General features: G+C 43.1%; 1 protein-coding gene and 1 pseudogene across 1 annotated transcript; both read right to left on the bottom strand.

The window, feature by feature from the left end:
• Nucleotides 1–35,192: 35,192 nt before the first annotated feature.
• Nucleotides 35,193–53,486, bottom strand: ZC3HC1 (zinc finger C3HC-type containing 1). The gene is made up of 10 exons (XM_016213396.2): nucleotides 53,341–53,486; nucleotides 50,938–51,049; nucleotides 48,446–48,596; nucleotides 47,841–47,924; nucleotides 41,988–42,115; nucleotides 40,577–40,734; nucleotides 39,574–39,817; nucleotides 38,332–38,544; nucleotides 37,793–37,999; nucleotides 35,193–35,625 (listed from the first exon to the last, which is right to left on the bottom strand). The coding sequence occupies exons 1-10, from the start codon at nucleotides 53,484–53,486 to the stop codon at nucleotides 35,557–35,559; spliced, it is 1,512 nt and encodes a 503-aa protein (XP_016068882.2). The 3' UTR covers nucleotides 35,193–35,556.
• Nucleotides 53,487–60,527: 7,041 nt separating this feature from the next.
• LOC107537318 (heterogeneous nuclear ribonucleoprotein A1 pseudogene) lies at nucleotides 60,528–69,430 on the bottom strand (annotated as a pseudogene).
• Between the last annotated feature and the right edge of the window lie 855 nt (nucleotides 69,431–70,285).

Here is a 70,285-nt window from a genome sequence, read left to right as displayed (position 1 = left end):
ATCTCAGGAGCAGTTTCTTAAAGTCAAGAAAATAAGTTTGGAGAAAATGTAATGCTTTGAGCAAGAACCTGCTCTATCTCTGAAGGTACCTGTTAACCCAACAGCACTAAAACCAAAGTAGATTTATCACTGTCCCCACCCAATGTGAAAGTTCCCCATATAAGGCCTTCTGATCCCATTTGATCATTTCTAGTGGGAAATAGGTTCGTCTGAGCTGGCATTCTTGGCATCTGAGATCACGGGTCCAGAACCCTCTCAGGGCAATAATATCATCAGTTCCCTTGCTGCTATGGAAATAAAAGCTTAAAACTCATTTCAAGTTATCTCCGTGTAACCCTGTTACAATCTGTTCCCGCAGAAGCAGTCATTGGGAGCACAGGAACATGCAGGCCACACAGCAGCAAACATGCAAAGATTTCATCTCCTGTTTCGCTGTCATTTCCACAGTGTCTTTGTTCGCTACATCTGCAACAGGCTCCTAGGGCAGACACCAATCCCAAAAGCAGCATGATTCAGTGAGAGCTTAAAACTTAGAGACAGAAGACCCCTTCCAGCCCCAGGTCAGCTACCTATTTTGATGTACAAGCAAATCTCAGAGATATTTTGAGTTCGGTTCCAGACCACTGCAATAAAGCTAGGGTCACAATAAGGCAAGTTGTCCTCTTTTTGCTGGTGGAGGGTCTTGCTTTTAATTTGTTAAAAAAAAAAAAAAAATGCAACATCTGTGAAACACAATAAAGCAAAGGGCAATAAAATAACCTTTGTGCCTCAGTTTAGTCATCTATAAGATGGGATGATAGCACCTACACTACCCTTGCCTAGATCAAATAAAAGAAATGTTGCAGCCTCCAAAGTGCCAGTCATATATAAGATATCATCACGTCCTTTGAGCGCGCACACACACACACTTTCTAATGCCAAGGCTCAAGGAATGTGCAAGGTTGGAAATTATTCACACCTACATCCAGAAGCCCTCACCTGAGCCAACGCCCTTGTTTGGAGCCCTTGTTTTGCCAGTCATGGCCACCTGTGTTTCTTCTGCTGCTTCCTCATATCCCTGATCTGGAAATACTGGAAGCCCCAGGCTCAGTCCTCAGGCCTCTGTTCTTCTTTATCCACAATTAAACCCTAGGTGACCTCATCTAATCTTAGAGCTTAAATTGCCATCTATACTCTGACTCCCTAGTGTACCTTTCTGATTGGCGCCTTGCCCCTGAACTCCAGACACATACATATAGCTGCCTATTAGGCATTTCCTCATATCCAAAAATAAACTTCTGACACCCTCTCTACCTCTTCTTCACATAGTTTTACCCACCTCAGTAAATGGCAACTATTAAGTTGAAATATATGAGATTACCATTTTTAAAGTTAAGAATAGTCAAATATGTCAACTTCAGTACATCCTTCCAGCTGTTCAGGCCAAAGGCCTGGGACTATGATCCCTGACCCTATATGTAAACTATCAGAAAATCCTGTTGGCTCTACTATCAAATATATCCAGAATTTTATCCCATTACCTCTACCAAGACATCATTAGTACTACAGTTGCTTCCCAACTGGCCTCCTCTCTTCAACTCTTGAATTCACTCAGATAGAAGCCAGGGATCCTTTTAAACCATAAATCTGATCTTGTCTCCCCACTGTTCAAAACCCTCCAAGGACTTCACATTTCACTCTATGTTAAAGCCAAAGTCATCACAGGCTTCCCAGGCCCTACAGGAGCTGACCCTACCCTTTTCCCTCACTGCTTTCTAGCCACACTGGCCTTTTTGCTGTTCCTCAAATACATAAAGCATGTTCCTGCCTCAGAGCCTTTGCACTTGCCACTCTTTCAGCCTCAAACAGAAATATTACCGTCTCCAAAGAGCCTTACCAGCACCTCCTCTTCTCCTTCCCTGTTTAGCTTTTCTCCCTAGGACTTACCACCATCTCAGATACCACATACAGTATTTTATTTAGCTATTTGTTTGTCTTCTCTCTCCACCAGAATGTAAGCTCTATGAAGACAGCAATTTTGTCTGTTTAATTTACTGCTATACAGCCGCCAAGGCCTGGAATAGCCTATGGAGCACAGTAAGTGCTCAAATATTGAATGAATAAAAGAAAGTAAGACTCTAGCTGAAAAGTCAACAAAAGATTAACAGCTTAGCCCAGCCGGGCGTGGCTCAGCGGTTGAGCGTCGAGCTAGGATCCAGGCGATCGGGGTTCGATTCCCGCTCAGGGTACATGCCCGGGTTGCGGGCTCGATCCCCAGTCAGGGGCATGAAGGAGGCAGCCGATCAATGACCCTCTCATCATTGATGTTTCTCTCTCTCTCTCTCTCTCTCCCTCTCCTTTCCTCTCTCTGAAATCAATAAAGATATATTTAAAAAAAGATTAACAGCTTATAGTGGTCCCTAATGGTCTCTGTACAGTGGCAGGAAATCTTACATATTGAACACCTACTCTGTGCCAGGCACTGTGCCAAGGTACGTTACTTACGACCTAAGAACCTGGCAAGATAGATGTTATTTTGCCACCTTTATGGATGAAGAACCTCAAGTTCAAAGAAGTTAAGTAATTTGCCCAAAGTCACATAGCTGGTAAATAGCCGCATCAGGATTCAAATCCGGTTCCCCAACTTCAAAACCCACACCACTAGCACTCTGCTGTGCCACCCTGCTTGTTAACACACATGAAAATTAATTTGTTGACATTGATGAACTCATTATTTGGAAGGCCCAACCTAAATCTCATCTCCTTCGTGACCGTGACCGTGAAGACTTCTAGGCTATTCTAAACCAAATTAACGTTCCCATGAAAGGGAAAAGTCTGTGCCTGCCCTCCAGTGTTTGCCATCTCAACAAATGGCGCCACCATTGGGCAGTTGCTCAGTCTATCCTTGGAGTCTGCCTTTTTTTTTCCTCACACTCACATTCAGTCCATCAGCGAACTCCCTTCAACACACTTGCCAAACCTGAGCCCTGCTCCCCACGTCCACCTAATCTGAGACACCACCCCCTCTGCAATAAATCTGTTTATTGGCCTCTCTGCTTCCAGTCTTGCCCACCATGACCCCACCCTCACCTCACAGTCTGTTCTCCACCCAGGAGCCAGACAGATGTCATAAAATATGATTCAGCCCAAGTCACTCTCAGTTTAGTCTTAAACTGAGACTAAACTTCCATTCTGTAGCCTCTGTGAGGCTGTATAATTTGGACCTAGACCCTGCTTTCAACCTCATTTCCTGCCTCTCTCACAACCCCTCAGCCACTCTAGGTGTTTGTATCACTGGACACCCCAAGTTCCTTTCCACTTCTGGGCCTCTGAGCTGGCTGTTCCCTTTCTGGAATGTCCCTCTGTTAAGTCCCCATGGCCACCAACTCCCTGCTTTCTGCACTTAGGTCTTTATTCAAATGTCCTATCTTCAAAGAGGCCTTCCCTGACCACCTGTTTTAAAAGGTACACCCCTTACTTTTATCTCCTTACCTTTCGGGAGGTTTTTGGGGTAATTTTTTTAGATTTTTGTTTTATTACTCATTTTTATTTTATTATCGGAAAAGTTTAAACATGCTGAAAAATTGAGGGCATAGTATAATGACCACCCAAACACCCACCATCCAGATTTAACAACTGTTAACATTTTGCCGTTTCTGTTTTACCAGCATGTAGGCATGTGTGTATACATTTTTAAAATTTTATTTACAGTATTTATTTATGTATTTATTTACTTATTTATTTTAATGAGAGAGAAGGAGAGAGGGAAACATCAACTTGTTGCTCCACTTATTTATTCATTCATTGGTTCATCCTTGTCTGTGCCCTGACCTGGAATCAAAGCATTTAGCTTTCAGTGCATGAGACGATGCCCGACCAACTGAGCCGCACTGGCGAGGACCATAATCAGATGTTCTTTTTTTTAAAAAAAAAATATATCTTTGTTGATTTCAGAGAGAGGAAAGGAGAGGGAGAGAGAGAAATGGAAACATCAACGATGAGAGAGTCATTGATCGAGCCTACAACCTGGGCATGTGCCCTGACCGGGAATCGAACCCCGATCGCCTAGGATCCTAGGTTGACGCTCAACTGCTGAGCCACGCCCGGCAGGGCCGTAATCAGATGTTCTTAACTACTCTTCACCCGCTGTGGCTTATTTTTTTTGTTTTGAGCCAGAACTCATTGAGAATTCACACAATGGGTTTTGACTTTATATCTCTTTAGTCAGGGGACAGTTGGGGAATTACATTTTATATTTATAGTGCTTTTGGGTCTCAGCCCTCCTGCATCCCCTCCTTCACCCCTACTCCCATCTCTGTGCTATGTACACAGTAGACATTAATGAATGATTAATAACGACTGACAGAAGTCCTACTCTTCCACACAAAAACTTGTTCACGAATATTTATAAGCAGTATTATTCATAATACCAAGAAGTAGAAACAACCCAAATATTCATCAACTGATAAACAGATAAATAAGATGTGGTATAGCCATACAATGGAATATTATTGAGCAATAAAAAGAAGTGAAATACTCATACATACTATACAAGGATGAGCCTTGAAAATATTATGCAAAGAGAAATAGGCCAGTTACACAAAAAATACACATATGATTTCTTTTATATCAAATGTCCAGAAAAGGCCCATAGCTGGGGGAGACTAGGAAGAAGGGAGGGGGTAACCACTAAGGGATGCAGGGTTTCTTTTTGAGGTGATGAAAATGTCCTGTAATTGATAGTGGTGATGGTTGCACAACTCTGTGAATATACTAAAACCGTTGACTTGAACACTTTGAGTGAATTATAGTTCAATAAAGGGGTTTTAAAAAAGTCCTAATCTTCCTTATTGCTTCAGATCACAGCAAATGTTTTGATGGGGGTGGGGGGAGAGAGAGAAGTGTTGATCTGTTGTTCCACTTATTTATGCACCCATTGGTAGGTTTTTGCACTTGCCCTGACTGGGAATTGAACCTGAAACCTTCGTGTCCTTGGTGCATCTGAACAAAGCTCCAACCCAGTGCGGGCTATCTGGTGTGGTATTTTTTAAAATTAAAAAGGTTTGCCCTGGCCAGTGTGGCTCAGTTGGTTGGAACTTGTCCCATACATCAAAAGGTGGCAGGTCTGATTCCCAGTCAGGGCACATATCCAGGTTTCAGGTTCGATCCCCAGTTGGGGTGTGTGCAGAAGGCAGTCAATTGATGTTTCTTTCTTTCTCTCCCTTCCTCTCCCTCAAATCAGAAAAAAATAATAGTAATTTAAAATACATAAATAAAACAAATTTAAAAGTTTTGTTTCTCAAGGGCACATCAAGAAAGTGAAAAGACAACCCACAACCTGGCCAGTGTGGCTCAGAGGTTGAGCATCGACCTATGATCCAGAAGATCGAGGTTCAAGTCCGGGTCAGGGAACAGGCCCGGGTTGCGAGCTCGATCCCCAGTAGGGGGCGTGCAGGAGGCAGGCTTCCCCCCTCTCCCACCTTCTTGTGTCCCCTGTCTTCTCCCCTTTGAACTCCGCAGAGGTGCTGAGGAGTGGAGAGAAGAAAGCTTCACCTGCTTTGGAGAAAGGCTCTTTACCTTCCTGTCTGCTGACTGAGAAGAACCACAGCTTTTCTTTCCACTAAATGTACTATTTTGCCCTCTCTGGGACGGAGCCCCCTTTTGTCCCACCAAACGTGGAGCTAGTCCTTCCCTCCGGCCTGTGTGGCTGTTGCAGGTCAAGGTCCCCCTCAAGGGCAAACACAAAGATGCCCATCTCAAACCATCCACTGGATCTGGGGCAGCCTTGCCAGGTTTCATGTGTACAGAACAATTCTATTTTGTGGGTGTTGCGTGGTCAGAGTGGCTACTTGTTTCCGGTCCAGCTTCCCTACTGCACTGTGAGTAGAAATTGTCTCATTCATCTTTGTATTTTCTGTGCCTGAAACAGACATTTGCACTTCAAAGGTAGACTGTGTGGACTTGAATCCCTTCTTTGGGAAGGAATGGGGCGGCTCCAGCCCTGTGGGAGATGGCCTCAAAATCTGGGGTCCTGAATTCCAATCCCAGCTGCCACAGGGGACCTGGGAAATTCATCTGTTCACCCCTGATAGACTGTGAGGGAAAACTGGCTAATATCAGGAAGGTTGCATTCAGGATGGTTTACACTGAATCAGCGTTTACATTGAATGCTGGAGGAGAAATGGAGTCGCATTAGGGGAAAGGGACATGTATGAATTTACTTAGTTGAGCAAAGAAAGCTAAAGGGAGAAACTGGGACTCTTGGTTCCTTTTCCTTCCTAAATTTCTTTCTTCTGACTTCCTCTCAATGTTTCAAGAGGCATTTTGGTTTTACTCAGGGCACACTGGCTGGCTTGGCCTTACTCCAGTGGTCACATGGCCAAGGGCCCAGGAAATGTGCCCTCAGGACAGGCCAGTGATAGCTGGCAGGGGGAGGGGTGAGGATTGTTACCAAACACTGCAATGATTGGTTTGATCAAATCACCTCCTTCTTGGTCAAAAATGATCATTTTGCAATATATACATATATTGAATCATGTTGTAACATCTGAAACAAATATAGTGTTATATGCCAATTATCTCAATAAAAAGTATACACTGAAGTATCCATACATAAAGTAATGAAAAGATATGCATCAAGATATTTTTTACTTTTATTTAAAAGTTTTTAAAATTTATTGATTGATTTTAGAGAGATGAATGGAGAGAGAGAGACAGAGAGAAGCATTGATCTGTTGTTCCACTTATTTATGCACTCATTGGTAGATTTTTGTATGTGCCCTGACTGGGGATTGAACCTGAAACCTTGATGCCCTTGGCGCATCTGAACAACGCTCCAACCCGGTGCGGGCTACCTGCTGTGGTATTTTTTAAATTAAAAAGGTTTGCCCTGGCCAGTGTGGCTCAGTTGGTTGGAGTTCGTCCTATACACCAAAAGGCAGCAGGTTTGATTCCCAGTCAAGGCACATACCTAGGTTTCAGGTTCGATCCTCAGTTGGGATGTGTGCAGGAGGTAGTCGATTGATGCTTCTTTCTCTCTCTCCCTTCCTCTCTCTGAAATCAGTAAAAAATAATAATAATAACTTAAAATAAATAAATAAAACAAATTAAAAAGTTTTGTTCCTCAAAGGACACATCAAGAAAGTGAAAAGACAACCCACAACCCGGCCGGTGTGGCTCAGAGGTTGAGCATCGACCTATGATCCAGGAGATTGAGGTTCAGTTCTGGGTCAGGGCCCATGTCCAGGTTTCAGGTTCAATCCCTAGCAGGGGGCATGCAGGAGGCAGTCGATCAATGACTCATCATTGATGTTTCAATCTCCCTCTTTCTTCCTCTCTCTGAAATAAATACATTTAAAAAAAAAAGTTAAACATGGAGATAACACGTGACCCAGCAATTCCATTCCTAGGTGTGTACCCAAGAGAAATAAAAACACAAAACTTGTACACATTCATAGGAGCATTATTCATAGCAGCGAAAAAGTTGTAACAACTCAAATGTCCATTTGTTAATGAAAAAGAAATGTGGCCTGGCCGGGCGTGGCTCAGTGGTTGAGCATCGACCTAGGATCCAGGCGATCGGGGTTCGATTCCCGGTCAGGGCACATGCACAGGTTTCGGGCTTGATCCCCCGTCGGCGGCGTGCAGGAGGCAGCCAATCAATGACTCACTTATCATTGATGTTTCTATCTCTCTCTCCCTCTCCTTTCCTCTCTCTGAAATCAATAAAGATATATTTAAAAAAAAAAATTAAAAAAAAGAAATGTGATATATCCATACAATGGAATATTAATCAGCAATAAAAAGGAATGAAGTTCTAATATGTGTTACAACATGGATGCATCTTGAAAACAGGCTAAGTGGGAGAAGCCAATCACTACAGGCCAATGTTGTATGAGTCTACTTACATGAAATGTCCAGGGTAGGCAAATTCATAGAGACAAAAAGTAGGTTAGCAGTTTCCTAAGACAGGGGTGTGGAAAATGGGAAGTTACTGCTAAGGAGAATGGGATTTCTTTGGGGGTTAATGATAATGTTCTAAAATTAATCGTGCTGCTGGTTGTACAACCTTGCGAATATAGTAAAACCACTGAATTGAACAGTTTAAAAGATTGAATTTTAGAGCATATGAATTATATCTCAATAAAAAATAATAATGATACCAAATAGAGCTGGAAAAAAAATTGAAATAAATAAAAATGATATTGTTCCAATGCCATGTTTTAGCTAGCGGTTGGGCCAATAATCCAGGCCTTTTGCACAGTTGCAGGCCCAGCTCAAACTTGTAAGGCCTCTGGGCCTTTGCAGACAGTTGCATCATTTCATCATGAAGAGAGAACACAAGAAAGCTCTCAATTCACAGCCTTTTTTTTTTTTTTTTTAAACCAGTGCTTACCAAAGTTGCAGTCATCTGACTGCCTAGATCATCAGGGTCCTGAGCAAGTTCAGAATCAAGACAGTGAGTTAGTGTTCTGGACCCAGTATATACACCTTCCTGGGCTGGCCAAGCCCCACCCCTCCACAAGCAATCTTGGCAGGTCCTGCCCTGCAGCACCGCTTCATTCTGTGGCCCTGCAGTCCCAGCTGCTGTTGCTCTAACTTGCTCAAGGGCTGTCTCAACCTCCCCTTGGGAGCTCCAGCATCCAAGTCCAACTCTGCCCAGCAGCTGCTCAGAGGGGCTCATACAACCCAGATATGAAAGGAACACTCAAGGGGTAAACTTTGACCAAAAAGGGAGGGGGGACTGGGAGGAGCTGCCAATTGCTCTCCCTACTTCTTTCTCACCAACTAACTCTTCCAGTCCTGGGAGACATCCCAAGTGAGTGAGTGGCAACCACGTGGATTTTCTTGTGAGGTCCTAGCCAGCTTATATTTGCTTTCCTTCCTTCACTCTCACACCTTACCTCCCTCTTGATGCCCTGGGTTTGCAACCTCCCCAGTGAAACATTAACCCTTAGGCTTTGCCTCAAACTCTGTTTTAAGAAGCCACGGCAGACAAATGGCATTAAACTCTCGAATGCTCTTTGGGTTATTTTCATCTTGCGTTCCTACCTAGCCCCGTTAAAGAGGAACTTCTGCTCCCTTCTCTGGGAGGGAGTGGTACTGGAAACAAGAGCTTTAATCCCTCGGACCTCCTGCACTCCATGGGGTGAGCCCCCAGTCCTTGGCACGAAGGATGGACGTGTTTGCCCTGCAGTTATCCAACAGCTTTGCTGAAGACTGTAAGTTTAATTCTAGGAGGAAGAAATAGGAAGCCTGTTTGGATGTATGTACCAGCCACATTTTTTCCAATCCAGCTTCATCATCAGTAATAAAGCTATATTTTCATCCCAATTTATCTGGTTCTCAAGCCCTGTTATCATTCAGTCCAGAACCTGTGGTCTTTGGGAAGGATGCTGCTACGAGAATTACAATAACTATAATGAGCCCTCCGGCTCCCCACAGGCTAGAATCGATATCTAGAGACCGCTGAATCTTCTCTGGCCCAGGGCAGGCTGCCTCTAGCTGATGGCTCTCCGAGTGTAGTCCAGGCATAGCAGGCAGGCAGAGACTTCAAAGGAACAGGGATGTGGGCATCACATGAATATGTCCATATTTTGTTTGGGGCATACGTTTAAAATGTGTTCACCATGTTTAGGTCATCATTGTGTGACTGACAGGCATGCTTTTTAAGATTAAGTGTTTTACTAAAAGGTGACCATTATTCTAGGGATTCTTTTTTTCAGTGGCTATGTTACAAGTGTCAGGTTGGAAATTCCCAATGATGTGCCAAATGTGGGTCACAGGTGTGCGGAGGAGAGACACGGACTCCACTGCCCTGGAGCAGCTGGCACCTGGTGGCTGCCTCCAGCCTTACACAGTCAGTTTATCTTTCCTGTCACCTGAATATTACGGTTCACCGCGACGTGTGCCATGACCTGAGAAAGCCTGGGAAGCACTGAGGTAAGTCATGCTTTTAGTAAGGGATATTTTGCCTCCCCTGAAGTGGCCTGCTAGTTGAAAATGTTTGGGAATTATGGATGTAAGGAGAAGGTCAGAGGAAGATTTGTTGAATGAATGAATGAATGAATGAATGAATGAATGAATGAATGAATGAATGAATGAATCAGTGAATCAATAAGACAAGATGAAGACAGCTGTGTCCATCTGCGGTCCCTTATGGGAAATAGGTGGAAAATAAACCCTGTTTATCTGAGTAGAGAAACCATTTGGAACAGGGTCACCTGGGAGAATGAGAGGACACACTTGAGGAAGGACAACAGAGTGTCCCGAGTTTTCCCCTCAGGCCTTTCTGCTCCAGCCCTAAGAGATCTTTCCTCCTGTGCTTCATTATTTGTATCTCTTGCCTAAGAGGTAACATATAGGCTCTGCCTCCCTTGAAGTTAAAGGTAGACTTTCGGATCCCCTGAGGCCAGTTCCCTTCTCCTCCCACCTCTAAATAGATTATTTTTAGATCCCCTGGAGGCCCTCAATCCCCCTCCCCTGTGGGATGTGCCAGGCACACCGGTGACTTCTAGGTTACCCCAAATTTTCAAATATTCCTCCCCAGTCTTGAAAGAGAGGAAAGGGGATTCAGTAGCTGCTGGGAATGCCAGGCCAAGTCCCCAGAGGATCCAGCTTGCTGCCACCCCCAGCAGACACTTCATTCCCCCTCCTCCCCACTAGTCTCAGAGCTATTTGCTTCCTCTTGAGGCCCAAAGCCTCCTGCTAGGCCTCTGCTGCTACACCCCAAACAGAAACAAAGAGAAGAGAGAACTGGGCAGGAAAATAGAAGGGAAATTTAGAATTCGTAACTCAACCACCATGGCTTATAGGCCTGAAATTATTCTTCATTGGTTATAACCCTTTTCTGATTTTAAAAGTAATATCTTTCCAGTGGGGAAAATTTAGAACATGTAAAGAAAAGAACAGTCATCTATAATCCCATGTCCCAGAGAAAAATTCCTTAATATTTGGCATGTTTTCATCTTTATGCCCACATATTTTTACATAGTTGAAATGTATTGTATATATGAGTTTGTATCAACTTTTTTCACTTACTAAATCGTGAGCACCTGCTCCTAACGTTGTTTTTAGCTGTTGGGAACTATTTCATCATATGGATGTACCATGATATGTTTCATGTGGATAGATTCATGGACACTTGTTGTATCCCTTTTTTCTTGTTATAATTAACACTGCATACTGTATATAATAATCTAAATTTTAAAACTTTCTTAGGATATATTCCAAATAAAGTGGAACTCCTCGGCAAAAGGCGTGAACATTGTAAGATTCTTTTTTCTTTTCTTTTTCTTTTTTAAGGTTTTTAAATTGATTTTTATTTAATTTTAATTTTATTTATTTATTTATTTTTTAAACATATCTTTATTGATTTCAGAGAGAGGAAAGGAGGGGGAGAGAGAGAGGGATAGAAACATCAGTGATGAGAGAGTCATTGATCAAGCCCGCAACCTGGGCATGTGCTCTGACCAGGAATCAAACCCCGATCTCCTGGATCCTAGGTTGATGCTCAACCGCTGAGCCACGCCCAGCCAGGCTTAAATTGATTTTTAGATAGCAGGGAAAGGAGAGAGAGAGAAACATCTATGTGAGAGTGAAACTGCCTCGATCAGCTGCCTCCTGCACACCCTCTATCCGGGATCGGGCCCAGGCATGTGCCCTGACTGGGAACCGGCAACCCTTCAGTGCATGGGACAATATCTAACCAACTTAGCCACACCAACTAAGGCAAGAGTCTTGATTTTCAGAAAGCTTATACAACCAGCCACCAGTAGTAATATTTAAATAAATCATTGACACCCTCTTCCCCCAAAATGAACTTAACCTTGTTCATTTGCAACAGTTTGCCTTTCTGGGATGTTGAGGGAGGAAAGGAGACATCCTCTGTTGTGTGAGAGCTGCATCTGTCTTTGGCATTGCTGGTCAATAGAGTATGGCCGAGGCAAGGCCCTGGCCAGTACCAGGAGACTAGAATTTTGTGGAATGTCAAAGGTCATGATTGTCTTTTTTTATTTATTTATTTGTTTTATTTTGTTTTTAAATAAGTTTACTTTTAAATTTATTTTTACTGATTTTAGAGAGAAGGGAAAGAGGAAGGTGGGGAGAGAAACACTGATTTGTTTTCCACTTATGCATTCATTGGTTGATTCTTGTATGTGCCCAAACTGGGGATCAAACCTGGAACCTTGGTGTATCAGGACGATGCTCTAATCAACTGAGCTACTTGACTGGGGACTGTTTGTTTTTAATCTTCACCTGAGGATAAGTTTTCATTGATTTTAGAGAGAGAGGAAGGGAGAGAGAGCAAGAAACATCCATCAGTTGCCCCCTATATGCGCCCTGACCAGAGACCAAACCCAAAACCTAGGTATGTGCCCTGATCGGGAATCGAACCCACAACCCTTTGGTGTACAGGACAGCACTCCAACCAGCTGGCCACCTGGCCAGGGCGTCTTTGTTGCAATGATTGGTGTCTACCTTTCTCACAGTACCAGAAGCTCCATGAGGGTGAAACCACGTCTCTCTTACAATATTCCTGGTGCCCAGCAGAGTCACTGGCATGTGCAGTCAGGTGCTCAGTGATGATCTGTTAATCAATGGAGTTCCTCAATTCCTCTTCCATTTCATTTCCTAGGGTTCTAGCTCAGGTGGTGTGGCCCAGGTTTCCGTGGAGAATTTTTCTCCCCGCCTTCCTTGCCATCCAAGGAAGCTCCTGAGAACTCCTGCGGCACAGAGGCCATCAGTCCACCAACATTAGGTCCCATCCGCTTTCCATTTCCCCTTTCTGCTTTGCTCCCTCCCCATAGTGTCCCCACACAGTGTCCTCACCACGAGCTGACTTCTCGCATGGCCCCTTCTGTGGGAGGCCTCTGCTCCCAGCCCCTGCTGATGTTCATTCCTCCCCCTACTCATCCAGGTAGGACACCCTCACAACTAACCTGAGTTGGCTGTGTTGGCATCAGCGGAGAGTATTTCTGATTATAGTACAAGGTTTGCTTCCCACTGCATTCCAGCCCTCTACCAGATCAGCAGTTAAGTCAGGGAGGGAAAGAAAAGAAAAAAGAACCCATAAATGTGTTTGGTATGACTTGTTTGGGGGAAATAAGTATTTGTTGGTTATTAGATATGTTTCCCTCAAACCCTGCTGGGTTTTGATTGGTGTCCCTTGAGCTCCCATGCACAGATCACTGGATTTAAATTTTTCTCACTGAAGGTTAACCGTGTGTCTGCTGTTGAGACAACTGAGTGTGTTTTGAGGCCCTCCTCTGTTTCTAGGGAGGGGAAGGAAATTATGAGTCAGAAATGCTAAGAAGATTGTGCCAAGGAGCCCTCCTTTGGCCACCTGTCTTCTGGAATGGATAACCCTACTTGCAGTGCTAATGAAGTTCATTTTCAGCACAGGTGGAAACATTTCATTTGGTCAGTTGTATTAACACCTTGAAGCCAAGATTTTTATGGAGCAAACACAAAGCGAAACGTAACCCCCCCCCCCACACACACACACATACACTTAAGCAAGCAAACAAACACACACCCTCCTCATTCACACAAATGGTTTTCCAGTGTTTTCCCTAGGTGAAAATTGTCTCAAATAAGTCTGTGTTTCCTAAATTATTAACACTTTGACTATTAACAGCCTAAACTCAGAAAAGTCAAGTTTACCGACTGACCAGGATACTGATCTTCACAAGCTGGCAAAGAATTGGCCAAATATGATAGAAGATTCCAGTAAAAACACTCCACATTATACAAACTTGTCCCCGGTCAGGGAGGACAAGCTGCTATCATGTTCTGAAAATCAGGAGCTCTCTGTTGGAAAAAGAGAAAGCTAGACAGAGGCCTTGGTATTCAAGACTTGTAACATGGCCAGTAAATACAATATTGTACTGAGAGTTCTGAATTCCACAGGCAATTCATTCATTCATCCAACATTTATTACGCACTCATCTTGGGGAATATAAGATTTGTAATATGGGGGATCTGTCCTCAAGATATTTCTAAGGCTATTAGGGAGACTGAGACATACATAATTACAATGCAGGCGAACCTTCTCTCTTTTTTCTGTTTTTGATCAGGACGAGATATATATGTAGCATGATACCTGCTGATGTGTAGATTACAATTGAGAACCAACTGTGTTTGTTTTTGTGGTTCTGGATGCCTGAGGAGGGAATGAAAGGTATTTCCCCCTCCCTGTATGGTAAACAGGCCTTTTACATTTCTGGGAAATTTTTACCTCCAGGAGGTGATAATAGGAGGTGGTAAGGATCATTTGTAAACCTATCAGTAAGATTAGATTTTATTGTCTAAGAAAGGGTTGTCCATGGGGTTGAAAAGGGGCTGCAGCCAGACCCCAGGAGAATCCAAGGATGGAGTAGAACTACGTTGGTAGAGGCCTTGGGGGCTGGGGGAGGGGTGGAAAAGCTCAAGCTCTGAGCAGGGAACTGGACCAGGAAACTGGACCAGGAAGCTATAGGATCCTGTGGGACAGCAATGTCAGAGAGAGAGTCTGGAACAGGGCCTGAAGCAGCAGTTTCGGCTCACAGAGCAAGAACAGCAGAGCCAACCAGGGCCTCTTCCCGTTGGGGGACTGTGATTCTGGGGAACCCCTTGTATTTTTTAAATTGATTTGAGAGAGAGAGAAAAACATCAATTTGTTTTTTGTTCCACTTATGTCTTCATTAGTTGCTTCTTGTATGTGCCCTGACCAGAGATCAAATCCCCAACCTTGGCCAATCGGGAGGATGCTTCTAACCAACTGAGCTACCCAGCCAGGGCCTGGGGGACCCCTTCTAAACACTGCAGGGTTGAGTGGAGCTCCAAGGGCATGGACTGCATGTTTGGAACAATTGATATCAGATTTCTCTCCAATCCAAGCGGGTGGGCTTGAGGTGGTTTTAATGAATGCCAAGGACATCTTTCAAAAAAACCCATATTTACCATCCTCATTGTTGTTGAACAGTTCACACCTGCTACATGTGTGGGATGCTACCCCAAAGTGAGGAAATTGGGGAGGACTTCTCGGAGGAGGTGCTCCCATAGCTGAGACCTAGGAACATCTAAGTGAGCCAGGCTAGGGCAGGATTTGGGGTGGGGGAAGAGGTTTGTAGGCGAGAAGCAGCAGCAGCACAATTAAGGGACAAGAGAGCGAGACAATGGTGTGTCCAGAGAGAGCACAGTGTAACGTGTTAGATGGACTCCTGGAACTTCTACGTGACAGGGAGGGAGGGAGGGAGAGAGGGAGGGAGGGAGGGAGGGAGGGAGGAGGGATGGAAGAAGGGAGGGAGGAAAGAGAGACAAGGTTCAACATCTCATATACCATGGAGTCTGCAGGGAGGTCAGGTAACCTCAGGATCCCCCTCAATCCACTTCTCCCTCCTTCTGAACCCCATCTCCTCAAAGCATAAGCATCAGCCTATGACAGCTGCCACCCCTTGGTAGCAAAAAGTACCGAGCACACAGCCTCCTTTTCCCTCTTGCTAGAATAACTCCAATTTCGTTCCCTTCACACAGATACGTGTTTCAGTGAACCAGCCATGATCATCTTTTGCCCACGCTAGAGGTTATGTAAGAATGGAAATGTGATATAATTTCTGACCTCTGAGACATGAAGGAAAGACAGCCGCAGGCCTTCTGGGGAAGACGTTTTGCTCTTAAAGCGCATGGAAGGAATCATGCTTCCTCGGGGGTGAGATGTTGCTGAGCTTGCCTGTGACCCTGGAACTGGAGACCAGTTAAGAAGCCAGCCAAGGGACGAGCAGACGCTCTGAGGCTCCAAGAATCCTCTCTGGTCATCACTTCCTATTTCCCCAGCTCCCTAACTTGGGGACCCTCCCCTCCCCTGCTTCTTCAACCTCATCAGGACAACACTCCACTGTCACGATCCACGCACGGTTCATGTCCTTACGTCCCTCTGCTCCGCTTAGATTCCCGGGTGCAGGGCTGCATTTGCTTGCTGGGGCTGCTGTAACGAAACATCGCAGACTGCGTGGCTCCAACAACAGAAATTTATTTTCTCACAGTTCTGGAGGTTGGAAGTCCAAGATCAAGGGTTGGTTTCCTCTGCGGCCTCTCTCCTTGGCTTGCAGATGGCCTTCCTGACTGGCACTGTCCCTTCGCCCCACCTCCATGGCTCTTTAGCACATCAGCCTGTGCTAGAGCCCTTCACAGCAGACACTGCTGGCTGCCTCCCCCAAGGCCATGTCCCCTCTGCCTTGCTGAGAGAACTTGGATTTTTCAGGGGACCATTCCCCTGCCCCCATCTCAAAAGGGAATCCTAATTAGTCCAAGCCAACGATGGGGCCCCCAGTCCCTTTGCCAGTCCTTGCTTTGGGGTTGGGCATGTGATGGCATTCTGGCCAATGAAATGTGAGGGCCCTCTATTGGGGGGCTGCTAGGAAAAAAGCTTTGCTTTTCTGAAAAGGAGACACGTGGCATGAAACAGTCCCTCTTCGCTTCCAGGGAGTGTTGTCCTGCCTGAGTGTGATGCCTGGAACCTACAGCCACGCTGTGAGCCGAGCAGCAGGCAGAAGACGGCTCAGCAGGAGAGTGACCGGGACTCGGGTCCTCGAAGAAGCCATCGATTCCCTGAGTTAATCAAGCCCGGAGCTGCCTGGCCACAGGGGTTCTTGCTGACTGAGTATATCAGTCTGCTAGAGCTGCCTCAACCATGCCCCATAGACTGGGTGGCTACAGGACAGAAATTCATTTTCTCACAGTTCTGGACCCTGGAAGTCTGAGATCAAGGTGCTGGCTCGGTTTCTTCTGAGGCCTCTGCTCCTGAGCTTGCAGATTGTGTCTCCTTCCTTTGTCTTCTCATGGCTTTGTCTCTTCTTCTTTTATTTTTTCAGTTTTCTTATTTATTTATTTATTTATTTATTTATTTATTTATTTATTTGGGGGGGGAGGGAGAGAGAGAGAGGGAGACATCAATTTGTTGTGCCACTTATTTATGCATTCATTGGTTGATTCTCTCTCTGTGTTTTTTTTTAACTTTTTTGTTGTGGTGGTGATCCTCACCCGAGAATATTTTTTCCATTGGTTCTTCAGAAAGAGTGAAAGGGAGGGAGGGAGGGGGAGAGAGAGAGAGAGAAACTCCTACTGGTTGCCTCCCGCACATGCCCCCAACCGGAACGAACCCACAACCCAGGTATGTGCCCTTGACTGGGAATGGAACCCACGACCCTTCGGTGGGTGGGCTGACAGTCAAACCACTGAGCCACACCAGCCAGCACAATTGGTTGCTTCTTGTATGCGCCCTGGCCGGAGCTCAAACCAACAACCTTGGCGTATCAGAAAGATGCTCTAACCAGCTGAGCTACCCCGCCAGGGCCTCCTCTCTCCTCTCTTCTTCTTCATTAATCCTAACCCGAGGATATGTTTTTATTGTATTAGAGGAAGGGAGAGAGAGAGAGCGAAGCATCGATGTGAGAGAAACATCAATTGGTCACCTCCCAGTACTCACCCCAAATCAGGGATCGAACTCGAGACCTTTCAGTGCACAGAACGATGCTCCAACCAACTGAGCCACAGTGGCCCGGGCTCATCTCTTCTTCTTAGGAGGTAACCAATCATATTGGACCAGGACCCACCCGAATGGCCTTATTTTAACATAGTCACCTCTTTAAAGCCCCTGTCTCTAAATATAGTCACATTTTGAAGTACTGGGGGTTAGGACTTCCACATGAAATTGGGGGGGAGATTCAGTACTTAGTCCATAACAGTGGGGTAGGAAATACCCTTATTATTTAAGCCAGTTAGTTGGGACCTTCTGTTACTTGTGCTTGAGAACATACTGATTCAATTACTGTCTGAAGCAATTTTATTTACTTGTTAGCTCATTTATTGACTGTCTCTCACCAGAATGTCAGCTTCATGAGGGTTGGGACCACTCTGGCCTGTTCAGTGCACTATCCCTAGTGCCTAGGATCTTGTCTGCCTTCGGCTAGCCGCTCAAGAAATACTTCTCACCTAAATTAACCAGAGCAGGCCCCCTCTCCTGACCCTGTTACTCTTGCTTATAATCCTCACACTTTACATGTAAAAAGCAGAGTCTGATAGGCGAGAAACACCAATTCTGGGCAAATGGGAAGTTCTTCATTTTGGAGATCTGGTGTCTGCATAATTTCAACAGACACTTTACTTTTTAGAAAGTCAGAAATTATGTGTGGCACCCCTCTGAGCCCCAGGGGCTCCCGCTTCGGTCAAACCAGGAGGTGAAGATCAAAGAGAACTTGACCCAGGAGCATTGACTCCGAGTTTGGTGTGAATCAGAATCACCTGGGACCTTGTTGACATAATCTGGACACTGGGATCCACTGCATAGACTCTGATTTAATGAGTTTAAAGTGCAGCCCAGGCATCTGTGTTTTTAACAAGCCATCAGGTGATTTTAACAAGCCATCTGTGTTTTGAGACCTGACTGGGGCCTGCTGGAGGAGGAATCTGAACTGAGGAAGGCTGGGGCTCTCAGTGCCCCCAGGGCTATGACTCGGCCTTCAGCCAGCCAGTCTGGGAGGGGCGGGAGGCTTGGGGACTGAGTGCCTCTCTGTTCAGGTTCAGTTGGGCCTGGAACAGTTTGGACCAGATCAACCACGAGGAGCAGGCAGTCACCGCAGGCCAAGACCTGCCCCCTCCCAGAGGCAGCTAGACTTTTGCCCTTCCACCCTTTACTGTGTGCCCTGTTTGTTTCTGCTTTTTGGTCGGTTCTGGGGAGGAGACAGACATGGCCTGAGTGGCTGAAAATGCTGCTGGTGACTTGGGAGTCTGTTCAGGACTGGAGATAATCCAACCTACCATAGGTGTCTAAAAATAAAAGCAAACCAGCCAGCTGGTGAGGGATCCCGAGGCCCCCCTGGGTGAGGAAGAGGCCTCTGAAGCGCTGCAACCCTCTGGGAGCCACAGCCTTCTTTTCAGCACCGCCTTGGCAGCTCCCACTGGGTCGGGTAGCTACCACTTGACCCCAGAACAAAGCTCCTCTCCTCCAGAGCAGCCAGCCAGGCTGGCAGTCTGCAGGGTTCAACCTCAGGGCCACACTGGGTCCGTTGGGACCCAGCGGGCCTTGCTAGCCTGCCCTGGCCACCAGGAGGGCTCTATTTTAAATCTTGATAGGATGGTCTGAATGGAACAGCTGAGGCAAGTGCTTAAAATAGACGGCCCTCTGTCTCCTGCTCCCACCCCAGTCCTGACGCACCCTGTTTCCCAGACCCCACTGCTGTCTGCCTGCCAAAGAGCAGAGGGGGACCAAGGCAGAGGGGAAGACGTTATACAGTGATAGTGCCCAAGAGGAAGAGAGTGGGCAGATGTGTATGTCAGGACACAGAGCTCTCGGAGGGGTGTGTGCATGCTTTATTCTGGAATAAGCTTTTCCTGAGCATGCACTACGTTAATAGCTCCATTCTAGGAATCAATGAGAAACAAAAGAGCATGCCTGGTCCCTGCTCCTGAAGAGCTAAAGACATTGTTGGGAATTACTCTTTATTGAGCCTGACCTCGTGCCACACGCTGTTCTCAAAGCTTCCAATGCCCTAACTCATTTAATTTTCACAACCACCCTATGCAGTGGTTACAAGGTATTAATAATAATAATAATTGTTATTATTATTCTAAAGACGAGGACACTGAGGCAGAGAGGCTAAACGATTTGCCCTAGGTCACAGCTAGTGAGGGACAAACCGGAGAGAATTCAGGCGCCAGCACCTGAGGCTGGGCTGCCGCCTTGGCACTAAATTGTCCTCAGTGTAGTTGGCCACAGATAGGGGGCTGGGAAGATGCTGCCTAAAGCCCCTTCCTCCTCCTGGAGTTCATAAGTATGAAGTAATGAGATTGTTTTTCATGTAAAAATAGAACCATAAGTTCTCAAGTTTGAAAGGAACTCAAAGGTTGTGGAGTGTAACAACCCAGCCATTCTCTGGAACTTCACATCCAAATAGCTGTTGCCCTTTGCACCTTTGGAAGCCTGAATAGTGATGCTGTTGTGGCTCCAAACATTCTTGGCTCTCCAGTTTGGAAGCTGCTTCCAGAGATAGTTTTTGAGACTGACAAGAATCAGTCTCCAGAGAGTCACATTTTTAAATTTTCTGCCCACAATGTTATTGCCTAGCTTTATCACACTAATTATTTGCCAGACTTAACTCTGAATGCCTTTTAACTATTTCTAAAAGTCAGGTCTGCTACAAACCACTCACAGCTTCACCACCCACTGAGGTTATTTAAAAGAATATGCCAGAGGCTCTTAAAAACTATTTCAAGAGAAAAGCTAAAAAACAAACAAACAGAAACATATAAAACCTGCCCTGTCTGGTTTGGCTCAGTTGGTTGAGTGTCGTCCTGTTTACCGGAAGGTCATGGGTTCAATTCCTGGTCAGGGCACATACCAGGGTTGCAGGTTCAGTCTCTCCGGAATCAATAAAATAAAATAAAATAAATTAAAAAACAGAAAAACAAAACAAAACAAAAACACCCACATACAAAACCTTCTGAGCAGTGGCAGGTTTGTTAGAAGTGGGATGGGAGGGGATCATCTCCTATTGTGACTTTTGGAGGAGAGGACTCATTTATTTGGATGTCTTAATACTGCACGTTTGTTAGAAAACCAATGTCACTGCCTTATGGTCATCATTAGTCCACTAGGTTGTACACTCCGAAGGGCAGATGTCCATTTTGCCCACCACTGCATTCCCAGCACCTAACACAATGCTTGACACACAGTAGGTGCTCAATAAGTGTTTGTTGAATGAATGAATGAAATAATACACCAAGTACTAATAGAAGCTATAAGCAGTGAAGAAAGACTATATGTGGTATATGCCCATGAGCTGTCCTGAGAACCTAGAGATGGTTGCCTTCCCAGAGAAATAAAAATGAACAATTCAGCTAGATGCAAACGCATTCCCCTTGAAGAAGGTTTGTAAGTGCGCTGCTGCTGACCACTCAGGACACTCAAAGATGTACAGTTAGATCTAGAGCTAAAGGGGCTTATAAGTGAATTAATGGTTTTGTAATTTGTCCAAAGACAGAATGTCCTACCAAGGTGTGGGTGTGAGGAAATCTACCTGCAATTTGGAAAAAAGGAAGCTGAAGAGCAACAACTAGTTGGTGTGATCTCCAGGGAGAGGTGGCAGGGAGAAGGTGCCCTGAGTACTATACCAGCCAGCAAAAGCCATCCCTGCAGAGGGTGACGGAACCCTAAGGGACCAATCCCCAGTGGGTAAAATCCCCTGATCCTAGCCTCTGATTCCACACTCTAAGGGACCTTTAGACAATAGTTTGTTTTTTCAAGGTTTTCCAAGAATGTGCATTTGGAGATCTGGTTGATCAGTTTCCAGGGAATTTAACTTTTAATAACTGATTCTCCTGACCCTGGTCCACTCCAGATGCACTGACATCAATCATGCTTCTGGATCTGGGTGATCCAGCCTTGGACCACGGTGACCCCAAACCACTGCCACCTTCTCCCGTTAATGTCTGTAAAGCTTTAACAAAGACAGTAAGATGAGAGGTGATAGTAATAGCTAATAACTATTGAATACTTACTCTAAGCATTTTAGGGGGTAAAATTGTGGTAACATATACATAACATAAAACTTACCAATTAACCATTTAAAAAAAATTTTATGAGTTTATTTGAGCCAAACTGACAACATGCTGGGAAGCAAGATCTCAAATGCTCCCTGAGCCATTTTTCGCCTTCATTTCCAGAAGTTTTTCATCATCCCAAATAGAAGCTCCAGAGCCAATAATCAGTAGCTCCCTATTTCTCCTCCCAGTCCCCAGTGAGCTCTATTCTACTTTCTGTCTCTATGAATTGGCCTATTCTAGGTATCTCGTAGAAGAAGGGTCATACAATATTTGTGCTTTTGTGTCTGGCTTCTTTCACTTAGTGTAAGTTTTCAAGGTTCATACATTTTATAGCATGTTATAGTACCCATGTTCATACATCAGGATTTCATTCATTTTTAAGGCTGAGCAGTATTCCATTGTAGGGATAAGACCGAATTCTGTTTATCCATTCGTCTGTTGATGGACATTTGAGTTGTTCCCACATTTTGATCATTGTGAGTAACGCTGCTGTGGGTATTGAAGTGCAAGTATCTGTTGAGTTCCTGCTTTTAATTCTTTTGGGATATACCTAGAAGTAGAATTGCTGGATTCTATGGTAATTCTATGTTTAAAACTACTTTTTGTGTATTATATCAGTTAATTGTCACATCAAACCCTATAAAGTAAATAGTATTTTAGTATCTATGGATGAGGCACAGAGAAGTTAAGTAACTTAGTCAAGGTCGCACCGCTAATAAATGGCAAAATCAGAATTTCAACTCAGAGAGTCTCACTCTAGAACCCACATTTTCCCCCCTCCAGGACCCACATTCTTTTTTTCTTTTATATATATATATAAAATAGAAGCTCCAGAGCCAATAATCAGTAGCTCCGTATTTCTCCTCTCAGCCCCCAGTGAGCTCTATTCTACTTTCTGTCTCTATGAATTGGCCTATTCTAGGTATATATATATATATATATATATGTGTGTGTGTACATATATATATATACATATATATATATATATATCTTTATTGATTTCAGAGAGAGGAAGGGAGAGAGAGAGAGAGAGAAACATCAATGATGAGAGAGTCATTGATCATTGATTGAGCCCGCAACCCGGGCATGTGCCCTGACCAGGAATCGAACCCCGATCGCCTGGATCCCAGGTCGACACTCACCGCGGAGCCGCGCCCGGCCAGGCCAGAGCCTGCATTCTTAATCACTATGCTAGAGCAAAGCTGTTACATGATAAGTGAGAAAGAAATGTGTGTGTTACAGGTAGTGCATACGGTAGGGGTTCAGAGCAATGAATTGGTGAGCTGGTGTGAAACTGGGACTGGAGCTGGGTGTTAAAGGGTGGATACAATCTAGACAAGGAGAGGGACACAGGCAAGGGCATTCCACTCCTGAGAAAGGAACGCTCGGGCCTGGAGTCCCGGCTGAGTGTGGTTTGTTCAGGAAGAATATCCGCAGACCAGCGTGGCTAGAACAGAATTCTAATTCTCGTGGAATTAAAATTTACCAAGATTGTTGAAATCAGCCTGGGAAAGCCCCAGATCCGTAGCTAATGGGGAGTTGTTGAGGGATCTGGTGGCTTGGTCCCAGAAGCATTTTGTGCTGATGCGTCGGGCAGGAGTGAGTGCAAGGGGGGGTAGACCAGGTCGAGCCTGGAGGCAGGGCCATCCCGGACAGCAATCTAGACAGGATGCCAAGAGGGTCTGGGCCAGGGGAGGGCAGTCAAGTGTGGAAGGGAACACACAGACTGCAGAAGATGCAGGAGCGATGAGACAACAGGGCTTGGAGACTGCTGGTGGCAAGAGAGGAGACATTAAACATTAAAGATGACTCCGAGGTTTCCAGCCTGAGTGACTAGGATAAATATGACAGCACTGATAGATGACAAGAAGTGACTTTTGATCATATTGAATTGAGGTGACAGCAGGACATTCAAATGGAAACATCCAGGAGGCTGTGGGAATGTAGTCGAAGAGCTGGGCAAAAAGCCTGGGCTAGGGAAAAAAATTGGAAGAAATCTTCTTTTAATGAAAACAAAGAGCTTACCAAGGGGAGGTACCCCAGAGCCCCACTAGCAGCTCCAATGCTCTCTGGCCCCTCCCTGCCACAGGGTCCCAGGCCTTCAGCCAGACAGAAAAGGACATGCTGCCACCTGGTTGGAGGGCTGAGCCCCTCCCCAGTCCAACTGCCTTTTCCTTTAATTCCCTGTTGCAGTGTTGTAATACAATCAATAAAAAGTAAAATACAGGAGAAAAAATACAGGGCTCTGAGTTGGAGAGACCTGGGTGAGAGTCTTCACTCCATTTACTGACTGCAAAAGGAAGGTAAGACTAATGTCTGCTTCCCTAATTCTATGGAGCTGCTATTGGGCCAGATGAGACAATGAACGTGCAAGGTTTTTGTGAACAGTAAAGCTCCTTACAAGGTTGGTTACCTTTATTTTAATTTAAAAAATAAACGCAAGAGCTTACATGTAAGTTCTCTCATTTACCTGCCCCATGTTGAGAATATCAAATGAGATGGAGAGGAGCTACAGAGCATATATTATGTCAAAATTTTCCTAATGCTGTCAGAGTCAGATCGCATACTTGCTGGGGCACATGATCCCCTTCACTTCTCAGCCTAAACATAGCCCCAAAGTTCCCCTTTCCAGCCCTCAGGTAATTTCCCCCTTTACATCCTACACTGGTCTGCCTTCTGCTCATCAAGAGGAGAGGAGGGCAAACCATGTCTTCCAGGCCCCTATCAAAGTAGGTTCTTGGAGGGATCAGAACCGAAGGCCTTGTGGTCACACAGTGGTTGCAAAGACAAAGTGAGCTCTGCCTGCAAACTCCTCCATCAGCTATCAACACCTGTCCGTTCATTTATGCAGCAAATGTTTCCTGAGCACTTTCTCTGTGCCAGGCCCTGTGCCGACCCCTGGGGATACAGTCCTGGGGAAGACCCACGAAGTGGAGGGCAGATGAAGCATTTGGGAAATTCTGAGAGATCACAGGTATTGGACACACGATTTCACATTTTCCAGGGCTCAGCTGCTTACTTCCTCTGATTTATTCTTTATGAACTGATGAAACTCAGTCCTGAGATGTTCAGAGCCCAAGGGAACTGTCAAAACCAGCTTCTCCTTGGAAAGCTCGTCCTGCATAAAGCTTCATAGCTGAGAGCTCCCAGGTCCTTTGTTCCAGGAGAAAGCACTGAACTTGAACTTGTGGAGATGGAAACGTAAAGGAACAGCTTCTGAAATGGGGATGTTGGATGTGTCCTGGCCCCAAGAAGCTCCGATGGCTTTAGGGTGCCAAAGGAAAACGACAGAGGGAGAATCCTGGTGGAGAGAAGGGCTGACCACAAGGTGTCCCCTCTTTGTCAGACCCTTGGTCTGGGTTCAGGCCCCCATGGTTTGAGGGTAAGGGTCAGAAGCTAACCAAACTGTTTCCAAAGGACTTCGGGAGTCTTGGGCCACGCACAGCAACTTTGAGATGCACTAACAACATTTAGCGCTGAACTGGGGGATGGTTGTCATCCCCACATAGACAGGGAACCCACCTTCTCACGGTACCCCAAATGTGGCAGCTTTGGCTCCCTCAGCTGGCTTAGGGGTGTGTGAAGCTGACCAGCGGGAGCTGAAGCCAGAGGCAAAGAACCTGATGTAAGATGCCCCTTGACAGACTGACTTGTGGACTCCCCAAAACATCTGGGGATCCTGGAAAGCACTAATTTTCCTCTTGGGCAGTTGAGGGGGCAAAAATCAAAACTTTCAAAGGCTTGTCTCACTTGCCTTGAATGGGCCAAAACCCTTGACGTGGTGACCTGCTCCGCAGAGGTAGTGGCAGTCCTGGCATCGTGACAGTCTGTGGACTTCTGGTTGCTCTGTTCCAGTGGGCAGTGGCTCCGAGGCCAGGCACAGCCCCGGAGCCCAAACATCCTGCTTCTCGGTTGGCAGGCTGGGTGCTAACTGGAGGCCTTCGGGCATCCCAGGAGGGGAAACAGGACATTAAGAGAAAGAATGTCCTCTGCCCGGGTCACTACCTCTTTCTTCCAAACCACAGCCCTAGAGAATCTCAGCCTGATTTCTCAGGATTTTCCCCTCGACTTTCCACCACCATCTCTCACTTCGCTTCTTTTCCTATTCTTGACTCAGACACCACAGTCTCCCCAGTGGCAACCCCAACCTGTGGCAACACCTCCGATCCCCAAGTCAAGTCCTTATGTAACTTGTTACTCCTCCTGTGGCGTCAGTGTGTGTGTGTGTGCCTATGATAGACTTTTAAACTTTTCCCAGAGGCTCCTTGGCATCAGCAGTAAGTTGATAGGTATCACTGCCCTGACTGAACAGATACAGAATGAAACGGAGACTGACTTGCCCAAGGTCACCAGCGTGACAGCCAGAGCTGGGGCACTGGGACAGCCAGGCTCCCTATCCCAGCCCAGGGGCCCCCTACGCCTCCTGAGTGCTGAGCGCTGGGCACGTGGAGTTGTGTCCCAAGTTTTCTAGCACAGTCCCGCTTTTCTTTGCTTTTATTTATTATCGTTATTATTTTTAATCTTCACCCAAGGATATGTTTTTATTGATTTTAGAGAGAGAAGAAGGGGGAGAGAGAAACATTGATGTAAGAGAAACATCGATCGGTTGCCTCCCGTAGGCACCCCTACCAGGGGTCGAACCCAAAACCTAGGTATGTGCCCTGACCATGAATGGAGCCCGCAACTTTTCTGGTGTACAGGACGATGCTCCGACCAACTGAGCCACCTGGCCAGGGCCACAGTCTCATTTTTATTTTTATTTTTATGTATTTATTTATTTTTTTAAATATATCTTTATTGATTTCAGAGAGAGGAAAGGAGAGGGAGAGAGAGAGAGAGACATCAATGATAAGAGTCATTGATCAGCTGCCTCCTGCACGCCCCCGACTGGGGATCGAACCCGCAACCTGGGCATATGCCCTGACCAGGAATCGAACTCCGATCTCCTGGATCCTAGGTCGACGCTCAACCGCTGAGCCACGCCCGGCCGGGCCACAGTCCCGTTTTTAAATGGTCGTATCATTTTCATGAGTTAGTCCTACTCCTTAGACCATGTGTCTCAGTTTTCCCTCGCAATAGGTGGTGATGAAGGGTCTTCCCCAGTCACAGGGTCCAGGGCCCGTCCTGGGGCTCCAGTCGCGAGGCCTTGTTTAGCGGATGAAAAGCGCAGGGACCACCCCCGGCTGACCTCTGCTGCGTGAAGCCCCCATTGCTCCTTGCCCACCAGGACCCACAGTATCCTCCATGAGGTTGTCGTAAAAGCCAGGGCTGGGAGTCACCCTAGGTTGGTAGGTGAACCAGAAACCAAGTCATTATGACTGAGGTCATATTCTTGTCAGCAAGGCCAAAACTAGGTCTTCTCCACCCTCTTGCCTCTCCCTTCCCTCAGGGGAGAGGCCGTTGTCAGCCTCACTTCCTGCCGAACTAGAAAGCTCCAAGGGCGATGGGTGGCTACAGGAATGCAGAGGCTTTAATGGGACACAGATTGCATGGCAGGGGTGCCACCTCCAAGCCTCCAATTACTGGGGGAGCTGCAGGGGCAGAGGGAGACGAGCAGCAGTCACAGCTGTGGGGAGGCAGGGCCAGCCCCTGGAAGTGGCCTCTTGGCCAGTGCTTGGTTTTATGGGGCTCTTTCGCTCTCTGTCTTAAAGGAAGAGAGAGCCACATTCCTAAACTTGTGGGATTACTGCCTTAAAACACTGCTTCCTGTGTCTCCTGTCCCAACCACGGGTGTCCCCGTTTGGCCTTCTCAGGTTCCTCTTTACCAGCTGTGCCACAGATGGGCCCTACTGTGGAAATCACCCCAATGCTGTAAACACCTTCCTCTGGGTCCACAGACGGAGCCACATCCTTTCTCTGTCACATCCTTCTTGTTCCCCTCAGCAGGGGACGTTCTCACTGTTTATACCTTTTAAAGAAGTATTTTCTAATTCTATTGTAATTTTTATTTACTGGTTGATTTGAGAGAGAGAGAGAGAGAAATAAGTGTTGTCCCACTTATTTATGCATTCGTTGGTTGATTCTTGTATAGGCGCTGACCAGGGGTCAAACCCGCAACCTTGGCTCTAACCAACGGAGCTACCCGGCCAGGGCTAATTCTATTGTAACTTTAAAGCTCTTTGTGTGGAATATAGCATCAGTTTTCTTCCTCATTTTACTTGGGAAAACCCCAGGTTGAATTAGTGGGAGTTGAGCTCAGATTACTGGTGACTTGCAGGGTTGGCTTGGGGGGTGCTATGACCCCGAGAGGGGCGCGGGCAGCTACATGGTGGTGACTGGGTGGCGTGGAGGCAGGGACGAAGCTGAGGCCCTGTCCCTCCTCCACCTGGTTTCATCTCTGATCGGTGGAAGTGATTTTCCAAAGGCTCAGGGGCCCTGGGCTCTGGTTCTGCTCACCCAGAAAGGGCCCTGGAGCTTTGGCCTGGTGTCAAGCCCCGGCCAGGCTTCCCTCGGTTTGGAGCTTTGCCTCTGGAACCAAACTGCCTGGACTTGCTTTCCAAGGGGAGAAAGAGCAGGAAGTGCTGGCACTCACGGGGTTTGGGGTGCAGAAGCTGTTCCAGGCTCCTGGCAGCCTCCAGGAGCAAGTGGCCGCAGGCTATGGGCTGATGACTCAGGTGAGCTGCGCTGGACAAACAAGCCCGGGTTCTCATCCCAGCAGGGCGACGACTGTAATTAGCTGTCCTGTCATCACTGTACCACCACCTTCTGAGGGTGGGCTTGCCAGGCCCTGAGCCCAAGCCCGAGGGACTGGCAGGAATGTGGTTATCTTGGCCTGTCTTATTGCCCAAAATGCTTCTAGAGCTGGGCTTGGAGCCGAGCCCGTGGCACCTGCGTTGTCTGATGATGTCACTGAGGCTGTTGGGCTAAAAGAGCCCAGCTCAGAGCAAGGGCATGAGGCAAGGAAACTCTGGTATGTCTCCCGGGAGCCCAACACCTCTTGCTTCAGCGCTCCCTTGCATCAGGAGACCCAAAAGACCAGGCAAACTGGAGAAACTTGGCAAGAGAAACAGTTGGGCTGAAGCCAACAGGGTAGCCAAGTGGCCAGGTGTGCTGCTAAGGATTGTCATACCTGACTTGCTTAAATAATACTAAAAGAATAGCTACTACTTACTGAGCACTTACTATGTGCCAGGCACTGTTCTAAGCACTTCCCGTATCTCATTTACTTCTCAAAACATCCCTAGGACATAGCTGCTAGCGCTGTCCTCATTTTACAGATGCAGAAACAGGCACGGAGTAGCTGGCTCAGAAGCACACAGCTGGTAAGCAGTGAACCCAGGATTTGGACCCAGGCTACCAGAACATTCTCCTGATATGGCCTCTCTTCTGCTGTCTTTGGGGCTGCAGCGCAGGAAGACAGCACTGAGGGAACCCCAGGCTTCTGCGTCTGGCCCAGCTTCAACGCCACCTGTGTGACCTTGGCTCACTGCTGACTCTGGCCTTCAGTAGAGGCTGGGAAGGAGGCGGGGGTTGTTGTGCCAAGTAGTCTTTGCATCTGGGAGTTTCTAGCTCAGTGTCGCTACCCAGCATGCAAACAGCCTGAGGAAAGGCCCTCCCCCCCCCCCCCCCCCCCCCCCCGTTGGAAGTGTTCACTCCTGATTTTCAAGGGCAGCTTCATGGGCATTTGAGCAGGACAGTGATAAACTCGTGGCCTTGTGCCACTGACTAATAGAGCCAAGCTGCTTCCCCACTCCACGCCTCAGTTTCCCCACTTGATTCAGCGGAGACACTGACTTCTTTGTGTTCAGTGCTAATTAGTCGGGGGTAATTAGCATTAGTCACAGACTTTGGAATCCTCACAAGGAAAGGGTCATCTGCTGGGTCGAGGCCGCACTGTGGCCACGATGACACACGGCTCTGGCACGTGCACCTGTGAACATGTCTCCGAGCTTCATTAGTGGCTTTGCTAACTTTGTGGTTGGTGCTGGGACAGCGTGAGGGAGACACCTTAGGAGGGCTGGCGCGTGTGCCAACGTGCTGCCAATGGCTTAGCGTCCCCTGGGCTTCCTCTTGCGGCTGAATTCCCATTTAATCTGCTTCTTGTCCTTACTACCCTTGCCTTTAAGCCTGGGCACAGGGTCCTAACCCTGACCTTATCTATTTTTTCCCCCTTCCCTGTCCCGACAAACATCCATTCTCTCCCTACTGACTATTTCAGTAAGTGCTTTTGGTCTCTCTCTCTGAACCTAAAGGAGAAACAAGGCAGCTTCAGCCTTCCAGGAATGTGAGCTTGGCTAGGAGAGACCTGGAACAAAATGACAAAGGAAGGATGCTGCTGCCCTGGCTGGCGTGGCTCCGTTGGTTGAGCGCCATCCCGTGTACCAAAGGGTCACCAGTTTGATTCCCAGTCAGGGCACACGCCTGGGTTGCGGGTTTGATCCCCGGGTCAGGCGGGTACAGGAGGCAGCCAGTCAATGTTTCTCTCACATCTATGTTTCTCTCCTCCCTCCCTCCCCCTTCCTGTCTCTAAAATCAATTTTTAAAATGATGCTGAAAATGAGTATAATTTATTTGAAAAAGTAAGTGCTGTGCTGTGCACCGATGCTGGTCTGCTGGTAATTAGTATAAACCGGGAGGGGAGGTTGGTTTGGTCGCTGCAGCTCCAGCGCGTGAGGAAGTCAGATGTGGAGCACGGGCGCCCTCTAGCGGCGCTGGACGGCACTGCTGCTTGACACCTGGGCCCCAAGGCCACACGCCTGGTCTCCACTGACTCTCAAGCAGGCTGCAGTGACTAAAGCATTTGGGGACTTAGTATGGTGGTTAAGGAGGGGAGATGTTCCTGTCACTTGATATCGAAAAAGTTGTTTTTCACTTGTCATCTAATTTCTTTGGATCTACAGAAGGAAGGGCTCGCTTGTGGTTTCACATCCATTTTCTTCCCGTGTTAGAGAAGCAGCCGCTGAAGCCCATGGAAGACCAAGACCATGGCACTGCTGGAGGGCCTGAGCCCCGACATATCCAGACCTGTCAACAGAGGAAGGGGGGTGATGACTGTTGCTGCCTAAACCTAACAGGAAGGATTAAGGGGACAGAATTCAGGAGTGGTCTTGTTCTGTACACATAAAAGGTTGGTGGGAAGGGAAGGGAAATCACCTTCTGTTTAAAAAAAGCAAGTAAATCTTGTCATATGCTACAACATGGGTGAACCTTGAAGACATTATGCCAAGTGAAATAAACCAGTCACAAAAAGACAAATGCTGCATGATTCCACTTATATCTAAAGGAGTCGGACTCATAGAAAGTAGCATGTGGTTACCAGGTGCTGGGGGAGAGGGGGACATGGGGAGCTGGCATTGAGTGGGCCTTGGTGCAGAACAGTATGCATGCAGTTGCCATTGCTTACTGTATTCTCAAAAATGGTTAAGATGATAAATTTTATGTTATCTGGTTTTGGGTGTTTTTTTTTCACCACATTAAAAAGAAAGAAATGACTACTCTACTGCCCCCTCCCCTCCCCTCCCCTCCCCTCCCCTCCCCTCCCCTCCCCTCCCCTCCCCTCCCCTCCCCTCCCCTCCCCTCCCCTCCCTTCCCTTCCCTTCCCTTCCCTTCCCTTCCCTTCCCTTCCCTTCCCTTCCCTTCCCTTCCCTTCCCTTCCCTTCCCTTCCCTTCCCTTCCCTTCCCTTCGAAAAATGATGCCCAGTATGAGTGAGTCAGCTACAAAAAATGTTTTTTGTATATCTGTTTGCATATAAAATATCTACCAAAAGTAGGTAATATATTATTTGGCAACTTTCAAGATAAAACTTTATTATTAATCTATCTTAATATTGTCGCTTATTGCTATTACTTGGACGGTTTCTCACCGACCTTATATCAAAGGCATACAAAAAGGATCGGAGAAACAATGAAGTATGAAGACTTTTAGATACTAGGGACGGAGGGAATGTAAAGTTACCAGAAGGCTTTGCTAGGCCACAGATTGCTGGCTATAGAATTATGAAGATTAAGTAAGACTTTTTAAAATTTGTTGCGCAGACAGTAATGTGGAAATTAAAAACCCAAAGAAAATGATGTATTTCCATTTTAATACATCGGCTTTTCTCTGCTAGTCCTGGTTATATAAATCCCGGTGGAGGTGAGCCACGCCCGGCTGGGCTTTATTGATTTTTAGAGAGAGAAGAGGGGAGAGAGAGAAACATCAACTGGCTGCCTCCTGCACATCCCCCCACGGGGGACTGAACCCACTGAATCCGGGCATGTGCCCACGTGCTGTGACCAGGAATCAAACCAGCGACCTTTTGGTGCACCTGATGACGCCCAATCAACTGAGCCACACCGGCCAGGGCTATTTTCAACTTAGTACAGGTTATTCTCAACTTATTATAAGTAACCATGTACTGAACATCTTCATGTATATAACGTTTCCTCTTTTGAACTATATTTTTGGTTAGAAGGCAGACAGTATATTAGCAGCACAGATGGCCCAAGCTTGAATTCTGGTCCCCTTTCTTACTGGCTGTGTGACCTTGAACAAAATATTTAACTTAGGCTTTAGCTTCCTTGTTTGTAAAATGAGAGAGTAGTTGTATCTACCTCACAGGACTGTTATGAAGCTTAAGTGAGGTACAATAGGTAATGTTTAGAATATGCATGTACTTGCAATGGTAGCTATTTGCAATAGTGGTAAAATGGATGTTCAGGGTTCAAGGCTCTTCCTCTCATCTCACATCCCACTGAGGCTGACTCCTGTTGCAGTCTTTGCTTCACTGTCACTTCAAAATGGCTTGAAAGCCTGGCCGGTGTGGCTCAGTGGTTGAGCATCGACCTAGGATCCAGGAGATCGCTGTTTGATTCCCAGTCAGGGCACAAGCCCAGGTTGTGGGCTCAATCCCTATGGGGGGCATGCAGGGGGCAGCCGATCAATGACTCTCATCATTGATGTTTCTCTCTGTCTCTCCCTTCTCTCTCTGAAATCAATAAAGATATATTTAAAAAAAAAAAAAAAGGCTTGAAACTCACCCGGCCACCCGGGTACTCTCATGTGGGTTTCCTTCTCCCCCTTTGATTCTAGTTATGGCTGGACAAGACTGGCTAGGAATGGACATGGAGGCTGAAAATGATTTTCATCTCTGTGACCTTGCTTTCCTCATGAGAACAGTGAGGCCTTGTTGGTGAATCTGGAATTCCTTCCAGGTCTGACATTTTATGTTCCTACTTCCACCCTCTTGAGGGCTTGTTACTGTCCTACTGCGGGAAACAGCCCACTTATTCTGTATGTACCTACCGGGAGAGTGATAGGCAGCTGACGGAGTGAGGAGAGGAAGCTGACGTTTCTACCCATCATCCGTTTTCCCTGCCGTCACACCTCTTAGGGCCTTCTGGTCTCCCCAGTGCACACTGTGCAGACACCAGAATGATCTTCCTAAGCACCAAGGTTATTTCCTTGCTCAGAAATTAACAGCTTCTCTCTTCCCACAGAATCAAGACCAAACTCCTCCTCAGTATGAGATTCCAGTCTGGCCCCATTTCTATCTCTTATCCTCTCTCCTACTCTAGAACGCAAAGGCCCAGCCACAGCAGAACACCTGCTCTTTCAGGAACATCTGAAATTCTGCTCATTTACTCACAATGTTCCTTCAGCCTCAAATGCCCTTCCTTTATTCAGTGTCTACCATGTGCCAGGCAGATTTAAGTGTTGAGATGATAAAACAGATAAAGTCCTTGTTCTCATGGAGCCTATATCTCCCAATCATCTCTAAGGCCCGGCTCAAACCTACACCTTTCTTGAAATTCTCTCCAATTCCATACGTGAGAATTAATTTCTTGTATACTTCTATTTAACACTCTTTGTCTTGTGCAATATCTGTGTATAAATGTGTCTTCCAGCCTGGACTATAAACTTCTTGAGGGTAGAAACCAGGCAGTCGTGTCTTTTTGCATTATATAAGGGCCTCACACATGGAGGAGACTTAGTGTTTCTTGAATTACACCACGTTTATCCCAATGTTTCCATTTATAGTTAAAAAAAAACAACACCCACCAAAACAAAAAACTGTGGCACTTTGAGAATTTCAAAGAAATGTGAATACATTTTTTGGAGGGAGGTACAGATTAAAAATTATTGTGGAAAGCCCGAGCCGGTTTGGCTCAGTGGTTAGAGTGTCGGCCCCAGGACTGAAGGGTCCCAGGTTTGACTCTGGCCAAGGGCATGTACCTTGGTTGCAGGCTCCATCCCCGGCCACATCCATGTTTCTCTCTCTGTCTCCTCCCTTCCACTCTCTCTGAAATGCAATGGAAAATATATCCTCAGGTGAGGATTTAAAAAAAATTATTGTGGAAAAACTTAAAATATACCCCCATTATTATAACCTGGAACTTGGGCCTGTAGTCCACTTGAATATCTTGTGTTAATAATTCTACACCACTCCTTAAGAAATTGTGACCTAGAGGCTATGAGCTTCTAGAGGGCTTCCCACCTTGAAACAAAGGTTTAATTTCTGTAACCATTAGCACTGCCATTAGTCAGCTTCTAAAGGTACCACGGGGACCGATGGTGAGGAGTCAAGCCAATCACCACTGCCAGTCAGAGGGCCTCTCGGAAAATCACCTGGAAGCAGCCTCTACTGGCCTCGCCTACTGATAGAGGAGCTAGCAACACTATTTACTCTTTTAAAAGTCAGGATTAGAAATGACATTTAAAATCTGATATGCATGGCCCTGGCCAGGTGGCACAGTTGCTTGGAGTGTTGTCCTGATGTGCCAGGGTTGTGGGTTCAATCCCGTCAGGGCACATATAAAAATCAACCAATGAATGCATAAATAAGTGGAACAACAACTCGATGCCTCTCCTTCTCTCTAACACACACACACATATATATATAAAATCTCAATTAAAAAAATCAGATATACATGGGGAAAAAAACCTCTTTAAAAACATTTATGCAAACCATGACCTTAAACTGGATCCTGATTTGGACAAATCAAATGTAAAGAACATTTTGGGAACAATTAGGAATTTTGAATATGGACTGGGTATTAGATGATATTAAGGGATTATTAATTTTTGTTGGGTATAGCATGTAGAAAAATGTTCTATTTTTTTATAAAGTTTAGCATGGGTGGAATATTATGATGTCTATTATTTTCTTTAAAATATTTCAGTACAAATGGAGTGGGTTATAAAACCAACCAACCAGTTACTGAAAGAAAATATGACATTTCAGGGAATAACTACTTTCGAGTCTTCATGGTCCCTTCACCAGTAGGCAGTCTTATTTCCATGGGGCAGGTCAATCTTCACCCTGGTGACTGACACTCCCCACCAGCAGTGAAAGCCTTGGGAGTCCCACTCAGGGGAGTCATACATTAGAAGGCACATGGAGAGGGGTCTCTTCTGAAGGGCCTTCCTCCCCCTGTTATAGTCTCTTACTCCGTTATCTAAGTGAAGAGAGAAAACGATTGGCTTACTACTCATTTAACACATCAGGAGATCTTCCTGGTGGCATAATGAACATCATCTTGGCTCTGGTTTAGGAATACCTTCTTTGACTAGAATCACAAATAAGTTTTAGGCTTTGTAGCCAATGTGAAAACTAAAATTTTGACTTTGTTTACTGCTCCACTGAAGTGTTCTCAGTCTGTTTCCTTTACTTTAGCCCAGAAGGCAAGGAGGAAAACAGTTCTCCAGCATAAAAATTTTAACAAAAAGTTTATTAATACATAGTCATATTCCTGGGATACAAGTATTTAAAACACTGCCCCAAACTAAAGACACTAAAAGTGCTCAAGTACTTGGTCCTCTGTCTAGCTTCTTAACCCCACACTCCTTCAACAGAACCAGGCTTGCTGTGCCTCACCAGGTCCACATCCCCATGTGGAAACAGGTTTCCCCCCAGTCAGATGCAGATGGTGACACTCATTGCCTTTGAAAGGGCAGGAGCTCCTTTTGATTAAACCAGAATGGAGGAAAACAGCATCAGCTGATCAAAAGGAGATTCAGACTTTATTTTTCAAAGTCACTCATTCCACTTCTCTCCAGGAAGGGCTGGAACATCTTCAGGATGAGCATAAAGATTCCCATTGCCGGAATATTCGGAATACCTTCCTTGATTTCTCAGACAGACTCTATATGTAGAAAAGCTCATTGTTAGAGATTAAATTGATTCATAGATATGAAGGATACATAATAGCTTTAAGATGTGGTCTGCACATTTCTCCCACAATAATCTAGATATGTCCAGGATTGAATAAAACAAGTTAACTTTATACAGTGCTACACATAATATACACTAAAAGCCAGACTAACCATCAAGAAGCTTGTGTTCTACTATTAAACTCTTGCTAACACACTCTAAGCCTCTAAAATACAGCTCATGTCCTCCCTCCAAGTATCTGTACTCGTCCCAATCTCTGTATGTGAGGATAACACTTCTGACCTACCAGAGTGCAGCCCCCATTTTGCACTGGCTTCTTACTCATCAAGCTGAATTGGCCCTAGTCCATTACTTTTGTGAACAAGGGCCCATATTTACATGACGCCTTACCATGTAAATGTGGGGTTAACAGTATAACCCAAGGCCAAGGAGTAAAACAGTTACACGGCCCTTAAGAGTTTAAACTATGACCTTGGCCTTCTCAGCTTCATGTTTTAGCCAGCAGAGCTAATAATAGGAAGAATCTCATTGCCACTTGACAGTGCCTGTGAAGTGATCTGAGATTCTGAGAAATGGTGTTACAGGGAGTCAAAACAGTTCTCCAAAAGGTAAAAAAGTTCTGTGATTTGGAACACCTGGTTCTGCTTTTGAGCGTCACAAGAAAGAGCACAGGGTTTCAGTGAGAGCACAAACAATATCTAGCAAGATAATCCATAAAGTCACCTCCGGTTTCTGACATAATGACATTCTCACTGTTTTCCTATCCTATAGGTGAGCGTCTCAATAAAATAAAGTTCCAGGAGGGAAAAGTTTGAGCTCTTACTAGAGACCAAGGGCAATTTAGTTAATAAAGCGACAAAATTGAAACAAACTTAAGTTGAAAAATAGTGTAAACTTCTTTCTAACATCAAGAGCCTTTACCACAGCCTCATTAAGATTTGTATTTCCCAGCCATAGCAGCTGCGGGGAGGTTGAAAGACAAGCTGCCAAAAAAGGATCTCAAAAGTCCTGGAACTGAGGGCCAATTATGAGGCCTACTTTTCCCACTACCACGAGAAAAAAAGAAAAAAAGGTCCTGTGGGATTTCTTGTTAGTATGACAGTGAGAGAGGAAGTTAATAAAAACTGTCAGTACACTATTTCATGAAGCTCTAGGCAGAGAATTTATGTGCAAAGATAACTCCAATCTCTCCAATTTGAAAGGTAGGTCAAACATTTGTCTTTGGATAGCTTTACATATTTTCAAGTTTTTAAATTGGAAAAATGCATTTTTTTCCCCTGCAAAAAACTTGGAAAACCTTCATCTGTATATTTACTAAGGGTATGAATGTACATTCCTTGGCATTTAGCATCATTATAGTTCCTTCCAGTGGAATCCTGTGACCCTACACAACCATGAATCTGGGAATGCTTCTTATAAACATCTGCTGTCCAGTTTATTTTGTCTTTGGAGGGAACAGACATCAGAAATTACTATATTTATATGAGGCAGGCTACAAGGCAACTTAGGGAATGAGCCAGCAGAGGAAAGAGAACCCAGTTTTCATGGTTCCTTAATGCCCACCTCTCATCACCTCCAGACCCTGCACAGGGCAAATACATGACTTGTTTTCTCAGCTCTCACGATGGCCTAGTGCTTCCCCGCATTTGTGACCAGCAGCCATCATGACTGTGGCGGCTAGCTGAGACTCAGTGCACAAGTCTGGGGCCGTGTCAGAGTAACCTGCCCACTGTGAGGAATGAAACCGTAGTCTTGGTGTCAGAGCACAGTGCTCCCGACAGCCAGGTTAACTGGCCAGGCTCCAAACGCAAGTGACAGCAACTGATGGAAAAAGCAGCTGCTCTGCAACATGAGGCCGGAGCAGCTGCCTATTCATCTATTTCTCCTCCACTCCTTTCTTCCTCTGGGACACTTTCGTTGAGAAGACAGAGAATTTCTCAGCACCTGATGGAATGCCATATGCTAAACTGCACCGAGACTGAACCAGTTCCATACCTGTGCTCCGCGATGGAACCAGACTGAGTCTAACTTCACTTACGAAAGCTGAGGGCAGGCAGGCGCTAATTATAGGGCTGGGCTCTGCCCCTCGTCCCCAAACAGCAAGTGCCTCACACACCAAGGGCAGTGGCTCAGCTCACCATGGAGTCGGTTTCAGCTGGCTGGGTACACTGTTTGTGGGCCAAGAGGATGTTCAGCACTGCCTTCCAGCCTGGTTCTGCTAGGGTGCTGGCATCTGCCTCAGTTCCACCATTCTCCCTGGTTTCCTTGCCAAGCATGATCTTCACCCAAGGGCACCAGTCTCTATGCTGAGAGGTGGGATCAAAGAAGCTTCGTGAAGACGTGTCCTGAGGGAGGAGGAGGAGAGACAGTGTTAATGAAGGGGAGATGCTGTGTAAATTCGGAGGCACTGCTATTAGTTGTCGGGTCTGTCCCTCTATCTCACTGTTGTCCTGTGCCTGACATATTTATTACTTCCCCAGAATCCATCCCAAAGAAACAAGTGACAAAACTCTTAAGTTTTTTCCCCACTGGTTACCCAATTGTCCCATTTTTAAACTTACTGGGTTGGTCTACCTACAGCTACAGGACCAGCGACGGGCTCACGCATGCTTCTCTGGCTGCGTGGTTGAGGGCATGGCATGCTCCTGTGTTCAGTGGCATGCGCAGGTGGACTCACCGAGCTGCTGGAAGAGCAGAGGCGAGCTCGTTTGGCTCTTCGAAGAGGACTGGATGGCACTTCCAGGCCAGAGGTGTCTCCTGTTCCCATGCTCCGGGTCACCGGGCGGGTTCTGGTAGTGGGGCTGGCAGCCTCTGGCTCAGGACGGTCAACAGGACTGGAAGAGTCCCAGCTCCGAGTTCGGGAGAAGATGGGACCTGGGCTCCTTTCAGCCTGAAAGAAGGGGAGATGATAATGGAAGTACACCAATGTTATTAATGACTATGGTCAGGAGAAATATTTCTAGAAGCATGTGAAAGTTAGTATTTTATAGTTTAAGTTGTAAGAATTCAGTTTCTGAACTGTCCACATAACTAAACTCTTCAAAGAATATTAGATTTCTATACAAAATTATGAATCTAGCTTTTCCATTGCAACTAGTGAATAAAATCACTATGCTATATGGTATTCTGACCAACGTGGTTAGTGACTCCTAAGTTAACTCCCAGCTTTTCCACCAACACTTTTGGCAAGAATGCTGGTTTTTTTCATCCTCACCCGAGGATATTTTTTCCATTGCTTGTTAGAGAGAGTGGAGGGGGGAGAAACATTGATGTGAGAAGAGACACATTGATTGGTTGCCTCCTGCACGAGCCCCAACCAGGGCCAGGGATCAAGCCTTTAACCCAGGTACAGGCCCTTAGCTGGGAATCGAACCCTTGACCCTCTGGTTAGGCCAATGCTCTAATTGTTGAGCCACACTGGTCAGGGCAAGAATGCTGTTTTAATTTTTTAAATTTTATTTATTGATTTTAGAGAGGGAGGGAGGGAGGAAGGGAGGGAGGGAAAGAGAAACATCAATTTGTTGTTTCATTTATTTATGCATTCATTGGCTGCTTCTTGTATGTGCCCTGACTGGAGATCTAACCAGCAACCTTGGTGTACTGGGATGACACTCTAAACAACTGAGCTATCCGCCAGGGCTAAGAATGCTGTTTTTATTTATTTTTTAATATATCTGTATTGATTTCAGAGAGAGGGAGGGAAAGAGAGAGATAGGAACATCAGTGATGAGAAGGTCATTGAGTGGGGGCCTCCTGCAAGGCCCTCACTGGGGATCAAGCGCACAACCTAGGCATGTGCCCTGACTGGGAACCAAACCACGATCTCCTGGATCATAAGTCGATGCTCAACCACTGTGTCACACCAGGCCAGAATGTTGTTTTTCCAAAGTCAACCCAAAAAAGTCAATTAAGCCTATACCTGCTCTGAGCTTGGGGAAAACGTGGCATCCTGGCTCCGAGTCATCATCCTCCGAGGAGACTCGTGCACCAAAAGGAAGCGCTCTGGCTTCCCCTCAGGGCCTGAGATGGGGGAGCTGGTCAGGACAAAGGACGTATCCAGGTCGGCCATGGACGACTCAATCTGCTGGAAGCCCCAAAGCCCCACCTTCCTCATACAATGTGAACACGTTATCAAGGAGAGCTGCATGGGTTCCAAGGAAGAACTAGATAGGAACAGAAAAGAGAGTGAGTTTTCTCAAAGGGTAACATGTCCAAGGGACTAAGTGTAATGATTTGTGAGTGTGCTTTATCTCATCAAACACATCTCTGGAACAGTCCTGTGACTGGGAACCATGTCCTCTCAGGGCCCCAGTTCTCTGATCTCAGGACCCCAATGTCATCATCTCTCACTTATTTCCTATAGAAATATCTAGGAGTCTTGGTGTGCTCTTCTATGGCAATACTTTTAAAATTTATGTTTTATAAATGTCCCTGTCCCTCTTAAAACTTTTTTCTTTTAAATGAAAATTATTCCTTCACCTACCAAAGAAAGCATATTAAAGTAAACCAGGTTTGGTTCTGAGAGTCTTCTATCTCAGGGGGAGTCTATGCCAAACTGAGCAACTGGAATGGAAACACCAAAATAGTGGCCTAGAAGACTCCAGCTGGTGTTTCCTTTGGTAGTTTTTATCAACTGAACTCATTTTTCTTCCTTTCTGAAAGTTGAAAGAGCTTCACTGTTTATAAGAACACAAATTCACAGCTGGGAAATGACAGTGAAAGAAACCAAGTTCAGGTATGTTCAGAAATTTCTGAGCTCTAACTCTGGTTTTGTTACTGATCTTACTATGTCCCCATGGGCCTCATCCCTTCAGTTTCTCTCTGCCTGTTTTCCTTACAGGAAACACCATGTGATCTCCAAGTGCTATTAGTGACTGATGTATATGGGTGTATAATGTCCCCAGCCAAATTCGCTCACTAACCTACATGCTGCCCAGCCACACACAGAGAGAATACAGGCAGTGACGTGGACTTGGATGTCTGAGCCTAATTTGGTGGCAGTTTTTCTCTCATCAGTTCGGTGGTCAAGTTCATCTTCAAGCAGGTGCAGGAGAAGACTGATCTTGTCTTCTGTAAAGCACTACAAAGGAACCAAGGTAAAATGCTTCAAGTCTCAACTACCATGAGAAAAAAATTATACATAATGATATACTTAGATGACTCAAGGCAAAAATCATGACAGAAATGACAAACACGAAGACAGTTCTCTTCATGAGAGATGTCCTGGAACAGGGCTATGGTAGCACGCAGCAGCTTTCTGAATTGCCCTGGATCTGCTGAGTGAAAAAGGTGGCAGTTTTCCTGGAATGACCAAATCTTTTCTTAGTACCAATTTGTTTTCAATTTATCAACTGCAGATTTTCTCTGAAACCTGTAAACTTCAAACCCAAATAATGAAAAAAGGTTACTGTTTATATCTTGGCCTGACACAGAATTTACTTTTTGACAGAACACCACAGCTTGCCACAGTCTTTAAAGAACTATGATAGGGTAAAAAAAAATTGCCTTGGGCTCTGGCTGAGTGGCTCAGTTGGTTGGAGTGTTGTCCCATAGACCAAAAGGTTGTGGGTTTGATTCTCAGTTAGGGCACATACCTAGGTTGCAGGTTCGATCCCCAGTCAGGCATGTGCAGGAGGCAACGGATCGATGTTTCTCTCCCACATCAATGTTTCTCTCTCTCTCCCCTTCCTCTCTCTCAAAATCAATAAAACAAAAAAAAACAACAACAAAAACAAAAACATATCCTCGGGTGAGGATTAAAAAAAAATCGTCTTGGCTAAGGGACAGGGTGAAATTTATAATAGGCATCAGAGGTTAATAGTTTGATGCTAAAATCCATTAACTGCCTCTCAACTTGAGGAAGCAAAATAACAGCTTCTAATTCCTACAGTAAAGCCTGTCTTCAAAGTACCCACAGGGTGATGAAATGAGACAGTGAACATTCAAAGTAAATGGGCCAGAACATTTCAAGATTTATATTCACAAGAGAGAAGGGAGTTTATAACTTCTCTAGCACTTTCTTTAGCAAATGGTATTCAATAAACCACATGAAGTTAACATTTCAGTATCTTCTGTTAAACAGTTTAAGTAACAAATCAAGATAAAATTGAATTATGCCACTTAAAGAATCATATCTAAAAGTTTAAATGGAACCCATTTGCTTAAACCCTCAATAGTCACCTTTCTGATGGAAACTGAAAAAGGTCAGTTGAGAGACAAACCAGTGGGTCTCTTCATAACAATCTGCATCCTCTTGTCATTAAAAGAAATGCTTCACATACAAATGCTGGTGACAACTGGAAGCCACTGAAGGCTAAACCAAGAAAAACTCACCATAGTTTTCAAGTCCTCTGGCTTCAGGGAAGGAAGCTGGAGGTCTAAGTGACAAAGGCTTTGAAAACGATCTAGGAATTCACTAACAAGAACAGCAGGCTCATCCAATGGTAACACTCCAAATCGATCTGTGGAAAAAAAGTAAACTGGAAGATTATATTGGTGCAACTCTAAAAAAATAAAAGTATAAAACAGTGGGGAGTCCTGTTTGGGTGGCTCAGTCGGTTGGACGCCGTTCCATAAACCAAAAAGATTGTGGGTTTGATTCTCGATCAGGGCACATATCTAGGTTGCAGATTTGATTCCCCCATAGGGTGGATATGGAAGGCAACTGATTGGTGTTTCTCTCTCACTCTCCCCCTTCCTCTCTTTCTCAAATCAATCAGGTGAGGATTTATTTATTATTTTTTTTAAAGCACAATGAATGTTGTCTCCTTTTTTTCTTTTTAAATATATCTTTATTGATTACAGAGAGAAGAATGGAGAGATAGAAACATCCATGATGAGAGTCATTGATCGGCTGCCTCCTACACACCCCTGACTGGGGATGGAGCCTGCACCCGGGCATGTGCCCTGACCAGGAATTGAACCCCAATTGCCTGGATCCTAGATAGATGCTCAACTGCTGAGCCATGCCCGGCTAGGCTCGGGTGAAGATGTAAAAAAACCAAAACCATAAAACCCACAATGGGATATGTAAAATTGATATTTTATGATATCAATCATAAAATTTATTATTATTTTTTATCCTTACCCGAGGATACTTTTTCCACTGCTTTTCAGAGGGAGTGGAAGAGGGGGGGAGAGAGAGAGAAACATCAATGTGAGTGAGACACATCAATTGGTTGCCTCCCACAAGCACCTCAACCAGGGCTAAGGATCGAGCCTGCAACTGAGGTATGTGGCCCTTGGCTGGAATCAAACCAAGGACCCTTCAGTCCTCAGGCCAACGCTCTAACCACTGAGTCAAACTGGCTAGGGCTCAATCATAAAATTTTAAAAATGTTTTTATTGATTTTAGAGGGAGTGGGAAAGGGAGAGAAACATCCATGTGAGAGAGAAAAACAGATTGGCTGCATCCTGCATGACCCGTACTGGGGATTGAGCCTGCAACCCCAGGCATGTGCCCTGACTGGGAATCAAACTGATGACCTTTTGGTGCATAGGTGGATTCTCAACCAACTGAGCCACACATGCCAGGACTACTGACTTTTTTTTAATGGGGTGGTGATGATACTTCTGTGATTATGTTTAAAAAGTAGAGTCTCAAGAAAGGTTTCTCAGAAGCAGTCAGGTCTAAGCTGAATTTGAAAGACCAACAACAGTATGTTAAAGCAAAGGCCTAAGGATGGCGAATTTGGGGAATTCTAAGTAGTTTCATAGGGATGAAACATGGTATGCCTATGGGGAGAGTAGCAGGAGATAAAGTTAGTGTAGACAGTGGCCAGGCCATGACTTTATTAATGTACGTGATGAGCAATTACTGAAGCCCTGGCTGAGTAGCTCAGTTGGTTAGAGCATCACGCTGACAAGCCAAGGTTGCAGGCTCGATCCCCAGTCAGGACACATACAAGAATCAACCAATGAATGCATAAATAAGTGGAACAACAAATCGATGTTTCTTTCTCTCTCCCTTCCCCTCTCTCTCTAATGTCAATAAATTAAAAATTTTAAAAAAATTACTGAAAAAATTTTTTAGAGGAGAAAGTGATGTTATAGATAAAATGTATTAGTTTGGAGTAGAGACTGTAGGGGGTCTCTGGATGCAAAGAAATAAGCTTAGCAAACATTAAAGTCATATAAAGTAATATCCCTTTAAGATACCAGTGGCATAAAGATAGAGAAAAGAGCATCAATATTGTAAAACTCTTAATGATCAATGAAACCTCATTAAGAAAATAGGGTACACTAATATATAGCATTAAATTGGAAAAATGAATGTAAACTTATGATGTTAAATGGAATTCTAGTAGTGACTGTTTCATCAGTGTACAAACATGTCAAGACTTATCATATTTAGGGCAGTTTTATGTCAATTATACCTCAACAAGGCTGTTAAGAAAAAAAATCTTTTTCAGTTTTGTTATTAAAAGGGGCCCCAAAACAGTTAACAGCAGCACTTTTGTCTACCATTTAGTGGTGTATCACTAGCAACCAGATTTTGGTCTCTAATATTATAAAATATTATTAAATTATTTAAAGTTGTTCCAAGTAACCAAATATGTCAAAACACATGTCATCAATTTAAAATGATGCATCAGCATTTTACTAGAAAAGTCAGGTTATAAAAAACTAAAATCAATGGAAAAGATATGGACTTTAAAAAACTAAGTGAGACCTGGTCAGGCGTGGCTCAGCGGTTGAGCATCAACCTAGGATCCAGGAGATCAACGCTGGATTCCTGGTCAGGGCATATGCCCAGGTTGTGGGCTTGATCCCCAGTCGGGGGCGTGCAGGAGGCAGCTGATCAATGACTCTCTCATCATTGATGTTTCAACTCTCTCTCTCCCTCTCCCTTCTTCTCTCTGAAATCAATAAAGAATATTTAAATAAATAAATAAATAAATAAATAAATAAAGTGAGGTGTAAAAATAAAAAGGAAACATGTTTTAATGACCAGTGGCTTAAGTTTGATGTAACTTGGGAGAAGAAACAAGGTCCCAACATTTTTCTGATCATCCTCTTCTAATCTGGATCTGGTGTGATTGCTATAAACCCGCGAAAGTACTATGCGTCGGTGGGGAGAGATTAACCAAAGAATCTATATGCATATATGCATAACCCCCGGACACAGACAATAGTGTGGTGGAGGCCTGGGGAGGGGAGCGGGTGAGGGGTGGCAGGGATCAATGGAGAAAAAAGAGTACATCTGTAATATTTTGAACAATAAAAAAAAACAACCCAGCCCGGCCGGGCGTGGCTCAGCGGTTGAGCATCGACCTAGGATCCAGGTGTTTGGGGTTTGATTCCCGGTCAGGGCACATGCCTGGGTTGCGGGCTCGATCAATGACTCTCTCATCATTGATGTTTCTATCTCTCTCTCTCTTCCTCTCCTTTCCTCTCTCTGAAATCAATAAAGATATATTAAAAAAAAAAAAATTTAAAGGAATTTAATTTAGTTTGTAATTATCGATGTTAGAAAAAATTACCTTCAAAATTGTATTTATTAGATATGCTTAATAAACTTAAGCATTAAAGTAAAAATACTTGCATACCTTTCTCCACATAAAAGTCTCCTGAATGTTAAAGAACCAAACCCAGGGATAGTATAATGGGAAGGTCATATGTGAGATCTATTTAGAAGGGAGACAGGAGAGGACCAGGTGGTGGTAATAGGGGAAGGCATCTAAGATGACTTCTAGGTTTCTGGCTAGGACAACTGGAGGAGGTGGTCAGTACCATTTACCAAGATGGAGAAAATATAAGAGAAGCAAGTATTAAGGATCAGATGAAGAATTCAGTGTTGTTTATGTTGAGTTCTAGACACCTGCAAAATATTAAGTAGAAATGTTTAGAAGGTAGTTGAAAATACAAGTCAAGCTCAAAAGAGGGGTCTGGATAGGAGTTAGAGGTTTGTAAGTAGGTGGTAGCTGAAGTTACGAACAGGATCAAGAAAGTGAAGTGTATAGCAGTGAGTTGGGATCCACCAACAGAGCTCTAGGCAGACCTTTAAAAACGTGGCCTGAGCACACTGGCCCCGGATGAATTCATCCTTATAGGGCTGAGTTTTGTTGTTCTACACAATGAAATAGCTAGGCCAAAAGCAGGAAATCCTTCTTACACAGTCGTCTTCACTTTTTTTTTTCAGTGAGGCACTTGAAGCTTTTATCATTCAAGAGCCTTTCCCCAAATCACACTAATTGGGAAACTTATGTACAATTTACCCCAATAACATTCTCTTTTCATGTACCATATTTCATAAAGATAATATTAAAATAAATTCATGGTTATATTGTATCAATTTCCAGGGGGCTAAAATTCTTTTAGGTATTTAATTAATACCAGTAACTATCTGTGCTCCTAAATCTACCATAGATAAAATGAATGTTTAGAGACCAAAGCCAGCTAGGAGAAACCTACACTATCCACTTGGTGTGCTTCAGTGGCTTCCTTGTGTTAACCTTCTTCACGTGATGAGGTAGTTGGAACAGCTTGAGGGACTTCCCACGTGTAGAATATCACTTATCCATTAATTTCAGAAACATCTTCTACGACTGTCTTCTCCATAACTTAAAACTAAAAACTTGGATCTCAGAATTTCAATTTTTTAAAATTTACTTTTCAATTATAGTTTACATTCCATATTATTTTATATTAGTTTCAGGTGTACAGCATAGTGGTTAGACAATCACATACTTCACAAAATGTTGTCATCTTCACTTTTAAAATGTTATTTCTTAATAATCCCTTTCCTATCATCTCTTCATTTATCAGCAGACACCTCTCTAGAGTCACCTTGAATCCACTCTTTCCTCTTAGCAGTCATTCATGGAATATTCCTGGGCATCAGTGACCCTGGAATGAGCCTGAGCTGTCCTACTGAAATAAAAATATACCTACAGCCCAGCCGGGCGTGGCTCAGTGGGTGAGCATCAACCTAGGATCCAGGAGATCTCAGTTTGATTCCCGATCAGGGCACATGCCCGGGTTGCAGGCTCGATCCCCAGTTGGGGGTGTGCAGGAGGCAGCCAATCAATGACTCTCATCATTGATGTTTCTATCTCTCTCTCCCTCTTCTCTCTGAAATCAATAAAGATATATTTAAAAACATATATATATATACACACACACACACACATCTACATGGCACTGATTTCTGGTCAAGGATGAAATATATGGATTAACAGTTTTGCTTTGTAGCCATGGGTCCAAAGAGTTTCCCACCTGGTCTTGGTCAGCCCCCCAGAGGGCTTTGAAGCTAAGGCTGTTTATATAACCAGCAAAATAAAGATACATAAAAAAATCACACGTAAGACTACATTTTGGGTTCTCTTGTTCTACAGTGTTTTGCACACACATCAGTGGTTCCTGATTTGAGAGAGTGTACACTGCCATGGCCCTTATACAGTGAGAAGAGGTGCTTGTACCTGGCTGATCCAGACCACTGTGGGCAGTCTTTGGCTGTGATGATATCCTTACTTCAGTGCTGTTGTTAGAGTGTGCTGTTTTACTGTAATAAACTATAGATTTGTAATCACTTTTATTTGGGGTTCTGTGAGTCTTCTTTAGCAACAATACCCTGTTTAACTGTCATCATTAATGCTGTTAATGCACCAAAGGAATGCTGCTTGCTATCAAAGGAAAGTAGATAAAACCCTAGTTATGGCTCCTCACTAGTTGGTTTTAAGATGTCTGATTCTCACCCGAATGGCATGGCTCAGTGGTTGAGCATGGACCTATGATCCAGGAGATGGAAGTTCGATTCCTGGTCACAGCACATGCCTGGGTTTTTAGCTCAATCCCCAGCAGAGGGCATGCAGAAGGCAGCTAATCAATGACTCATCATTGATGTTTCTCTCTCTCTCTGAAATCAATTAAAAAAAAATTAAAAAATGTCTGATTCTCAGTTTCCTTACCTAAAAAAACTGGGTTGATAATGTTTACATCCCAGGGCCCCTGTGAGGATTAAATAGAATAATGTATGCATGGCTAAGCCTTTGGCATGTCAAATGCACTTAATAAAGTTAAGCAGTACCATAATAAGTGAATGAATTTAAGTTAGTTCTTCTTAAAAAGTGCAAATATAAGGAAAGACCAAGAACTTCAAAGACTATATTTTCAAAATAAATAGATAACATTAGAAATGCAATGACCAAGAAGAGATGGAAAATGGGAAATCATGGAAATAAGTACCTGGAGAGGGGCTATCTGGCCAGAAACAGAACTTCTCATGGGCAGTACACAATGCTTTCTTCAGCTCAACACATCGTTCCTTATCTGAAACCCACATAAGTAACAAAGCCTTAAAAAACACTATATAGATTCAAAGCCTTAAGAGTAAAGATTCAACTAAACATAAAATAAGAAAATTTAAAAATACATGGAATATCAGCAATGCATCATCTTAATATTTTCTATAAAACAAGTTCTAAATCAAGATCCTAAGATCAATAACAAAGAGGGTATCATGTATCTTATAAGGCAGGGCATTCCAAAGTGAGAGCCTTCACAAAAGTCCTGTGTCTCTTTGCCAAAGTATAAATTTTGGAACCATAAAATAAACATACTACTGTTAGTTTCCCAGAATACACAGAGTCAAGTTCACTCTAAAGTAGTTTAGTTTTTTAAAAAAGTAATGACTGAAGCTCACAATTAGAGTGAAGACTAAAACAAATTCACCCTGTTATATATGGTAGTACACAATCTTTGATCAAACAAGTGACCTGTCTTTTCAGAAAAAGTAGTAGTCATTCAATCTTTGAATATGGAGAAAAATGTAATTTGTACTGTATACTTACATCTGTCAAAATCAAAAGCTGGTTGTAAACTGGCACAGAGAAAAGCTTGACAGCTGGAGCACTTGAGCATATCACATTCAACTGTGACCCAGCCATATTTTGCACAGACAAGTGGAGACAGCTCAGGGGGCTTACCTGCCCACTTCAAAGAGTATTCATGTTAAGAAAAGCAACACTGCAGGTACATTTAAATAAGTCAGAAATTAACTTTTTACTCATTCTTTATGCATATAGAAATAAACGCATTAAACTGAGGGGAAAAAGCAGGAAAAAAAGTGTTAAAACAATTATTATTTTTTATTTCATTTATTGATTTTAGAGAGAGAGCGAGACAAGGTGGAGGGAGGGAGGAAGACACACATCGATTTGCTGTTCCACTTATTTATGTATTTATTGGTTGAGTCTTGCATGTGCCCTGACCGGGGATTGAACCCACAACTTTGGTGTATCAGAATGATGCTCTAAAGAAATGAGGTACCCAGCCAGGGCTTAAAACTATTAAAAAAAAAATTATTTAAAAAAAAATCCTCACCCAAGGATGTTTATTGATTTGAGAGAGAAAGAGGAAGGGAGAGAGAGAGAAACATCAATGTGAGAAACATCAATTGGTTGCCTCTCATACATGCCTGAAACCTGCAACCCAGGTATGTGTCCTGACCAGGAAATTGAACCCTCCACTTTTCCATGTACAGGATGACACTCCAACTAACTGAGCCACACTGGTCAGGGCTTATAACTACTTTTAAAGAACAGGCACATACTTCACATAAAAGGTCATTTAAGTAATAAGCAGAGGGAAAAAGTTATTAACTTATTCCCTAGGAAGCCCTATGTATTTCATTTGTTTAAAATGTCTACTTTAGCCGGCCAGTGTGGGTAAGAGGTTGAGCATCGGCCTGATTCAAGAGATCATGGTTTGATTCCCAGTCACAGCACATGCCCGGGTTGGGGGCTCGATCACTAGCATGGGGCATGCAGGAGGCAGCCTATCAATGACTCTCTCATCATTGATTTCTCTCTCTCTCCCTCTCCCACCCTCTCAGAAATCAATAAAAATATATTTAAAATAAAGTAAAATAAAATGTCTATTTTATTATTGGTGTGGGGTGGCATATAGAAGCCATTCACATGCACCTAATATGAAATACTAGGGATTTAAAAACACTAGCGGAAGCACTGGGATATGCCTAAGCAATAAGGCATAGTGAAAGTCAAACAAGCAGAAATTTTTCCATCACTCACCTATGCTCTCCTGTTGTACCACATCCACTTTTACCATCTAAAGAATAGTCAGTAAAATTAATAATATTCTTCACCATTCCCCCTGCCCCAAATTTGATTATTATGTACTAATGTGTGTGTGTAGTCTGTGTTTTGAATAGGCTGAGAGCATCAAGAGCATTTATAGGTATGTGCTTGGGAAAAGGTCCTAAAATACTTACTGATCTTTAATATGCAACACTTAGCTTTTTATATTTTACATAAGGATGAAACATGAAGGAAGATGTAGGAAAGTTCTAAATTTTTATAAGGAATATGAGAATTTGAAAACATGCCAGTATCAGCAAAAGGAGGACCAAAGGCTAGAAAACAGAATTTAGATGTAAATGTTAAAGGAACTGGGATTATCTAGAATAAAAATAGTAGAATCACTTAACTAGCTTAAATTAAATAAATAATTATCATATCCAAAGTAGTGATCAATTTATATCCAATGAGACCAAAAAAGAATAAAAGAACATGGTTCTAAATACTATATTAAAATCAGGCCCTAGCTCAGTAGCTCCATTGGTTAGAGCATCGTCCTGACACACCAAGGTTTCAGGTTCGATCCTGGGTCAGGGCACATACAAGAATCAATCAATGAATGCATAAATAAGTGGAGCAACAAACTGATGTTTCTCTCTCTCTCAAATCAATAAATAAAATAAAATTTAAACTACTACATTAAACTACTACAAGGAACAACTGAAGTATCCAAATATATAATGGTAGTAATGGATTATAACCCATCAACTAAAAAAGGAAATCGAGCCCATACTGCTATAAATAAAGAAATTATATAAAGTTTGATGAGGATATTTACCTAATTTCAAAACACCTCCCCACAAAACTGCTTCCTCTTCTGTAAAATGAGTATAATAATAATATATATTTTCAAAGGTTTAAGGTAAAGATCAAATGTGATAATATACGTGAAAACACATTACATACAAATGTTAATTATTGTTCCTTCTCCTCCCAGGTTCTTAAGTTTTTCCTTCTGTAAAAGGAAAAGATTAGATCTAAAATGTTCCTTTGCGGGACAACATTGTATGATGCTAATTTACCTATAAAGTTTCTTACCAAGTTTAATTTTTAAATTTAAAACATCAGGGTAAGTAGTGTTATTTCTGGGGGAATAACAATTCCAGGAGCAGGCAGAAAGTGCAACTTAATAACAATTCCAGGAGCAGGCAGAAAGTGCAACTCGGGTGAACTAAAAAGGATATAGAAAATGTTTCCACTCTGCTAAAGAAGGCTTCTTTGCTTGTAGATTCCAATGGAGGTTGTTCTGTTTGGGGTGATTCATTAACTGACTGGAACGTGGCAGATGTCTCCTTCCTAAAATAAAATGGCAGAACGGTTAGTAATCCTTTCATGGCATCACAGTATCATTTTGCTTAAATATTTTGTATTTAGCTTCTCTGTACTTCACATCATCAATCACACCACACTGGATTTTAACCTTTCTAAAAACCATTTCAGTCATGTAATTCCTCTGCTTAACATTTTCAGTGGTTTCACAATATAATCAGCCGTCTGTATCTGCAGGTTCCATCAACTGCAGAGAGAAAATATTCGGGCCCAGCTGCGCGTGGCTCAGCGGTTGAGCGTCAACCTAGGATCCAGGTGATCGGGGTTCGATTCCGGGTCAAGGCACATGCCCGGTTGCGGGCTTGATCAATGACTCTCTCATCATTGATGTTTCTCTCTCTCTCTCCCTCTCTTTTCCTTTCTCTGAAATCAATAATGATATATTTTAAAAAATAAAATAAAAAATAATCACTTAAAAAAAAAATATTCGGGGAGAAAAAAAATGTTATGTTTTTGCCAACATGAACTATGTAGTTAGGCCTATGATGGTTGTGTCTACACTGAACATGTACAGACTTTTTTCCTGTCATTATTTCCTAACAACCCAGTATAACAACGATTTACATTGTATTAGGTATTATAAGTAATCTAGAGATGATTTAAAGTATATGGGAGGATATGCACAGGTTACATGCAAACACTATGTCACTTTATATAAAGGACTTGGGCATCTGAGGATTTTGGTATCCGAAGGGGGTCCTCAACGATGGTACTTACTAAATAGAATCCAAATTCTTCAGTCTTTTTACAGTTTGGCCCTACCTAAGCTTAAAGAAATTTCTGTTCTACAGTGCTCCACTAATCCTACACTGGCAAACTGTTCCTCTAGCTCACTCACTGTTCCCCAGTAATATTTTGCATAACTTTAGCAAACACAAAATAAGACTCTGGGCCTCTGTGCATTATACAAGTGAACCACCTTAAAAAGTAAATTTTTTTTTAATCCTCACCTGAGGATATTTTTCCATTGCTTTTCAGGGAGACTGGAGGAGAGAGAGAGAGAGAGAGAGAAACATCGATGTGGGAGACACATATGGATTGGGTGTCTTCCTCACGTGCCCCACCCGGGCAGGGGATCAAGCCTGCAACTGAGGTGCATACCCTTGGCTGGAATGGAACCTCGGACGCTTCAGTCCACAGGCAGATGCTCTAACCACTGAGCCAAACCAGCTAGGGCAGAAATTTAATTCTTTTAACGGTAGAAAAAAAAAATCTTGACATTCCTACCTGGATCAACCCTTTATACCCAGTTCTCCCCAAAAGGTATTAATTTGAAAAGTCAAATCAAAGTAAAGATCTTTAAGCAATTTCATGAAAAAAATCAGGAAGGAAAAAACCAGCAAAACCAATTCTCTTATTTTCAGTGAAAGGTATTTCAACAGCGTTTGGGGACGGGTATAGGAAGGAATTACTGAAGACAAAAGTCATTTTAATAAAAACACGGTTATATCAACTATTACAACTCAAAGAAATTTATTGTAAGAATCCTCAGAGTCTCACAGAGAGCCTTGGGGAGGTGTGGTTCTTGGAGAAACCTCAAAGGATTCATAAAATTGAAAGGGAAAAAAAAGACATCCATTTTACTAACCTCTAACTGAAATTTAGCATTTCCTTCAATTACGAATGAAGGTAATAAATAAAACCATAGTAGCATCAGCAATACCTGTGAATTCATGATGAATGGAAATTACAGATATTTTGTCACCACGTTATGGATGTTGCACGTGTTTTGAAATATCGTTTATGCTTATCGCTACTTCAAAATTATGGTAGCTAAAAGATCTATGGCTAGATACTATCCAGCGCTTTAATAATGAAGCATGTTACTGTATCACTTTTTTTCCCTACTACCTTGATAACTGCATTCCAACGTAATCGGTTTCCTTTATAACCCTATGTAATTTGCTTTATACATTTAAAAATATTCTGAGAAGGGGTTCATAAGCTTTACCAGGCTGCCAAAGGGGTCTAGAGCCCAAAAAAGGTTAAGAAGCCCAACGAAGAGAAGTCAAGTACGCATAGTTAGCGGTCCCTTTTCCTTCTTCTCATAACCTGACTGGCAATATTCCGTCCGTTGGTGCGGAATCCAGTACACTCCAAGGAGAGTAAAGCCGACTGAGCGTAGCAATCCCAGTCGCTTTCAGATCCCGGGACGGAGCCATCCTCGCAGCCAGAGTCGCCCACCCAGGAGATCCCCACAGGCCTGACAACCCTCTCCAATCAGCCGGCGCTGGACCAGGGTGGGCTCGCAAACTCACGCTTCAGTGCCTCCTTCTTCTGGGGCAATCCCTTCATCTATCAGCTGTCGGACTTTTTGGGGAGTCCCTTCTGGGGAGCGAACAACGGCACCCCAAGTCTTTTCAACCCCTGCAGGAAACGCTGCCCCCTCGCTGGGCGCCGCCATCTTGGTCCGTTGCCGAGTTACTTCCCCCCGGCTTTGAAGGCTCAGGAACTTCCGTTCTGGGGCGGCTGAGATCCCCTTCTGCAGGTCTCTCCCGCGCATGCCCGCGGGACCCACCCCTTCGGGCCGTTGCGAGCGCGGTCAACCGCCGCGGGAGCGCCCTGGAGTCTGGGTTTGAACCTGAATTACTCGTTTCCCTTATGCAAAAGCATTTGGGGCTGATAAAGGGGAGTTTAGAGCGTTGTCTCTCCAAATTAGGCAGGTATGAGGGGCCCAATTTAGTCTTCCAGTAATTAAGTGGCCCTCCGAAATGACATCTCTCTACAAAGTGAGGAACTGGCGACCGTCACCTGAGAGTAAATAATTTAGAATCCTTTTTAGAAACCGTGTCACAGGTGGGTTTAGAAGTCTGTGGCATTTGGCATTATTGAACCCTCCCTCCTTTGTCCAACCAATACCATGTATCGGGTCCTGCGGATGCTGAACAAAGACGTGGTTCCGGGTGGACTTGGGCATCCGACAAACACGGTCTCCTATCGTTTTGAAATTATAAGGGCTCCGAAGAAGAAGGGTGTACAAGGAGGACCTACTTGGGTTTGCAGAGTCTCCTGAGGGGGTCAGGTGCTGGAGCAAAAGTGGGTGGGACAGCGGGAAAGAGATCTGCCCCGGATCCTGCAGCCCAGGCTGGAAGGGGTTCCTCTCATTTAATAAACTGGAAAGGAAGACCCTGTGCCTGAGCAGTGGGCAGATGCAAGCGGGACCACCCCCAAGCCTTCCAGCTAACTCCCCGTGGGCTCCTAACTTCAGTTATCTTCCCACCCGCCGGACCTTTGACCTTTGACCTTTGACCCGCCGCCTTTCTCATTTCTTCTCTCCTTTGCCAGCTCAAGTCGGTTGCCAAGCCCTGCCGTCATTCCTTTGCAAAATCTGAATGTGGACTGAAAATTAGTTCGTATTAAATAACGATTGTTAGTTTTGTTACATGTGATAATGGCCTTGTGATTATGGGTTGTTTTTTTAAAGTCCTTCTAAGAGCTAGGACTGGAGGTATCTATGGGTGAACCAGTCTGGGATTTGCTTTAAAATTCTTGAGGAAAAGGAAACGTGTGGCAGAAGAGATGAAAGAAGATTGCAAAATGTTTTTATTTGTTGGATTTGGGTGATAGGCCCCTGGGGGTTCATTATATTATTCTTTCTACTTTTGAGATGTTTGACAAGCTCATAATAAACGCCAAGTAAGTAAGCTACAAAGAATACATTCTCTTGACTAGCCTCTCAATTTCCTCAAACCTTTCTTGCTTTATAGTGCTTATTTGGCAAAACCTCAATCACCACTGAGTTAAAGCAATCAGAAGAGAACTTCCATAAATTTCCACCACATCTATCCCCCAGCATATAGAGTACTGAGAATTTCTTAAGTCCCCACATCCCCATGGTAACAGCCAGAAATCAGAGCCAGTTTTAAGTTTAACTGATCAATGATGTACCCGAGTGAACGTGCTGTTGCAAGTCCCATCAACGGCACCCGGTCGATTCTGAAAATAAGCCAATCACAAAGGGACTCACTTCAGTAAACACGCCTGAGTGCCAACCGATCAGCAACAGTTTCACCCAAATTATCACTTCTACAGATGATAGCAACACGCTTAGACCTCTGAAGATTCACCAATCCCTAAATTAACCACTTTCTCAAAATCCAGTATAAGATTAGAAGTCTGGTCTGCTTGCAGCCATGCCTGACCTGCATGACTCTGACTGTCTAGTATAAGCAATAAATTCGGTTTTGTCTTTTTATTTCATGTATTGAATGGTTGTCTTATTATTCTCTGATAGCACTCTACCTTCCTTCCTGTTACTATAGATCAGTAGTTCTCAAGTAGGCACAGTTTTGCCTCCCAGGGGATATTGGCAATTTCTAGATGCACTCTTGGTTGTTACAACTGAGGTGGTGGTAGAGGTTGGTGATGCTGTAAAACATCTTAATGCACAGGATAGAATTACCTCACCCAAAATGTCAGAAGTGCAGAAATTGAGAAACCTTGCCATAGTCTTATAGACTTCACCTAATAATTCCTTCTTGCCTACTCAAGGACATTGCCCAACAGTTCTCCCCTCTACTGAATGTTCCCATCAGCATCAAGATATGATTTCTCCCACCTTAAAAACAGAACAAAACAAAAACCTTTTCTGATTTCAGTTCCTTCCTCAGCCACCACCCCATTTATCTGCTCTTTACAGCAAAACTCCTTGAAAAAAAACCCCACAAACCTATCCCCACTGACTCTGTAATAGCTTCTGTTTCCCCCTCATTGTTTTTGCTCCAGCCACACCGGCCTCCTTACTAGTTCTTGAACATGACAGATGTAGCCCTGCCTTGGGACATTTGCACTCCCTGTACCCACATAGCTCACTCCCTCGCATCCTTCAATTCTTTGTGACTTCCTAGTTCTACTGTCACCTCAGTGAGACCTATCCTGACCACTCTGCATCAACTTGCAACTTGCCCTCTTCCCACACAGCCACCTGGGATTCCTTTTCCACTTACTATGCTTTGCTCTTCTTATATCGGACTATATAATTCTCTTATGTTAACTTCTGTCTCTCCCTGTCTTCATTAGAATATAATCTTTATAATCTTCACGAGAGTAGGAGTGTTGTCTCTTTTGTTCATTGCTGTGTCCCCAGTGTTTATAACAGAGCAGACACTCAATAAATAGTTTTTAAATGAATGTACGTAAACCTTCTAAAGGATTTAGACAATCATAAAGCCAAAGCCAACCACTGGAAGACGTTAAGCGGCACAGTAGCATGAATAGTCGTGCACTGTAGGGAAGATGACTCTGAGAACTATGTGAAGAATGGATTGGAGCCAAGAGAAGGTGATGATGGGCCAAGACTAGGGTCAGGGTGGAGATAGGTGGAAGTGGGAAGGTTCAAGATATATTTTGGGGCCAGAAACAACAGGACTTGGTGATGGGTTATACATAGCAGGTGAGAGAATCGATTTTCAGGACTGGACAACCATGCATGTATACATTTATGTACGGGTACATATATATTTACATAGTTACATACATATATATGTATATTTGTGTTCATATTTGTGTGACAGACATATTGTCTCTTTTTTTTATAATTCCCCAGTGTCTGGGATATAGATGTTCAGAAAACATAGTTTTAAGACGTGTATCAATAAATACTGCTGAAATTCCCAATTTTCAGAGTCACTTGGCAAATGTGATGGGGAGGAAAGAGATGGCCACTCCTCCCATTTCTATCGTTTATTCATTTTATTTATCTCAAGGAAGCAGACAGCTTTACTGATAGCCCCAGCTGTCAGACCGTCTTTATTGTGTGTTTTTTTGATGTGAGAATATACAAAAATTTATGAATATAAACTTTTTATGCTAAGGATGAGTCAAACATGCTATGTTTGCTAGTATAATTCATTCATGAAGTAGAAAAAATGTGTCAAACAGCAAAGTTTATATTTTTAGTGAAAATTTAATGTCTATAAAACTTGACACTTGCCCTGGCCGGTGTGGCTCAGTTGGTTGAGCATTGCCCCACGCACTGAAAGGCTGCTGGTTCGGTTCCTGGTCAGGGCACAGACTCAGGTTGCTGGTTCGATCCCGGGTCAGGGTGCTTGCAGGAGGCAATGGATCAATATTTCTTTCTCATGCCAGTTTTTTTTCCCTCTCTCTCCCTTTCTCTCTCTCAAATCAAGAAAAATATATTTAAAAAAAAACTTGACAATAGGTTTGTAAGTAGGTACATATTTATCATTTTTTTGTTTCTTATGGGCTATTTTTTATTGATATGTAATTTATATATAATATAAAATTTACCATTTAATGAAGTGGTTTTTATTACATTCACAGAGTTGTGCACCCATCACCACCATCTAACCTCAGAACATTTAATCACTCCATAAAAACCCCACACCCATTAGCAGTTATTCCTGATGTCTCCCTTCCCTCAGCCACTGCAACCACTAATCTATTTTTGGTCACAATGCAGTTGCCTGTTCTGGACATTTCATATAAATGGAGTCATACAACATGTGGCTTTTTGCATCTGGCTTATTTTACTCAGCATAACATTTTCCAGGTTCATCCATGTTGTCACATATTTTATTATGTATGTATGTATGTATGTATTTATTTATTTATTTATTTATTTAAATTCTCACAAGAGGATATTTTTTCCATTGATTTTTAGAGAGAGTGGAAGAGAGAGAGAGAGAGAGAGGGAAACATTGATGTGAGAGACACATGGACTGGTTGCCTCCCCCTTGTGCTGGGACCGGGGATTGAACCTGCAACCCAGGTACGTGCCCTTGGCCGGAATCGAATCTGGGACACTTCAGTCCACAGTCCATCAATAGCATATCATTTCTTTATTAATTTTTTTACTCTAAAAGTAACATAATCATATTTTAGAACTTGCTGAAAATAGAGATAAGAAAAAAAATAATTTCACTCTTCACAATAACTATTAGTATTTTTTATCATTTTTCTTTCAGACTTAGTACTGATTCCACTTAAACCAGGGAGCCTATAAACTTGGATGGTGTATTGAGTTGAATAGTTTTCCCAAAATTTATGTTGACCTAAGGCCTCTGAATGTGACCTTATTTGGAAATGGGGCCTTTGCAGATGCAATTAAGTTAAAATGAGGTCATATTGGATTTGGTGTCTTATAAGGACACCAGTCCTAAATCCAAGAGGACTGGTGTCCTTATAAGAAGAGGGAAATTTGCCTTGGCTGGCATGGTTCAGTGGTTAGAGTGTCATTCTGCACATTGGAGGGAATCAGATACCTGGTCCAGGGCGTGTACCTGGGTTGCAGGTTCAATCCCAGCCCCGGCTCAGGGTGCCTGTGGGAAGCAGCCAATCTCCCCCCCACTTGCCCCTATTCCCTCTTCCAGTCTCCCTAAGAATCAATGGAAAAAATAGCCTCACTCCTTGGGTGAAGATTAAAAAAAAAAGAAGAAGAGGGAAATTTGGGCAAAGAGATGCACAGGGAGGACATCATGTGATGAGCCTGGAGCAATGCAGCTGTAAGCCAAGGGATGCTGAGGACTGCCTGCCAGCAGCCTCCAGAGGCTGGGGACAGGGCAGGGAACATGTTCTCCCTCACAGCCTCCAGAAGAAACTGACCCTGCTGACACCTTGATTTCAAACTTTCTGCCTCCAGAACTGTGAGAAAATAAATTTCTATCATTTAAGCGATCCAGTCTGTGGAATTTTGTAATGGTGGCCTTAACAAACTAATATGCCAAGGAAACTAATATAGATAGGAAATAAAGTACTGTTATTTTCACTACCATCTAACTGAAATTTAACATTTCCATCAATTATAAATGTGACTTTGTCAACAATGGAAATCCAGGTATTGTCATACCCCAGTATAGTTACAGCAAATACCTTAAATTGTTTTTGTACCCTATTTTAAGCTATAGCAGTTATGAGACTCCCACTTAACCTTATTATTTAATGTGTTAATACAAGAGGCACACGAATTACTATATCACAAAATTCATTCTTTTACTACTTTAAAAAAATATATATCTTTATTGATTTCAGAGAGAGGAAAGGAGAGGGAGAGAGAGAGATAGAAACATCAATGATGAGAGAGTCATTGACCGAGCCCGCAACCCGGGCATGTGCCCTGACCGGGAATCGAACCCCTATCGCCTGGATCCTAGGTCGACGCTCAACCGCTGAGCCACCCCTGGCTGGGCCTTTTACTATTTTGATAGCTATATTTTAGTATAATTGATCTCAGTAATCCTACATATTTTATTTTATTCATTGAAAACATTCTGAAAAAGTATCCATAGGCTTCACCAGGCTGACTCACTTTAAGCAGTGACACTTGCATGGGGAAAAGAGAAGGTTGTTCTGTGAAAACGCTCAAGGGAAATAAAAGTCAGTGGGGCTTTTTCAACCTACTATACAGTTCGGTGTACAAGAGTATTTCCAGAGCCCGGCCCGTGTGATTCAGCTGGTTGAGCATCAGCTCATGCACCAGGAGTTCACTGGTTCGATTCCTGGTCAGGGCACATGCCCAGGTTTCTGGCTTCAATCCCCAGTAGGGGGCGTGTGGGAGGCAGTCAATCTATGTTTCTCTCTCATTGATGTTTCTCTCTTTCTCTTCCTCTCCCTTCCTCTTTCTGAAATCAATAAAATGTATATATATATTTTAAAAAGAGTATTCCCAGGTCCACTAAACCTTGACATTTTAAGAAATCCCCTCCATCCCAACCCTATTGTTTGTTTTGTTTTGTTTTTGAAGTGAAAGATTGTCAGGTGCTGAAGGCAACTCCAATTTTACTTAAATTTATTTGGAGTCCTTGGATTTCTTTAATACGTTTTTGTTTGTTTTTTACTGTGTCTGTAAACTTAAATTCTAAAAGACAACACGCTGATTTGGAGCTAAGAGGTCTTTTTTCTTTTTTTTTAAAGACACATTTATTCAGCATCATGATCAAACTATTCCATTTAGCAATCAACAGCATGGGTGCAAAAAAACCCTCCGACAACAACCTACATTAAAACCCTTTTTGGAATGATTTACACTTTCCACAGAACAGAAATAAATAACCTGTTATACAATTAGTTATAAACATAGTCCTGGAGTTTTTTGCCCATTCACATGATTATTGTCTAAAACATGTCTTGTTTGTAGCAATTAGGTCCTGCCACCACTGTTCTTGGCTGAGTTCACAAATCTATTGTAACCTACAGCTTCCCTGTCACTTCTCTGGCTCTTCTCTCCTGCTAAGCTTTGTTTCCTGGCGGTAATTAAAATCTGCCACTGCCACAGCTACTACTGCCGCTGCTGGAAACCGCCAGAGCCACCTTGGTTTTATGGTTTGGCAAAGTATTGGCTTCCACCACCGCAGGGGCCAGAGCTTCTGCCTCCAAAGTTTCTTCTTTACGTGGGTCCAAAATTTGAAGGTTGATTGCCAAAATCATTGTAGCTTCTGCCACCTCCAAAATTGCTTCCACTACCACCACCAATGCTGTCTCTGCCTCTTCCACCTCCTCTGTCATTATAGCCATCACAGCTGCCACTCCCACCATAGCCATCGCCCTGGTTTCCATAACCCTGGCCACTACTTCCATAGCCTCTGCTTCCTCCAGAGTAACCAGGGCTCCTCCTCCAGAACCACCATCACCATGGCTGCCACCAAAACCACCTCGACCGCTGAAGTTTCCTCCACGAAGTTGTCATTCCCACCAAAACCACCTTGACAGCCCAGCCGGGGTGGTTCAGTTGGCTGAACGTCGTCCCATGAACCAGGTCACGGTTCCATTCTGGGTCAGGTCACATGCCCGGGTTTCAGGCTCAGATCCCCAGTAGGGGGCGTGCAGGAGGCAGCCGATCGATGTTACACTCTCACATTGATGTTTCTCTCTCCCTCCCTTCCTCTCTCTCTAAAAATCAATGAAAACAAAACAAAACAAAAACCACCTCGACAACTTAAGTTCCCTCCACGACCAAAGTTGTCATTCCCACCAAAACCACCTCCACGACCACCTCCAGAAGTTTCCAGAACCACTTGGTCCTCTTTGGCTGGATGAAGCACTAGCCATCAAGAGACAGGGCTTTCCTTAACTTCACAGTTGTGGCCATTCACAGGATGTTATTTCTGAATGACAGTCTTATCTACAGAGTCATGGTCATCAAAGGTTACAAAAGCAAAGCCTCTCTTTTTGCCACTGCCTGGGTCGGTCATGATTTCAATCGCTTCAGTTTTCTCATGCTGTTCAAAATAACCTCTTAGGTGATGTTCTTCAGTGTCTTCTTCAATACCACCAACGAAAACCTTTTTCACAGTTCAGTGGGCACCAGGTTTCTGAGACTCTCCTCTTGAGGCAGCGCTCTCTGCTTTCACACTCGTCCATCCACCTCGTGTGGCCCTGCACTCATGGCTGCATCCAGCTCCTCTCCACAGTGGCATGGTGACAAACCCAAAGCCCCTGGAGGGCTTGGTGTTTGGATCTCTTATTACCACACAGTCTGTGAGCGTCCCCGTTGCTCAACATGGCTCCTCAGACTCTCTTGGGTGTTTCAAAGCTCAAATTCCAATAAAGAGCTTCCGAAGCTGGTTGGGCTCTTCGGGAGACTCTGACTTAGACTCCACGAGTGTGGGAGGGAGACTTCAGTGATGCTTACTCGGTGGAGTCTACTGGCGGAAAGGTGGATCTAGGAGGTCTTCCCTCTTAATGCTTCCACGAAAGGTGACAAAGAATGGCTACAGATTAAAAAAACACACCACCAAGTCCTGTTAAAAAATAACAATACATCCAAGACGTGTATAAAAGAACAAAAGTCACCAGCAGAAGACATTATGTATAATCCCATTTACGTAACAAACTAAAATAGTAGAGCTGCATTGGTCCACATAAGTGTTTGTAACTGCACAGAAAAAGATCTGGAAGGATAGACACCAAACTGTCAACAACCTTTTGGAGTGGGGAGTAGGACTGGGTGGAGCGCGAAGAGGAGATTTTCACTTTTTCTATTTATTCTTCTATTTATGGACGATTGCATAATACAGATGTATTAATTATTTTAAAAATTAAAATTAAATTTAAAGATACAGTGTTGTAACCCACATGGCTATTGGACCAATCTTGGGACAATTACAATTTTATATATTATCTTATTTTACTCTCCCAGCTGAGTAATTAAAAAGCATTTCTTAAGAATCTACTTTGTGTAGTAAATATCTTACATTGGAATTTACTTTATGGTTTGCATCTAGAGGTAGTATATTAATTAGAATTTTATTGGCTTCACATCACAAAACTAATTCAACTTAAGCAAGAAGGAGAATTTGGTAGAACAGTATTTCTTAAAATTGAGTAATATTCATCCTGTTTTAAGCAGAAAAGAAGCCTTCTCAATGTTGACATTATTTTTATGAAAATGTTACTTAAATGTATAAATTATTTATAAGCTTCTTATGCTTATAGTGCTTATAAAACATAAAATCAGAATAAGCTTATAAATTAAATAACCAGAGACCCAAACATCACATCAGTGACATTAATTTACTCTGATGAATGATGTTGCTTTGCTGAACTACAATCACCAATGTTGGAGAGAAGTAGAAAAATGTGTCCCAGTTTAATCTGCTTGCGCAATTTGGTTTTAATAATATTAACACATGCAGAGAGTGCCTGTTCATTTAAGCTTGTTACACCAAAAGTACAAAATGATATTAATAATTTCAAGGCTTTGTTTACTTGTTTGGGATAATTGGATGTTTTACTTCACAAATGTTTGTCAGAGAGCATTCTTCTAATGTCAATTTAATGAGATGTCACTTGATATCTTCATAAAACTGTCTTGTTCCCTTGTAGTTAAGTTAGTGTTACATAAATCTGCATCAAATGAGTATATAAGCCAATTATTGCTGGAACTGGGAACAGGAAATAATATCTGGGCTTCGAGTTCAGTATTGCAGATGTTGAAAAAAAAGTGCCTAGTTTTAGCCCAGAACTTTTTATTAGATTATTGGAAGAAATAAACAAATGACTCATTCACATAACTTAAAAAATGTTTGACCATTATTCAGTTTTCTAAAACAAACTTTCCTTTTTATTGAACTTGGAACATTAGGACCACTGTGAAACCTGGATTTCCTGCTGTGACACCACGCAGCCTTCGTTTGGTGGGAGTGCATGTTTACATGTCATATGGCAGCCTCTGTCCTCATTGGCCTGCAACAACTAATGTAATCTATTTCTGCATCACATTATGTCATTGTCCTGATGTCAAGTACAAAATTAAACTTATTAAAGAGCAATAAACTAAAGCTGACTTCTGTTTTAACCTTTCAGTTATAAAACACCACTCCAAGAGCATTGTTATTATGATTGATGGTTGTAAGACCATGTGGCTTAGTGCTGGAACAGTACTACATTTAAGTCATAGCCTAAACAAAAATACCAATCTTTCGTTATATTGCTCTTAAACATGCATAATGGGACATATAGATCTTTAGTGTGGCAGGTAGAAGATATTTGGGAGCAGAAGTCTTTTCCCTGAGGCTGCTGCCTATGGGCAGGTTCACCCATGGGAGTGAACAGCCTCCCGTACAAATCCTCAACCCAGTCACTGCTGTGATCTTTGAAAACATAAATCTGATCATGTCACTTCTCTGCTTCAAGACTTCAATGGCTCCTCGTGTTCCATTAGGATTCAATCTAAGCTCCTTGATGAGGCTTACCTTTCCAATGTCATCTCAAGCAGAGTTGTTTAATTCCTTCCCTACTCAGGAATGAAATCTTGGCTTTACCCAAGGTCTTTTTTCTAAATATCAAAGGCAAATACAGGCCTTTATTTCCAGGGTTACACAAAGAAACATGGAAGCTTTGAAATTAGTTTATTTTTTTAAGCGGGGGTGGGAGAGGGGCAAAGAATTGCCTTCAAAATTTCCATTCCACATCTGTAATATTTGAAACAATAAAGATAAATTAAATTAAAAAATTCCATATCCAATTCTTAGCCAGGGTTCAAGTTACCAGACTTCTGGGAACCTAACACTTTGTTAAACACATTAATTGCTTGCTCTAATGTTGATCAAATGACTGCCTGAGAATCATGAGAGGAGAATTTAAATGCTCTCTAGTTCAACAGGTCCTCCAGAACAGAGTCTTTTAACTTGAACACCTACAGGCAAGGTGTTTCAAGATAATCCTGGTCTCTTGGCACCAATCACCCCCCACCTTTTTTTTTTTACATTAAAATACTTTAGGCTGCTCTGTCTGTGGCTCCCTCGCTGTCTCACTGCTTCACTAATAAACTCTTTTCACTTTAAATTCTTAAAAACGGAATCATTTTTTTAGAGCAGTTTTAGGTTCATAGAAAAACTGAGTGGAAAGTACAGAGTTCCCATCCGACCAGTCTCCCCCACCATCAATATCCTGCAACAGAGTTACACCTTTACTACAAAGGATGAACCAACACTGATACATCATTATTGACCAAAGTTCATAGTTTATATTAGGCTTCACTCGTAGGGTTGTACATTCTATGGGTTTGGACAATATGATGACATATATCCATCCGTATACAGAATAGTTTCACTAATTTATCCCTCTCTACCTTCCCCCAAACTCCTGGCAACCACTCATCTTATTACTGTCTCCATAGTTTTGCCTTTTCCAGAATGTCATATTCATATACTGTTTGAATTATACAGTATGTAGCCTTCTCAGACTGGCTTCTTTCATTTAGTAATATGATTTTAAGTTTTCTCTATGTTTTTTCATGATTTGATAGTTCATTTCTTTTTAGCACTGAATAATATTCCATTGAATGGATATACCATAGTTTATTTATCCATTCATGTATTGTAGATCATCTTGGTTTTGGCAATTTTGCATAAAGCTGCTATAAATATGTGTTCAGGTTTTTGTGTGGACATGTTTTCAACTCCCTTGGGTAAATACCAAGGAGCATGATTGCTTTATTGTACCGTAAGAGTATGTTTAGTATTGTAAAAAACTGCTAAACTGTCTTCCAAAGTGGAGGTACCATTTTGCATTCCCATCAGCAATGAATGATATTCCTGCTGCTCACATCCTTGTCAGTACTTGGTGTTATCAGTGTTTTGGATTTTAACCATTTTACTAGGTATGTAGTGGTATTTTATTATTGTTTTAATTTTCAATTCCCTAATGACATGATGTTGAACATCTTTTTATACACTTGTTTACTATCTGCATATCTTTTAAAAAATATGTTTTTATTGATTTCAGAGAAAGGAAGGGAGAGGGAGATAGAAACATCAATGATGAGAGTCATTGATCAGCTGCCTCTTGCATGCCCCCTACTGGGGATTGAGACTGAAACCTGGGCATGTGCCCTGGCAAGGGGATCGAATCCCAGTCTCCTGAATCATAGGTTGATGCTGAACTGCTGAGCCATGCCGGCAGGGTATATTTTGCAATTCTATGACCTCTGTATGTGTAATGCTTATGTGTGTAATGCTTATATGTGTAAATGCTTATAATTTTCATAATTAAGTAAACTAAAGACTCATTACTTTGGGCTTCTCAATACCAATGCTAATTTGATCGGGGCTGATGACAAGCAGTTAGTCACCTCTGACTCCTCACCAAGGAATTTATATGATCCTGGGTCAACAAACTAACCAACAGTCCAAGAAGTAAACATTTTTAAAGGATTGCTATACATTTATTGCAAACATGGGAATATGATCTTACATTTACATAAAACATTATACTTTTTCATGTATTTTCGCATAGGCTATTTCAGTGGCCTCTCACAGTAACTCTCAGATGTGGCTAAAACAGAAGATATTACTCACATTTTGCATGTGATAAAACTGGGGTACAGATGGTTAAATGTATGTTCTCAACCCTGGTTATAGATTAGAATAACTCGGAGAACTTTGAAAATATGACCAATGCTTGTGCTCCAGAGATTCTGATCTGAATGGTCTGGATGCAGTTGGATATCAGTTATTTTCCAAAATGGTCTCAGCTTAGTCCAATGTAAAGTCAGAGTTGAGAGCCATTGGGTTACACAGTGCTGAGTTTAAGATGCCAATTTGACAAATAAAACTAGATTTCATAATATAGTGAGCACTTTTTACCACTCCCCGAATCCTCTACTTCCCCACTACATAAGAAGTTGTAATTATAGAATCTCTGTGGAAAAACAATTCTGGGCATTCATTTGAATCACTGTATGTATTCAACCAACATTTATAAAATATAATTTCCTGGAAAACATTCTCAATGCAGACTTCTTGCTAATTCCTACTGACTTTTTTCTCAGCTAGTGTGAACTGAGAGTTGTTACTGCTTGTCCTGCTATGTGCATGAGTAAGCCTCAGGAGGGTAGAGGTGGTCCTACTGTCTTAAGGCATTATGATAGTCCATTCTTTTTTTTAAAAAAGATGTTTTTTTATTGATTTGAGAGAGTGAGAGAGGAAGGGAGAGGGAAAGAGAGAGATCCATGAGAGAGAAACATTGATGGGCCACCTCCTGCACGCCTCCTACTGGGGATTAAGCCTGAAACCTGGGCATGTGCCCTGACCAGGAATCAAACTGGTCATGTGCCATTCTAGGTGCATGTGACCTTCTAGGTGCATGGGTCGATGCTCAACCAACTAAGCCACACTGGCCAGGGCATGCTAGTCCATTCTTAAATATTTTATCATGCATTTTTTTTAAAAAATAAAGAGATTTTTAGTCCTGGCCGGCGTGGCTCAGTGGTTAGAGCATAGGCCTGCACGCAGGAGGATCGAATGTTCGATTCCTGGTCAAGGGCACATACCTGGGTTGCAGGTTTGATCTCCGTCCCCAGTCGGGGCGCGTGTGGGAGGCAACCAATTGATGTGTCTCTCTCACATGAATGTTTTGCTCTCTCCCTCTCTCCCCTTCCCTTCCACTCACTCTAGCAATCAATGGAAAATATATTCTAATTCCTTGGGTGATTAAAAACTATTAAAAAAAAAAAGATTTTCTTATCTATCCTTGATATCATTATCACACCTAATAAATATAACATTAATTTCCTAATATTCTCTAATAACCTTTCCAAATTCAAATTTTTCCAATTGTCCCGAAATTGTCTTTTATACTTGATTTGTTCAAGAGGACTACATACATCTTGTTGTAAATTCCTTTTAATCAGGAATTAATTTTTTTTAAGAACTATTAAAAAAAACTTTTTATGAAGGAAAAATATAAATATATACAAAAGAGAGAAAATAGTGCAATGAAGTCCAAGAACCCATCACCCACTGAGCATCACCTCTTGGCCATCTTTGTTTAATCTACATTCTCATTAAAATTTTTTTTAAAAAAAATTGATTCCAGAGAGAGGAAGGGGGGAGGAGAGGGAGGGGGAGAGAGAGAGAGAGAGAGAGAGAGAGAGAGAGAGAGAGAGAGAGAGAGATCAGTTGCCTCCCACATGTGCCCCAATTGGATCAAACCCGAAACCTGGTTATGTGCCCTGACTGGGAATCAAACCCACCACCTTTTGGTATATGAAACGATGCTCCAACCAACTGAGCTACACAAACCAGGGTAACTCGCATTCTCATTTTATCTCCCATGCCCCCTTCCTGGAATATTTTGAAGCAAATCCTAGACATCCTAGCATTTTACCTGTAAATATTTCAGTATGCTTCTCTAAAAAAAAAAAAAGCTTTTTAATTTTTTTTTTATTGAACTGATTCCATTAAAAATTGGTATTTATATTATAAGGGCTCTTTTTTTTAAGAAAACACATCCACAATACCTAAAAAACATTTAACAATGATTTTAACAATGATTGTTGAATATAAACAAATATCCAATCAAATTTTCCCATTAAAAACATAGACAACTCATTGTAATCACAAGGCAAACAGGACGCAAACATTGCATTTGATTGATATGTCTCTTAAAACTCTATAAATCTGTATATTCCCTTTTCTTCTTTCTTTTCCTTGAAATATAATGTTGAAAATAGGCTGTTTGTTTTACAGTTTTCCACATTACATATTTTGAAGATACATCCTCAAGATACCATTTACCATATTTTCTGTCCCTTTTATTTCCTGTAAACTGGTGGTTAAAGCTAACAGTTTGACATTATTCAGATTCATTCTTTTTTTTTTTGTAAGGCTCCTTTAAGGACAATTATGTGTACTTCTGTCAACAGACACATAATGTCTGGTTGTTTCCTTTTGTTATGCTAGGAGTGGCTGATTATCATTGCCTAGATCTATTATTTCATTAGCAGTTACCACTCTCCCATTTTGTTTTTATGTTATTTCATTTTGGGTTTTTTTTTTTTATGATGTTGACTTATATTGATGAGACCAGGATAGATATTGTGGAAATTGTCTCCCTGGATTTGATTGTTTTACATGTTCATTTAATTTGTTCCCTTTTCCCCTGAAAGTTCCTGTACCTGGACGTTACAGCTTAAATCTTGTTTAGATTCAAGTTAATGTTCTTGGCTTTATTACTTCATAGGCAACATTGTGCACTTCCTGTTACATCATGTTAGAAGGTATATATTGTCTGTGTGCACTTATTTTGAAAATCCCTCTCCAAATCATTTCAATACCCATCAAAATGTACTCACATTCCATGTTAAAAGAATTTGGCTCTAACATTTAAAAAAAGCCTTAAAAATGATGTAATACTTTAAATTTAGTTAAGGATAAATTTTTCATTTTGTTTCTGGAATTTAAAATTGATTACATATATAAAACTATGAGATAATTTTAAGTTGATTGGTTAGCATAATCTTATTTTTCTAGACTCTTTTTTTCCTTTTTATTATGAAGAATTTCTAATACATACAAAGGTAGGCAGAACAACATAATGCACTCATCACCAGCTTCCAGCTTCAGTTTATGGTTACTGTTCTTTCATCTAGCTCCCCATCCACTTTTCCCTTTCTATATTATTAAATTTTGAAAAAAGAGATATAATTCACATACCATATAATTCACCCTTTCAAGCACCCTTTTAATACACCTCAGTGGTTTAAATATATTAACAAAGTTGTGCAACCACTACTGTTCAATGATTTTTAGTATATTCACAGTTATACAACCTTCACAAGTCTCCGTTTAACCTGTAAATCTTTCCCTCCAAATCTGTTTTTCCTTTGCAATTTATTTGTTAAAGGCACTTGCTTATCTTGTAGAATTTTCATAGTCTAGATTTTGCTGTTTCATCTCTGTAGCATTTTAAAGAATATTCTTCTGTAGTATTTTTCCCCCCATTCTCTGTATTTTCTATAAATTGGTAGTTAGATATAGATGTATGATGAGATTCAGGTTCAATTTTTGTATACAAGATTCCTTCATTGTCATCTTTATGTTCTAGAGACACACACGTCTCACCTTTCATTTTGTGATTAATGCTCAACGGGTCGATTTCTGAATTCATTAGGAGTTGCAAAATGGTGATATTTTATCACTCACTCTTTACTTATCATTTGGAATATGTACTTCTATAAAAAGAAAATTTACTTGAACTGCCATGTGGTTATGCACTGGTACAGTTTGTTTAGAAAATGAGTATTTATTTTGATTTTTCTATTTTAGAGCCATACACTTTCCCCCCCCAGGTCTCCAGTATTTTCGTAGGCAGTGCCTTATAGTGATTAATGGGTGAAATACCTGCCCACAGGGACGGAAGGAGAAAAATAAGAAGGTGGGATTAGTGGCGACATGAAACATGCACCACAAGGTTTGCATCCTCAGCTCCGGCAGATTTTCTCTTTTTTTTCCCTCCGCATCACATGAGGTTTTCCCGTATGAAGCCCCCGCCCCCCCCAAGCCACCAGATCCAAAAATCTTGAAAAGTTGTTTTCTTGCGGAATTTATATGCTTTTCCCTATCACCACAGACATCAGCGAACAACCTGTATTTCCCCACTTTGCACCGCGCCTAGGAAGTTCAAAGCCAAACGATCTGTTTAATTTTGGAACAGCAAGAATTTCTGACCTGTACATCTACAATTTTCTTCGGCCTCGATCTTCTATCTTTAAGCTGATTAAAATCTTCTACGCGCAAAAGGGGTTCTGACTGAACACACACGTTTACAGGGCCATCAGTCACCTATGAAAGCCCCCCCTCCCCTTTTTTTTGGCGCTCTGTTCTCTGCTGGGTGTTTTACTAACATAATGAGCCAAAAATGGTTTCTCATGGGGGGGGTGTGTGTGTCTTAATTTGTGGGCTAGAATCACCGGTGCGTTTGAACATCGCTGCATGTCTGTTCACCGGGTTGAAAACTGTTTGC

This window comes from Miniopterus natalensis, chromosome 10 (genome assembly GCF_054644295.1).
Source record: "Miniopterus natalensis isolate mMinNat1 chromosome 10, mMinNat1.hap1, whole genome shotgun sequence".
Taxonomy (NCBI): Eukaryota; Metazoa; Chordata; class Mammalia; order Chiroptera; family Miniopteridae; genus Miniopterus; species Miniopterus natalensis.
Note: the sequence above shows the minus strand (reverse complement) of the source record. Positions and strands in the feature narration are given on the sequence as shown.

Coding starts and splice junctions, on each gene's coding strand:
- ZC3HC1 (XM_016213396.2), bottom strand. CDS start 53,486: ATGGCGGCGCCCAGCGAGGGGGCAGCGTTTCCTGCAGGGGTTGAAAAG. Junction 47,925..48,445: donor AGCTTTTGATTTTGACAGAT/GTAAGTATACAG, acceptor TGTGGGTTTCAG/ATAAGGAACGATGTGTTGAG. Junction 40,735..41,987: donor CAGAGGACTTGAAAACTATG/GTGAGTTTTTCT, acceptor GTTCCTTTGTAG/TGCTTTACAGAAGACAAGAT.